At 33.8% G+C, this 72089-nt stretch overlaps 5 protein-coding genes across 7 annotated transcripts; 3 read left to right on the top strand and 2 right to left on the bottom strand.

Annotated features, from left to right (window-relative positions):
* Positions 1-541: 541 nt before the first annotated feature.
* LOC116117988 (putative FBD-associated F-box protein At5g53635) lies at positions 542-2164 on the bottom strand. The gene is made up of 4 exons (XM_031403964.1): positions 1392-2164; positions 1249-1348; positions 966-1121; positions 542-846 (listed from the first exon to the last, which is right to left on the bottom strand). Exons 1-4 carry the CDS (start codon positions 2162-2164, stop codon positions 559-561), a joined length of 1317 nt encoding a protein of 438 aa, XP_031259824.1. The 3' UTR covers positions 542-558.
* An 8238-nt stretch (positions 2165-10402) lies between these two features.
* Positions 10403-28739, top strand: LOC116117993 (putative callose synthase 8). The gene is given in 42 exon segments (XM_031403971.1): positions 10403-10747; positions 11303-11403; positions 11740-11861; positions 11981-12062; positions 12179-12289; positions 12588-12707; positions 12855-12947; positions 13027-13118; positions 13352-13478; positions 14162-14299; positions 14374-14450; positions 14559-14718; positions 15504-15629; positions 15719-15836; positions 16161-16489; positions 17093-17145; positions 17236-17296; positions 18371-18452; positions 18548-18597; positions 18907-18993; positions 19057-19188; positions 19279-19373; positions 19456-19540; positions 19617-19777; positions 19994-20117; positions 20220-20314; positions 20397-20406; positions 20408-20536; positions 20823-20974; positions 22778-22884; positions 22970-23092; positions 23201-23269; positions 23453-23618; positions 23727-23838; positions 25123-25242; positions 25316-25431; positions 25852-25935; positions 26270-26382; positions 26465-26694; positions 27077-27925; positions 28044-28229; positions 28316-28739. Coding segments are annotated over 42 exon segments (5874 nt in total). The 5' UTR covers positions 10403-10491; the 3' UTR covers positions 28547-28739.
* A 799-nt stretch (positions 28740-29538) lies between these two features.
* LOC116117991 (pentatricopeptide repeat-containing protein At3g14580, mitochondrial) lies at positions 29539-31532 on the top strand. Its single transcript, XM_031403970.1, has one exon. It carries the CDS (start codon positions 29645-29647, stop codon positions 30836-30838), a length of 1194 nt encoding a protein of 397 aa, XP_031259830.1. The 5' UTR covers positions 29539-29644; the 3' UTR covers positions 30839-31532.
* A 101-nt stretch (positions 31533-31633) lies between these two features.
* Positions 31634-37816, bottom strand: LOC116117990 (C2 domain-containing protein At1g53590-like). 3 transcript variants are annotated; one of them, XM_031403968.1, is made up of 12 exons: positions 37456-37816; positions 37290-37364; positions 36690-36833; positions 36225-36320; positions 35979-36110; positions 35686-35838; positions 35542-35583; positions 35344-35392; positions 34292-34384; positions 34021-34204; positions 33143-33266; positions 31634-33010 (listed from the first exon to the last, which is right to left on the bottom strand). In XM_031403968.1, the coding sequence occupies exons 1-12, from the start codon at positions 37582-37584 to the stop codon at positions 31874-31876; spliced, it is 2358 nt and encodes a 785-aa protein (XP_031259828.1). In that variant the 5' UTR covers positions 37585-37816; the 3' UTR covers positions 31634-31873. The 3 variants fall into 3 exon arrangements, with proteins under 3 accessions (XP_031259828.1, XP_031259827.1, XP_031259829.1); XM_031403967.1 differs by having other exon boundaries at positions 31634-33013; positions 37456-37815; XM_031403969.1 differs by lacking the exons at positions 36690-36833; positions 37290-37364; positions 37456-37816 and adding an exon at positions 36409-36539 and having other exon boundaries at positions 31634-33013.
* Positions 37817-60940: 23124 nt separating this feature from the next.
* Positions 60941-62740, top strand: LOC116118019 (peroxidase 5-like). The gene is made up of 4 exons (XM_031404009.1): positions 60941-61156; positions 61248-61439; positions 61527-61692; positions 62190-62740. The coding sequence occupies exons 1-4, from the start codon at positions 60941-60943 to the stop codon at positions 62597-62599; spliced, it is 984 nt and encodes a 327-aa protein (XP_031259869.1). The 3' UTR covers positions 62600-62740.
* Positions 62741-72089: the final 9349 nt, after the last annotated feature.

The following is a 72089-nucleotide window of genomic DNA, read 5'->3' on the forward strand; positions in this document are numbered from 1 at the left end:
AAACTTAATACCATAATCATCAAAAACTGAAAACATAAATTTGAAAATAATATTAAAATTTCCATAAATTCCCAAAAAATAAAAATAAAAATTACACAATCGAATGATTATCTCAAGCTTCTCTTGTTCCCATTCACTTCATAGTTTAATACTTCGTTAAGACATACTTTAAGTTTAAGTGGAGTGAGAATTAAACGCTTCCGTTTCGTTGGGGCTTCATATATATTGGCCAACATAATAGGAGGAAAAAAAAAAAGACATGAAGGTATTCTTAATGTTTCAATAGAAAAAGCTTTTGATTAAACTTTAATCTTCACTAGTTCATGAGATCAAGAACTTAAGCAAGATAAGTTCTTTTGCTTTTGAGGCTTTCTGTCAAGAGAGATTGCAACATCCACCAACCATATTTGAAACTATAAAAAAAAAATATATATAGATAAGCCCTTTACAAGGAACCTAAAATTTTTTTAAGGCAACTTACTTGAGTTTACTAGATGAAGTGCCAATATATCATTGACATTCAATTACACATTCAGCAAAATATTTAAAGCATGTTAATTACCAATATCTTTCACGACGAGTCCAAGAATAACGAAACTCAATTACGCATCGGCGAATTGCTTGTAACTCATGGTAGACATTGTTCTGCTTTTCCAAATTTGTGGAGTAATTCCTTGTACAGAATATTGTGACCCTCTCCAACATGTTTGCATTCTTAAGAAAATATTTTAAGAAAGTTACTTCTCGTACATAACCTTCAAAGAATGCGATGATAACAGTCTTGAGGCATGACTTCAAACATTGGGGAACAATGTTCAATAACAAACGATTATCCCGGTGGAAAACCTGCATAACAATCACAAATTAGTTCATCACTTCTAAAAATATCATAAGTTCCTTGCTAATCCAACTTAAAGCTATAGATAATATAGTATCTAGTATATGTTTGGAGTTTAAAATTTTACACTTGGAATCTCAAGAGATTCGACAATAGGTGATTTCAGAAGAAAGTTCATCAATGCGCCATTTGTATGGCCATAATTACATGAAATCACCTTCAAATGAGCCAAGGTATGAAATGTAGGAAGACAAGTATGGAGATTTTCCTCAAAAGAGAGACACTTGGCACAAGAAGGAAAAACAAATTAGTCTCATGAAAGAATTATAAGATGCTGGTCGATAGAATGAACATAAAATAATGATTAAAGATTTCTAGCAACGGTTGCTCAAGCAAAAAAGTTACTGCACCTCAAGGATATCATTTGACAGTGTAAGTGTTTCGACATTATGAGCTCCACCAATTAATTTTATTGCACGTTGAGCACATTCTTTTTTCTTATATCCATAATATTCTTCATGAAAAAGTGAATCCTTCAGAGAAGACATGTTACATAGTAAAACTTGAACTGGTAAACAACTTCTGCAATTTAAGAGAGATCAGATTTTCCGCATAAATTCTGAAAAGACAAAGAGAGAGAAGGCTACTGATCTCCAATGTCCTTAGAGTAGGAACAGAAACGGTGACTTCAACAGTATTCTTCCAGAAACAACGGTATAGATCCAACTCCTCAAGAACTGGACAACCAGAAAGAATTTGTTCAGTGGACTGATCACCTTCAAATGTTACCGACCAAAGACGTAATGTTTTAAGGTTTGACAAGTGTTTTAACGGAGGAACCTTGAAAAGAACTCTCATATCTAATCTCAATATCTTGAGTGTATCAGAACTAAAAAGGGCATCAGGTAACTCAAAGCATGACGTATGAGGTAAGGAAAGATCAAGCTCTTGAACCTTAAGAGTTACAGCAACAGATATCCATGAATTAATACGCGATGCGCTGACATCCATAATACACCTGAAACAGAATTTCCGTATACATGAAGGATCACGATGGAGTACTTTTTCTACAGAATCTAAAAAGCTAGGCTTCATGCCCAGCTGCAGATAATGACTACACTCATCGAAATCAATATTAGAAATAGAAGTCCAAAGATTTTTCCATCTTGTTGACAATGCAGAAGTCCTCAAAACAACTTTGATGGGAAGGAAGGAAAAAATGTGAAGGATGATACTGTCAGGCAATTTGCTGATTAAATCTTCGCCTGCACCGACTTTCCATCTTATCAAAGGCTTCCGGATTTTTGAATTACGTTGTAAAACCATAGTATCTTTGTCCACAATTTAATCTGACTCCCTAAAATACAGAATTCAAACTCAGTAAAACAATGATTTTAACAATGGGAATAAGTTTTTTAGGTTCCACAGTAAATCACTTACAAGAAAACTGGGTATAAGAATAATAAAACTAATTCTTGAAAACTATAAATTATCAATGCATTTTCTTCCCAATTCAAGTAAATTTTACAAACATATTTTGCCTAAACATGATATATGAAAGTGTACAGAGACTGTTGGCCAAAACATCAACATCATTCATCCAACAACAGCTCTCAAATAAAATTGTTCACAATGACATAAATGATGGAAAAAAAAAAAAAAAAGACTTTTAAGCACCAAATTTAATTTCAAATACTAACCCTTTTCTTTTTCAGTAAGTTCAAATGCCTCCGTTGTTCTATTTGATTTGAAGTTGTGGATCGTTTACTAGGTTTTCTCACTTCTTCGGCAAGTGTGGATGAAGTGACTAGTGAGAACGAAAAACGACGTGGTTTCTTCTGAAGTTGGGATTCTTTACTAGGGTTTCAGTTTTTCCCGCTTCTTTGGCAAGTATAGATGTTGTGAGAATTGAAACGACGTAGTTTGGTAATTTGTAATCCTCCAACACTGATGAGCTTTTAAGGCCTTGGGCCCTTCAAATTTTTTGGCCCAATAGTTTATCATTGGGCTACTATGTGGACTATACAATCCATTAATTCAACTAAAATTAAAATGAATAAAAATTAATTTTGTAATTTTTAAAAAATAAATGAAAATGGTTGCAATATTTTTTTATAAAAAGGAAAAAGAAAAATACATGTATGCTAATTTTATGGGATATTTTTTGTAAAGTCATAAAATATTTTTAAGTAATAAATATTTGATAATAATTTTTTTTTTTAAAAAAAAAAACATGTTTCAACACTTTTAGATATTTTATAAAAAAAAATTACATAAAAGAAAAGAAATTGAAGCTGAGTCCTTGATTTGAGATTCAATTTATGGGACAACTTATATAATTATATCATTTATATGTAATTAATATGTCATTAATAAACAAGCTACTAAACCTTAAGGGATTGGTCTGACCGTCAAGGAGGCCTGCTCCTTTCCTTGAAATTTTTGGTTCAAACCTTAGGTCCACCTATCATAATAAAATTGTGATTTACTTAGTGTTTTGGGTTTGTAGGGTGTTCAATAGATTCCGAAAATTAATTGAGATGCACATAAACTGGCCCAAACACTCGGTTACAAAAATAAATAATTGAAAAAATAAACAAGCTACTACATGAATTATAAACAAACATGCAAAGTTTCATAGACATGTAATATTCACTTATCATTTATAATTTTTGATATTAAGAAAAATGTCAACCTAATTACAGATATACTTCATGAGGTTTATTGTACTTTAGGATACCAACTATAAACCCTACTGAAAAACTTGTAAAATTTGTATTAATGTTGACATCTATTACACACACACACACGCGTAAGATCCCTCTTTAAAACATGAAATATGATCAGACGAAGGTATATCTGGGATTGTAATTCGAAGTGGAGGATTTCTAAATTATAAAATAAATAATAGAAACCACATAATTTTTTTTATTTTTTATTTTTCGAGTGTTTTGAAAGGGAGCGAATGAAAACGGGGCTTTTAATTTTTGCTTTTTGTTCGTTCTATCTTTACAGAATGATCCAGTTGTCGAGAGTCCACTATCCATTTTATAAGTTTTTCTTCATATCATATCCAACTTTGTAAAAGCCTTCATAATTTATCATTTTTGCTTCTATCTCTTAAGCCATGCAGCTTGGAAAACCTTTCACGTGCTATTCAAATATAAACTAATTAAAAGGATCATTATCTCCTTTATTCTGTTCATTAACTAATTATAATTACTATATTAATATGTATATGTATATCCCACAGATAATTAATTTATTTTCTAAGAATATTGCATTCTATTTTCTCTTAAAGCTGATTCAAGACCCTTGAATCACACAATAAATTCAAAGAGTACTATACACTTTACTTCACAAGAATCTAATCGCTTTTCAGTAAACAGTAAATAAAAATTCTCTCATAGTAAGATTTATATTAATTCCGGATGCTTGAATGCCATTACTTAGCGAATTTTTTTTTTTTAAAATAAAGTTTCATCTAAAGATATATATAGAGATGAAATAATATTGTAATGTTTTGATATGAAATCTCTTAAGGCCTCGTTTGGATTGAGGGATCTTAAATGAATGACTTGTTAAATTCATGAATTTAGTAAAATTCTTCCTTTGGGCTTTTTTTTTTTTTTTTAAGTTAAAATCCATGGATTTTGGAAAATTCACCACCCTCCAAAATCCTTCATTTTTGAGGGTTTTTAAATCCCACCTGGGAAGTGAGATTTTGCCAAATCCATCCGTTTTAATAAAATGAGGGTTTTTATTAATATTTTAATCATCCAATACTATCCTTGTTAATAATTTAAAATCTAAAAAATTACCCTTTACCCTAATTAAAAGAAATATATTTTTCGTTTTCTCTTTTTGAGCTCTTCATCTTTACATCATCTACATCTTCAGAGCATACTAGAAAAATAATCTATTTGTGAGTTTCTGTTTCTTTAATTAATTATTTTCAATTTCTTATTTGCAAAAAGCTTTTTAATTATTTCAATTTTTCCAGATGATTCTTTTTGTTATTTGGATAAGAACTTATTAGCTGTAGTAAGAAAGATAGTACTCAAATACCCATTTGAAACTGATTTCTTCTTCAACTTAGATGATGAAGCAAAGAAGACATATGTTTTGACTCTTTTGATTCCAAATGCATGACTAGCAACTGATTATGCTTTTTGGTTATGATTATTTTGTAATGTTTAGTGTCTTGTGACACTAATATGCTATGATGAAACTCACTAATGTTCCAGCAAGTTTTGTATGTTTTTGGACACGGTGTTAGTGCATTATATTGACACTAATTTTCTATATAGGTATGGTTATGTTATATGTTTTAATATGAAATTATTCAACTATTGAAGTTATCATAAATGAAGATAGTTGATAATATATTATATTAACTTGAAATTTTTTTGTTTTATTTACCAAATCATAAAAAATCATTTATCATAAGAGAAATACTAGATGTATAAAGACTTTTTGTAGAAGTCTTTGTACAAAGTGATGTGATAACTGTCACGCCACTAGTTTGTAAAAAGAAAGAGAAGATTGATGTGAAACTAGTGGTGTGATAGATGTTACATCACTTTGTACAAAAACTCTTTGTAACAAAGACTCTTTGTAAGAGTCTTTGTGCCTTAGCATTTCCCTTATTATAATAAGACTTCTTTATCAAATATAATTTGACTTGTATTTAATTAGATGAAAGTTGATGTTTTGTTGGTTTTGGATATTGAGGGTAAAGTTATAAATTATTTATCAAATCCATGATTGTATTCATCTAACCAAACATGAGTGCATGGAAATTTGATTAACAATCCATGGATTTTATATTTAAACCAAACAATCAAATCCATCAATCCGAACATGCCTAACTTTAAACCAAAAAAAAAAATAATAATAAAAAAAAGCAAATATATATATATAAAATGTGGGTATTGTTAATAGTAATAATTTTGGTTATATATATATATATATATGTGGGTATTGTTAATAGTAATAATTTTGGTTATATATAAAGGATGTATATTAATTGCCAAATATTTTAATTAATCTTTTTCTTGCAATGTCTTAAATGCAGACAAAGTGATACAGTTTGCAGTTATATATATATATACCTGAAAAAGTGGGGCTGACGTCAAGCCTTGTCAGCTTAGACGGTCAAAACTTAGGTAGGTTCTGCAGCGGTTCAAACGCAGTTACGTCGCATGCTGACGTGAGCGGTCTGCTCCTGCCAGTATAGTGGGTATGCACCAGGCTGACGAAAGGTTGGAAACGTTCCACGTGTCTAATCCCTGTCACTCGAGCAGGTGACCAACGAGACACAAAGAAGGATTCGCACGACAGCCTGACCCACTTGCAAATTTAGTAATCATTACCTCAATTCATCCCACTATAAATAGAGGGCTCCTCTCCCATTTGTGAGATTAGCTCATTTTTCTCTGAAATAACATATATTCACTTGTATTCTTTAAGATATAAATCAGTTCGCTAAACGCGATCTGATCTCATATATTAATACAATACCAGTGGATATAGGATTTGCTTATTTAAGCATCCAAACCAATTTAAACATTGTTCTTCATCTTATATTAAACCTAATATCCCCATATACGCGTGTGTCTTTTGAATCAGTTCAACATTTCTCACGTACGATTAGTTGGTGTCAAAATCAAGCATTATATATATACTATACATGAATTATAAACAAACATGCAAAGTTTCATAGACATGTAATATTCACTTATCATTTATAATTTTTGATATTAAGAAAAATATCAACCTAATTGCAGATATACTTCATGAGGTTTATTGTACATTAGGATACCAACTATAAACCCTATTGAAAAACTTGTAAAATTTGTATTAATGTTGGCATCTATTACACACACACACACGCGTAAGATCCCTCTTTAAAACATGAAATATGATCAGACGAAGGTATATTTGGGATTGTAATTCGAAGTCGAGGATTTCTAAATTATAAAACAAATAATAGAAAAATAACTATAGAAACCACATAATTTTTTTTATTTTTTATTTTTCGAGTGTTTTGAAAGAGAGCGAATGAAAACGGGGCTTTTAATTTTTGCTTTTTGTTCGTTCTATCTTTACAGAATGATCCAGTTGTCCAGAGTCCACTATCCATTTTATAAGTTTTTCTTCATATTATATCCAACTTTGTAAAAGCCTTCATAATTTATCATTTTTGCTTCTATCTCTTAAGCCATGCAGCTTGGAAAACCTTTCACGTGCTATTAAAAAATAAACTAATTAAAAGGATCATTATCTCCTTTATTCTATTAATTAATTAATTATGATTACTATTTCAATATTGATATGTATATCCCACAGATAATTTATTTATTTTCTAAGAATATTGCATTCTATTTTCTCTTAAAGCTGATTCAAGACCCTTGAATCACACAATAAATTCAAAGAGTACTATACACTTTACTTCACAAGAATCTAATCGCTTTTCAGTAAACAGTAAATAAAAATTATCACATACTAAGATTTATATTAATTCCGGATGCTTGACTGCTATTACTTAGCGAAAAGTTTTTTTTTTTTTTTTTTTTTTTAATAAAGTTTCATCAAAAGATATATATAAAGAGGAAATAATACTGTAATGTTTTGATATGAAATCTCTTAAGGCCTCATTTGGATCGAGGGATCTTAAATGAATGACTTTGTTAAATTCATAGATTTGGTAAAATTCTTCCTTTGGTGTTTTTTTTTTTTTAAGTTAAAATCCATCACCCTCCAAAATCCTTCATTTTTTAGGGTTTTAAAATCCCACCTGGGAAGTGAGATTTTGCGAAATCCATCTGTTTTAATAAAATGAGGGTTTTTATTAATATTTTAATTTTCCAATACTATCATTGTTAATAATTTAAAATCTTAAAAATTACCCTTTACGCTAATTAAAAGAAATATATTTGTCGTTTTCTCTTTTTGAGCTCTTCATCTTTACATCATCAACATCTTCAGAGCATATTAGAGAAATAATCTACTTGTGAGTTTCTATTCCTTTAATTAATTATTTTCTATTTCTTATTTGCAAAAAGCTTTTTAATTATTTCAATTTTTCATGGTGATTCTTTTTGTTATTTGGATAAGAATTTATTAGCTGAAGTAAGAAAGATAGTACTCAAATACCCATTTGAAACTGATCTCTTCTTCAGCTTAGATGATGAAGCAAAGAAAACATATGTTTCGGCTCTTTTGATTCCAAATGCATGACTAGCAACTGATTATGCTTTTTGGTTACTGATTATTTTGTAATGTTTAGTGTTTTGTGACACTAATATGCTATCATGAAACTTACTAATGTTCCACCAAGTTTCATATGTTTTTGGACATAGTATTAGTGCATTATATTGATACTAATTTTTTATATAGGTATGATTATGTTATATGTTTTAATATAAAATTATTCAACTATTGAAGTTATCATAAACGAAGATAGTTGATAATATATTATATTAACTTTGAATTCTTCTTGTTTTATTTACCAAATCACAAAAAAAATCATTTATTATAATTGGACTTTTTTATCAAATATCATTTGACTTGTATATAATTAGATGAAAGTTGAACTTTTGTTGGTTTTGGATATTGAGGGTAAAATTGAAAATTACTTATCAAATCTATGGATTATATTCAACTAACCAATATATGAGTGCGTGGAAATTTGAATAAAAATCTATGGATTTTATATTTAAACCAAACAATGAAATTTATCAAATCCCTCAATCCAAAGGAGGCCTAACTTTAAACCAAAAAAAAAAAAAAAAAAAAAAAATGTGGGTATTGTTAATAGTAATAATTTTGGTTATATATAAAGGATGTATATTAATTGCCAAATATTTTAATTAACCTTTTTCTTGCATTGTCTTAAATGCAGACAAAGTGATACGGTTTGCAGTTCAAAAATTCATTAAATTTGTCAAAAATCTCGTTCCTAGTAGAGTAGGAGTTTAGGTATCTGCATTATTGAGCAGAGTATATTTTATTATTAAGGTATGTGCATTCTTAGTGATGAAGAAATTACCCAAATACGGCTATAGTTCGCCACTTTCCAGGAGCAGCAAGAACTTGTCAATTTCAGCAACCAAGTCTTAAATACATCAAAGTATGCTTTTGAGGTAAAAGCCAACCCACTTAAAAAGAAAACATCAATTTGATCATTGCCATGCCATGAACGTGCTTTTCAATTCTTTATTGTAAAGGAAAAGTTGATTGCCTAAACCTTTTTTATTCTTAATTTAAATGTGCTTTTGACCTCTATAATTGCTGGCTGCTCTTATTTGCTTTACTTCCCCTCTTTGCCTTACTTTCATTAACTCTGGAGCTTATTCTTTGTTTTGTCTTAATTTCTCTTTTTTCTTTTAAGTAAATTTACTATCACAAATAACAAAAATTCATTTACAGTTTCATTTTCATCAATTTTTTTATTTATATGTGTGATAATTAACTATCCGAGATTGTATTCTTTTACTAAATAACTGGGATTATAATGTTTTCTATATAGGTTTATTTTATTTTCACTTATTTAGTATTAAATTCATCTCCTTTTTTTTTACAAAGTATGAAACCCTTTAATAAAGATAAAAACCCCCTTAAAAATATCATACATCCCTTGCAAAAATTATGAAAACCCTTTAATAGATGTAGTTTATATTTTATGTTTTTAATTTTTTTCTCTTAAAGGGTACTTTTAATTTTTTATTCTTTCATTTTATATCATGTCATTACGCATTCGTTTCTTTATTTGATTTGACTTAAGAGTGAATATAATTTGTAAAAGTAACATAAATTTTTTTTTTTTTCTCTTTAATACCCAAGATAGAAAAGCAAGAAAGTAAAAAATGAAAATGGAAACAAAAAGGATATAAATAGAAACCCCCAAAAAAAAAAAAAAAATTTGGAGGTTCCAATTAAGGTTCCATTATTCATTCATGTGACAAAAGATTCAGTGAAAAAGCACAGTATTTAATCAACCCAATTAAATATCTTTCTTTCTTTGCTTTTTTATTAATCACTTTTTCTCTTCTTCCATTCACAATTTCAAAAGCACTTTTTTTCCGCCAATAAATAAACCGCCTTTACTCTTTCAAAGAGGTTTTGGATACCCCTGAGGTTTACTGAAAAAACAAAGAGGTCCATAGGTTTCAGAATAAAACATTTACACCCTTATAATTTATGAATATGCTCAAATGTATTATAAACTTTCCATTCCGATACTTGTTGATCTCCATGTACTACCACTAAACTTCAGGGGTGTTAAAAATCGCCTTGTTTCAAAACAAAACTCACTCTGACATTCTTTCACTTCCTTCTCTCACACTCAGTCACAGACAGCAGAAAGCAGAAGCACTTAAACAACACAACTTCAAAAAAAAATTATCCATAAAAGTAAAAGCTTAAAAGATGACGAACGCTTTGTCTTTCCGTTCCTTACCCACCAAAAAGCAGCATTCTCACTCCAATGCACACCTCATTAAGCAACCTAAAATGTTCAACACCACCACCACCTCCAGCTCCACCACCAACCCATTTATATACTCTGTTTCTTCACTTTTCTTTCTGTTTCTCCCTCTCTCATTCCCTGTAACATTTATGAGAAGTGCTGTTTTCAGTTCTTCTCTGCAATGTCTCATGAGATTGTTCCCGCCGATCCCATTGATGATGATGACAGTTACAATCACAATCGAGTTTATATGCAGCATGGTGGAGAAAGCTCCGCAACGGCTTCTTCTCTTACAAGATCACTTACTTCTGGTCGTGAACATGTTCCTGAACCGTTTGATAGTGAGAGATTGCCTCCCACACTTGCTTCAGAAATCCAGCGGTTCCTTCGTGTTGCCAATTTGATTGAAACTGAAGAGCCTCGTATTGCTTATCTTTGTAAGTTTCTTTCTTTCTTTTAAAATTTTTGTTCCTTTGGTGCATTGATTTTCATTCAAAATTTTGAATTGAATTTATTTAATGGCTTTTTTCATCTTTAAGTTATTTACTTATTGCAATTAGAGATGAAGAAAATTTGTTTACTTTTGCGTCTAAAAATATTGAGACAAAATGGGATTTTATTTAATGACTTCCTTCTGTATGTCTTAAGGAGTTTTTGTCTTTTGAAAAGATTTAGCACACGTTAATTTACTTAGTTTTGTGAGTGATTTGTAGCTTAATTATAATTTTTCTTTTCCGCCTTTTCTCGGCAATCAGGGAAGAAGAAAATTATTTTACTTGCGCCTATCAAGTTAATTTAGCAAGAAAGTAAATTTTATAGCTCATAAAAGTTGAGACAAAATGGGGATTTTATTCGATATACTATGTGCTGTGGTGTCATGTTAAAGAAAGAGTCCCAACCGCCTGATTGAATCTCTAATCATTTGTGAAATTAAAGTTTGAAAACAATTTTGCATACTGTTTTTTCACATTGTTATGTTGGTTCTTGAACAGGCCGGTTTCATGCTTTTGAAATAGCACATAACATGGACAGAAATTCAACTGGAAGGGGCGTCCGGCAATTCAAAACTTCTCTTCTTCAACGGCTTGAACAGGTAATAACCCATATGTATTTCTGCATGTTCTCTGCTTGTCATATCTTATATTATTTTGTTATGTTGAACTGCAATATAGTGTTTGTTAAAATTCCCAATTTAGGTTCTTTTTCAAGTGTCATTTTTATTCATGTATCACTAAGTCAGTTGTCTTGTGCCTTTTAGTTTTGTCTTTACAGCAAGAGCTTCTTGCTCTGGGGATCATTTAATTATTGATAGAATACATCTATTCTTCCTTTTCACTGAAGAAAGTTGCTGTTTTTTTTTGTTTTTTTTTTTTTTTTTTAAATCCAATTTGAGATTTCATGCCATTTTTTTTGGTTTGATGATTTATAGGATGAAGAAACAACCATAAATAGACGGAAGACAAAGAGTGACATTCGTGAACTGAAACGTGTTTATCATATATACAAAGACTATATTTTAAAAAATGGTGGAGCACTTGATTTAAAAGACAGGTAATCGAACTTATTATATTGGGCATTCCAATATGCTTAAGTTCTGGTACATTTTATCATACCCATTTTCCTTTGCTATTCCAATTTAATTTGTGGAGTTACATTTATATCATTCACAGAGAGAAATTGATAAATGCGCGTAGAATTGCTTCTGTACTTTATGAAGTATTGAGGACTGTGGCAAATGCAGCTGGTCATCAGGTTCCTTCTATTCCTCAATCATTTGATTTTTACTCTTTTATTTGGTGATAATAGAATTTTATAACCTTGATTACCACATTGCAGTTCTTATTTTATCTCTATTTCTTCTTTATTAGGCCCTAGCCGATAGAGACAATATCCAAAGAAATTCACAGTTCTATGTGCCATATAACATTCTTCCACTCGATCATGGAGGTATTCAGCATGTGATTCTGCAATTCACTGAGGTCTGGTCCATGTTCTTTAAAATTTTTCCTTATAGACAGGTTTCTAGCACAAGATATGTAAGACTTCGATACCAAATTCTTATTTCTGGAAAAATGAAAGACAGATTTTTAGTTTTTAAGCCTGGTAAGAGCTGAAGTTGGATTAACTGTTACCTGCTCTGGATTTGAATTCTTTTATGTTAAGCTTCATTTGTGTGCTACAATTTACCTGTGGCTTAGGTTTATTCTGCTGCAGTATGCCTGATGTTTAGCAAAAACATGATATTAGGTTTGGTGACTAGGTACTTACTTTGTACAGATTAAAGCTGTAATTGCTGCTGTTCGAAATACTCGTGGTTTGCCTTCAGCCCAATATTTTCAGAAATCTGGTGATTTCGTGGATTTGTTTGAATTTCTTCAGTATCGCTTTGGTTTTCAGGTGATTATACTAAATTGTAATATCTTTCATTATGTACTATATAATTTTCTGTAAACTTGTATGAAACTCCAGTTGGTAGTGTCTCTGGGATCTTAATATGAGACATCAAGGGTTCTCCTGACTTCGATATTATGTGTTCTCAATCAGGAAGGAAATGTGGCCAATCAGAGGGAGCATTTAATTCTACTCCTTGCGAACCTCCACGTTCGGCATTCTCAAAAACAGTCTTCTAACAAGATGGTGCTTTAGTTGTTTGATAGTATACCTCTTTAAGCTTATGGTTATCAATTAATCTGAAATTTTTGTTTTTATGATTCAGTTAGCAGATAAAGCTGTGGATGAATTGATGAAAAAGTTCTTTAAAAATTACACAAACTGGTGCAAATTTTTTAGGAGAAAAAACAGCATCAGGTGAGAGAATGATAAATCTGCTCTTCCTTTTGCATCAAAGAAAGATTCTTTCCATTTTAGGTTAACAAATATTGTCTTGTTTCTCAATTTATATCTGCAGTAATCATTCATCCACAAATAATGTATATGTATTTATTTTGTTTGGGTTGGTAGGTTTTCTTGTCAGAAGGTTGTGAAAGATACTGATTCTCTTGTTCTTTTTCTTGTGATAAACTAATTATTTGTCTTTGAAGGTTGCCTTGTGTGAAACAGGATGCTCAACAATATAAAATTTTGTATATAGGCCTTTACCTTCTTATATGGGGGGAGGCTGCAAACTTGCGGTTTATGCCGGAGTGCCTTTGTTATATTTTTCACCATGTAAGCTTAAAAATCTCTCACGACTGAATTTGAGTTGGTACTGCATATTTGAATAGTTATTGGTTTTTCTCACCATTTTTTCCCCTTTCATTCTGGAACTTAAAAAGCATAAACTATCCTAGTCTATCCTAAAACTTAACTCCTTCTTGACTAGATGGATATGTGTGACTCAATGAGTGATTAGGGACTTGAATAATTGACTTAAATTCAAGGTTTCAACTTTTAGTATTTCATCCATCAAAATGGGATATAGACATTATAGTGTTTGAAAAATTTAGAAAGATTTTTTTCTTAAAAGATATTCTTATGAAGTGAATGGCATTAAAAAAGAATATCATTATAGTATTTTAATGGGAGAAAGGAAATTAACAAAAAATAATTTCTTACATCATTGACATGGTCAACTTGCTTGGTTGATGGCTGAGAAACTGACATCTGAGGTTCGACCTTATGGTTGTTTGAGACAAGATTTGCCAGTAATATAAAGCATGACATGCTAAAGCAATAACAATGATGGATAGGATTGCTCAGAAATAATAACACTATAATCTTGATGCACTAATATGCAGATCACAATTATATAGTTGAGGTTGTAAATATGAAATTTATATAGAACAATACAGATTCATTGTTTTGTCTTTATAAATATCATCATTATCCTTATATGTCTGGTTTGATTTCAGATGGCATATGAATTGCATGGGGTATTAACTGATGCTGTTAGTACGAAAACTGGGGAGAAGATCATGCCAGCTTATGGAGGGGGATCTGAGTCCTTCCTTAACAATGTGGTTACCCCAATATACGGGGTTATATATGAGGTACATCTTCAATCTAATCCTATCTTTGTAAATATTTCTATTAAGAGGCTCATTTTTCTTATCAAAAACTGAAGGAAGCTGCAAAAAACAAAAGTGGGACAGCTGACCATTCGACATGGAGAAACTACGATGATCTGAATGAGTATTTCTGGTTAGAATCAAATGCTAAGTTATTATTTCCTATGCCTACTTTCCATGTTTTTATTTCAGGTTCTCAAGAAGTCACGACCATGGATAATCATTTTTTCTGTATTTTTAGGTCTCCAGATTGCTTCGAGATAGGTTGGCCATTGCGTCTGGACCATGATTTCTTTTGTGTACGTCCAGTAGTTAATTGTAAATTTAAGAAAGCCCGAGGATTGCTTGATGCGGAAAAAGAAAAATGTAAAGGAGAAGAAATGGAAGATGAAGAACAAGGGGTAAATAAATGGCTGAATTCACATAAGCACATATTCTCAAAAACTGATTTATTAATTAAATAGACATGAAACATCTAGCTGAGCATTATATTAATCTATACCTCCATTCCTTTTTTCTCCAAACCCTCTGCTGTTTCTAGCTTGTTGAAGACATAGAATATCTTATTGATCAACAATTAATAAGCATATCATAGTTGAACCTGTACACTGAAAAAATATATTATCTATTCAAATATCTATTGCACCCACTGTTTCGGTTTGCCCTTATACTAGAGTCCACTATTATGATTATGAGAGGATGTTTGGTACATTTTGTGAAAATGACAAAGAAGTCTTAAGATATTATTTCTCTTGGAAATCTCTTTTTGCTGAGTGACATCAGAGATAAGATTTATAAAGAAATGGTTTTGCAAGGTGCAACTATCACAATTTGATTAAATATAGGACATTTCAGCCTCCCTTATACCAACTTGTGGGAGGATTATATTTAATTTTTGTGTGCTTGGGCAGAGGTGGACTGAGTGTGGATAATAAAAAATGAAAATCCATTTAAAATTTCCTGTTGACATGCTACATTGGTAGGTGGAGATTTATTTTGTAAGTGTTTTTCTATTGTTTTTTTTTTCCTAACATATCTCACCTGAAGTAAGTAGTGAGGCCTTCAGATAATTAGTAAGAATTATTATATTTTAATGCATACCAGCATCAATACAAACGCAACTCATCTGCTCTATATTAATAGCTCATGTTATCTATTTCTCTCACATATTTTTCTTCTCCCACAGACTGCTACAGAAGACAATCGTGAGACAAAATGGTTAGGGAAGACAAATTTTGTGGAGATTCGTTCTTTTTGGCAGATTTTTAGGAGCTTTGATAGAATGTGGAGCTTTTTTATTCTATCCCTTCAGGTCTGTTTTGAATTTATAAAGTGGTGTACCAACTTTATTAATCTTGTCACAGTTTTGGCTTTGATCAATAAATTTTGTTTTCTTTTCAGGCAATGATTATTATGGCTTGCCACGATTTAGAGTCTCCACTTCAAATGTTTGATGCAGAAACATTTGAGGACATTATGAGCATCTTCATTACATCTGCTTTTCTCAAACTGATACAAGGTGAGGGCATATGCAATTATTTTGCCTATAACTGATATCATTTTAAGGAAAATACTAGTACTCTTTCTGACAATAATACATGGACATGGAAACCAATTGCCGTATTTCAACTCTTGCTATTTCCTCATGCTCATGTCTTGGCAGCATAACATGAACATGCTTATGTACACCTACACATGCTCACTGAGACAGAAACATATACATACTTGAAAAATATGTATAGACATAAATTTAAAATTTGGGAAGCATATATATGCATGCACGTTGAAGAACATGAACATATACACAATTATGGTAATCTAATTCTTTGGTTTGGGCTTTCAGCAATTTTTGACATTGCCTTCACGTGGAAAGCCAGAAAAATGATGGATTCCTCTCAAAAAAAGAAACATGTGTTGAAGCTGGTTCTCGCAGTCATATGGACAATTGTTCTTCCTGTGTTGTATGCCCATTCTAGAAGAAAATATACTTGTTATTCCACACAGTACAAGAGCTGGCTTGGAGAATTGTGTTTCTCTTCCTATATGGTTGCAGTCACAATATACTTGATGACTAATGCAGTTGACTTGGTGTTATTTTTTGTTCCTGCTGTTGGCAAATACATTGAGGTCTCAAATTTCCGGATATGCACAATGCTGTCTTGGTGGACACAGGTAGAATTCATTAGAGGTTAACATCCCTTTTCTGTTTCCTCTTGTGTCAACATTTCATGAAATTGATTTCTATAGGGAATTTAGACCTTCATTGGATGTTAATATGTTGTCATGATTTACAATAGTAATGCTTGCTTTTTTTTTTTTTTTTTGCCAAGAATTGAACAAGAAACAATGATAAAAAAAACGCCAACTTATTTTTTTTTTTAATCATTTATGTGAACCTTGATTTCAAAGTTGTTGAAGGTATTGTTAAAATTGTTGCATGGAAACTTGCTAAAATTATAACTAATGTAGAGAAAGTGCAACATGTGTCAAACTACAAACAAGAATGTACTATTATTAAGCACACATTTAATGAATATTATCGCATGGAAGGTCAAAATGTACTGATTTGATATTCCTAAAGCTTATGACCTATTGCTTAATTTTTATTTTTTTTCATTTCCCATAGTTAATACCCTCTATGTAGCTTTATATTTTGAGTAGACCTTTTTTTCTTTTTCTTTTTTTCAAATAATCGTACTGTTTTAGAATTTTGTAGTAATGTGCATTGGTTTTAAATTTTGTGAATCTCTCTAATAATTGGTTCTCTGGATTTAGCCTAGATTATTTGTTGGACGTGGAATGCAAGAAACTCAAGTTTCGCAGTTCAAGTATTCTCTTTTCCCAACTGTGATGATTTTTTGGTTTATTGCCTTTGTATCAAATGTTTCCTAATGTATTTCCTTTCTCTTACTATGCAGGTATCTGCTATTCTGGATATTGGTTTTGCTTAGCAAATTTGCATTCAGCTACAGTTTTGAGGTGAGTACTACTCTAAATGCTTCCAACAACATGATGTTGATGACAAGGTATTTTGGGAACAAACAATGAATTCAGAATATATTAAGATCTTTCAACCATCTGAAAGAGGCTAGATCTGTGTTGTGAGGCATCATAAAAATTAAGTTCTATAAAATAAATTGTGTTTGGCACCATCTAGACCATTTTTAATTCTAAATTATGCAGCATGTAATAGGAAGTTGAACTGAGTTCTATCTGTGTTGTGTTGACTTGGGAGGAAAGCTGGTTAAAACCTATCGAACATGATGACACAGAAGATTTTGTCTTTCATTATATTTATTTATTTCATCTAACTACAAAGAGATTTTAAAATATGAATTGTTTTCCTGGTTTATCTCTTGTGTTGTGGAGTGGTCTTTTTCTGTGGCTTATGGCATAAGTTTTGGGTGCTATGGACACTTTTTTTCTTTTTTTTTTTGTAGATTTTGTTTACCCCTGATGGCTTTTTGCTTCATATGGACCTCTGGTCCACTTCATATTTGTAGCTTTTTGATCCTTTTAAGAGAAAAGTTTGATTATTTTTATAAGCATCCACAGCAGATTAAATTAGGTCACATGTTTCCTTAGAGTTGCATTTTATCATAAGATGTAACAAACATATGATTATATAGTTGAGTAAATTTAGCTCTTCTCCTATCAGTCATTAGTCTTTTCTAATTTGATAGCAGAGTATGCTAGTCTTGGTTGTTAGGAAGCCAAATTTTCTATACTTGCTATTGATTTAGTATTACTCTGTTTCAAAATTTAAGGTAATACCTTACCAACATAAATATTTCTTCAGATTCCTGAGTTTGTCCTAAGAAGATAAAGATGGAAGATTGGAGAAAAGAAAAAAGAAAAAATTGTTGGAAGAAATTTAGGGAGCCATAAATATTATTATCAGTCTAATAATCATGTGATAGATAGAACTACTTGTTGTTAGTTGGTTTCAATAAGTTTGAGCAGTAATATTCTATCTTTCTGACTTTGATTATCTTTCAAAATTTGTGCCTGCAACAGAACTTACTAATCATAATTTCCAAATAAAAAATACAGATAAAACCACTCATTGCACCTACAAGAATGATAATGAGTATTGGTGTGCAGAATTATGATTGGCATGAGCTATTCCCAAAAGGTAAATTCCATCTCTCTAATTCTGTTTTTTCAAGCCTGGAAGCTGAGTTTTATTGATGTTAATATACCTAATGAAGATATGTTCTTCTCTTGTAGTCAAAAGTAATGCTGGTGCAATTGTGGCTGTATGGGCCCCCATCATAGTTGTGAGTTTCTGCCTCAATATCCGGAACATTTCCTTTTAATGTTTTACCTTGTATATATTTAGTTGCATTGAAGCTCATTATCAGTTGACAGATGTTTTCTTTTTGGTACATAAATGCAATTATAGGATTTTTATGCAAGGTAGCGTCTGAAAATGTATATGATTTTTCTAACAGATATATTATCTAATGAAATAGTAAAGATGAATTACATGCCCTTTTTGCAGTGCATGGAAAACTTCCTGGATGTGTGTTACCTTCTGTAACCAGATTGATGATTCCTATTATTAATTTATTATCTTTGGTACTCAGGTGTATTTCATGGAAGCACAGATTTGGTATTCTGTTTTCTGTACAATCTTTGGTGGACTTTATGGAATTTTGCATCATCTTGGAGAGGTAAGAAGTATTTTTCTTCCCTAACTAGCATGATCCCACACTACTAACTCTTGTTGATTACAGATTCGGACATTGGGAATGCTGAGAAGTAGATTTCACACCTTGCCTTCTGCATTCAATGTTTGCCTTATCCCACCTGCACACAAAAATGACCAAAAGAGAAAAAGAAAAAGCTTTTTCAGGAGATTTTTTAAGGTGTGAGGAACTAATTTTTCAATATTGTTACAAAATTGTTCGAAGAATTGCCTATTTTATCTTAATGATGGCTCAACTGAATTTTATCAGGTACCCGAGGGTGAAAAAGATGCTGTTGCCAAATTTGTTCTAGTTTGGAACCGAGTTGTTAATACTTTCCGGTCAGAGGACTTGATAAGCAATAGGTAGAGCTAATATGTTGTTGAAGTGTTTCTCAGTAGCATTCTTTAGATCACTAGCTTCTAAAATATATTTTTGCATGAACAGGGAGTTGGATCTGATGACAATACCTATGTCATCAGAGTTATTTACTGGAATAATTCGTTGGCCCATTTTCCTCCTAGCAAATAAGGTATAGTCTTTACTCAATTTTTTTAATTTTGTATTTTATTCTTTTTATTTATAAAGGATGTCCCTACTCTTGTCAGTTTTCAACAGCAGTCAGCATTGCAAGAGACTTTGTTGGGAAGGATGAGATTCTTTTCAGGAAGATTAGAAAAGACAAGTATATGTACTGTGCCGTTAACGAGTGCTATGAATCACTGAAGTACATTCTTGATATTCTTGTTGTTGGTGAACTGGAAAAAAGGTAGATAAGATAATCTGTTGATCAAAGTTAACCTTCTATGCACATATTTAGGATTTCTTCTTAAGGTTCACTAGCTATGTATCACCCAGTTGTTTTATGTGGCTCTTCTTAGTCAGCCATGAAATTGATGAGTTAAAACTGTAATTGTGCTTTCTCCTTATTTCCAGCGAATAACACTATTGTGGACACTGTGGTGGTTCCTGCTTTGCTTTTTAGGGTTATAAACAACATTACAAATGAAATTGAAGGAAGTATTGCAAGATCTAGTCTTCTTGAAGAATTCAAAATTACTGAGCTCATAGCTTTACAAGCCAAATGTATTGAATTGGTTGAACTTCTGGTAATTGTTGAAATGCAAAGCTGAATTTCAAATGTTCACTGGATTTTATTGTTTCTTAACAAATTCTTGAGTCTAATCAGATTTTCTATGATATTGTTTAAGGTTGAGGGAAATGAAAATCAACATGATAATGTTGTGAAGCTTCTGCAAGATATCTTTGAGCTTGTAATAAATGATATGATGATAAATGGTTTCAGGTTTGCTGCTTTCAGTCACTTTTCCCTTTTTAAGATCATTTACAGGGTTCGCTTTACTAAATTTTGTTTTCAATGTGCACAGAGTATTCGATTTGGTTGAATGCACCCCAGCAGGTTAAGCTGGATTTTGGCTTTCGTTTTGAAGAAATTGAACCTGAGTTATTTGCTGACAAGAGTTCTGTCAATTTTCCTTTTCCAGACTCTGGCCCTTTGAATGAACAGGTGTTGTTCTTCTTTCATTTGTGTTTTTTCCTTTTCTCTCGTTGCCCTTATTTTAGGTGACTTGTTCACCATACCTCAGTGAGAAAAATCAACCCTACTTTGATTTGTTAACCCATCTCAGATTTAGTTTCTTACCTTTTCTACACAGATGGGCATGCAAACTCATACACTATTCATATGCGCATGATCCTTAAGTCCATACACTCATTTATATATATAATTAGAAACATCCACATACACATATCTGAGACTTATAATAACCACTGTTTCAAACTTTGGCTGGCAGATTAAACGTTTTCTTTTGTTGCTTACTGTTAAAGACAAGGCAATGGACATACCTGCAAACCTAGAGGCTCGTAGGCGCATCTCATTCTTTGCTACTTCCCTGTTTATGGATATGCCCAGTGCTCCTGAAGTACGCAATATGCTGTCATTCAGGTTGAATATATTGATCCTTCCCCATTCTATTTCTTGATCACAACTACTTCTATTTGCAATTTTATTGTAATTAAATTGTTTTATCTTCAGAAATTTGATGTGATAGATCAACTGAATGTTTAAGGATATGAGCTGGTTAAATTTTACGGATAATGTATGTCTTTAAAAGAACTGGAATTCATCTAGTCATCTGCTAATACCAAGGACACTATAGGAGGACCAAATAGCATCAACCTACAACTTTAGTAGAATAAAATGCAGCCTATTAGTATACGTTTTATAGAATATACTTTATATCCCATATGTTCATCAGTTCTTCTCAGGTTATATTGTACTCATCAATTTGGCAAATAATTTAAGCCAGATATATGCATGACATTTATTTCAGCATTATTATTAAGTTACTCCAGCATTAACTTTGTCTATTTTTCTCTCCGTGTTTATTCTATAATATGCCATTCTACTGCTGTTAAAATTTTCAGCTAAAGCATACAGGGTTCAGTGTATATTGATAGGAACCCACTCAATAACTCAACAATTTAGGCTGGGCCATGGGTCTTTCATGGGCTTGGGTAGAACTCTCCTTGAAAACCGCTTGTCAAGGGAGGGTGCCAAGCCTTTATAACTTACATGCCCCATCAACAATTCCATATATACACATATATATGCACAAGAAAAATTCTCTACACAACATAACTTAAATCACACTTAGGGTAGGATTTACTGACCTTTTAATATGAGCAAATTCAACCCTTTAAGAATCTCCTTTGATCAAACTCTCTTCCTCTTAAATCCTATGAGCATAAACCATTAAAATCAACACTTTAAAAACTAAAATTCACTTCTTAGTGCAAGGATCTTACCTATAGAAGCTTAAGATTGAAAATCCACTAAAAAACACCCAAAACCTTTGAATTTTCCTTTGAAGAAGAATTGAAGAATTTGAGAGAATATGGAGGTGAAAGTGGCGTGCATATGGGTAAGAGTGGCTAGGGTTTCATTCTTCAACTTGATATAACATAAAAATTATATATTAGTTTCTCATTTTGCCCTTGCACTTGGGCACCCTCTCTTGGCAAGCCGGTTTTCCAAGGAGAGTTCTATCCAAACCTATGAAAGACCCATGACCTAGCCCAAATTGTTGGTTATTGGAGTGGGTTCCTATCAATTCGTATCACAGCATAATCTTGCACCTATGTGGTAGTTGACCTGTGACAGGCTGACCCGTGGCAGGCTGCTACCCTGAGAAAGGGCATGGAGGCCTGAGGGAAAAAGGGATCCGCATAGTCACCCAAGGGGTAAAGAGGCCGACGGGGGTAAAGAGGCCGACTTGGACATCGGTTGCGGAAGCGTGGTGGAATGTTAGGATCCCACATTGAAAGGGAAAAGGGTGGGCATGTGGGTTATAAAGGTTTGGGCACTCTCCCTTGGCAAGCCGGTTTTTCAAGGAGAGTTCTACCCAAACCCATGAAAGACCTATGGCCCAGCCCAAATTGTTGAGTTATTGGAGTGGGTTCCTATCAAATAGTAATAGTAATATATATATGTTAAGATTTAACTTGTTATCAATAATAATCTCTTCCAGTATGGTTTCTGATTGGTAGTCATTAAAACAAGCATCATAGATATGATGACTATCAACATACGTACACAAAAATCAATAAAGAAGCCCTACAAACTTGCAGAATCTTATTTCCATTTACGATAATGTTTTAAGATGCATGCTTTAAAAATGTAAATCTTTTTATTTGACAAAAGCGTAGACCATATGAATTCCCTAATTTATTTCATTCCCTAGTACAGTGTTTTTACTCCCCACTACTTGGAAGACGTTAACTTTTCAATGAAAGAGCTACATTCAAGCAAAGAAGAGGTTTCTATCATCTTCTATATGAAAAAGATTTATCCTGGTAATCCAGTAGGACATCTTCACTAATATATTTGTCTCTCCATTAGAATGAAACTTCAATCATGTTGTTCCTATCTTTCTCTTAGATGAATGGAAAAATTTTCTGGAACGGATGGGGTGTGAAAATCTGGATGCAGTAAAAGATGAAGAGAAGGAGGAAGAGCTTAGAAATTGGGCTTCTTTTCGGGGGCAGACACTAAGCAGATCAGGTAAAACAAAAAAAAGATTCAGTTGTTATCATGTATTCGGCTTTTGATCGAAACAGAGCAAAAAAGTTAATGATCAGAACTTAACCTCCTGTTCTTTGGCTTTAACAGTTAGAGGAATGATGTACTACAAAGAAGCTTTAAAATTACAAGCTTCTCTTGACATGGCTGTAAATGAAGGTTTGTAATCTTGAACGTAGAGAATAGTACTTAGAAGCCTTTGTTTGGTGATCCCCTTTTTTATTGATATTTCCTTATTATGGTACGAGTGTATTCTATGGCATCTATGTACATCACCGAAGATTATATTTTAAGGAGATTGTTTCTCTAAAATCTTTTATGCTACGTGAATGATTCTACCAGGTATCCTTGAAGGCTTTGAAACTGCTGAAAAAAATAGTCTTATGTCTGCTCAAATAGATGCATTAGTAGACATGAAATTCACATATGTTGTTTCCTGTCAAATGTTTGGCACACAAAAATCTTCTGGAGATCCCCATGCACAAGACATAGTTGACTTGATGATCAGGTAATTAATTTCCCAGAAAGAGAAAGAAATGTTGCACAAATTTAAAATTTATTTTGTATAACATATTTTAGAAGTCAACTAAATAAGCCACAACATTATTGCTTGAAGGTACCCGTCTCTCCGTGTTGCTTATGTTGAGGAGAAGGAAGTGATTGAGGCAGACAAGCCTCAAAAGGTTTATTCTTCTATATTGGTTAAGGCAGTCAATGGTCTTGATCAGGTATTTGTTATTTCTTTTAGCATTTAAAATAAGAGGAATGTGCTTGAAATTTTTGCTGGCTGAAGGAAGACAAATAATTTATTCTGTTGGATGTGTATGCTAAGTTTTGTTTGAATAATACACATATCTTTCAAGAGAGAAAATCACTCAAATGATTGATGATCAAATATGAAACTGAACAACAAGAAGATAAAATTAAGATTTAAGAGCGAAAGACACAGAATTTACTATAGTTACATTTTTTCATATTCTCATAGCTTTCTTTACTTTCTTATTTATAATTGGTATAGATTCACTATATTCCCTGTTATTGGAGGAGGCATGTTATTTATCTCTTTTATTCAAACTAAGGTGACCATTGAATTGAATTGTACTGACATTTATATGGAGAGATATTGTAACAATAATCAATATGCACATTGTAACAATTAAACTGAAACCTTAGTTAGAATAACCTTAGTTAGAATAATTGAGTTTGAATAAGTAGGATATTTAGTATTACTCGTATGGGAAACCATGTTAATGAAATCCTTTTTGTCGCCTCTGAAGTTCACGTTTCTGTTATTACATTTATGGTTTATGCACTTCTGATACCTCTGTCCAACTTTTTTTTTTTTTTTTGTTCTTTTCTGGTATAAGAATTGAATATGAAGAAAAGGAAAGAATGAAATTCCTGGGAAATGAGCCCAATTCCACAGAATTTCCATAATTTTTTTGTTCTTTTCCATTGTTCTTCTTGAGATCAAAATGAAGAGATACAATCACAAAGTCTAGCTAATTGAATAAATTAATAATCAACCTTTCTTAAAATAACTTTTAGTTCAGAAGGAAGATTGGAGTTTCTCAACTGAATTGGGGATTTTTAAACATGTCATGAAGAAAGAAGTTTGCCTTTAAGAATGATCTTTTCAAAGAGGATTTGATAAACTATAGAACTTTAATTCCTAAAAGGGTGATAATAAAAAAATTAGCTCTCTGGTTATTCAATAAATGATGTAACATAATTTGATATATCTTTTAGTGAAACTTTTGCAGATAATACATGTATTGATAAATTTTAGAAGACTTTAAATTCATTGGTGTCATTAATTAGTGCTTATTTGACAATATTAGTTTGAACCCTGGATTATTGGAAATGGATTAGCCTGTATTATAGCAGTAACTACATTGTAAGGATTACCACTCGGGTCATGCAGATTCTTGCTCTCCTATAGCCTTCACTCTTTAATTAATATACTTTTTCATTAGTAACTGTTGGTTAAGTATATTGTTTATCTTGTGTAGGAAATATATCGCATAAAGCTTCCTGGTCCACCAAATATCGGAGAAGGGAAGCCCGAAAATCAAAATCATGCCATAGTTTTTACTCGTGGAGAAGCTCTACAGACAATTGATATGAACCAAGTACACTCTTGCCACAATAGCTGCTAGTTAATGAATCCAATAGCTTTGGTGCTTATGGTTTCTGGCTTTTCAGGATAATTATTTGGAAGAAGCTTTAAAAATGAGAAATCTCCTACAAGAATTTCTTCGAAACCATGGACGACGGCCGCCTTCAATACTTGGTTTGAGGGAACACATATTTACAGGAAGGTACAATCCTCTTATCCCATAAGTTATAAATACCACATCTTGTGTGTAGATAGTTGGAACCAATGCTATGTAGAAAAGAGATTCTTTTAAGATCCTCTTATCCTATAAGTTAAAGGTCATAGGCTCTTGTAGGAATTTAAGAGGTCCTGAGACTAAATCCATTCACGCCCAAGGTTGGGAGGGTTTGGTTTATGTTGGTTGCAGCATCTACAGCCCATACATGGTGCTAAGTTCTCTCTGTTGCCAATATGATTGTCATTCATAAAAGGAAATGATTCTGACATAACTTGTAATTAAAACATTTTCAATAGTCATATTAAATGGTAATTTGTGTTTATATACTTCATATACCTATAAACGTACACTAGTGATTATAGATCTTAGTGGACTGAAAATCTCACTTTGTCTCTTAAACTGCAGTATTTCTTCCCTAGCATGGTTCATGTCATATCAAGAGACCAGTTTTGTCACCATCGGTCAGCGGCTTCTTGCCAATCCTCTCAGGTAACATGTGTTCATTACTTCAAGCTTGTGCTTGAAGTAATTAAATACAAATATGTGTACACATATTGCCTTGTCTGTGTATGTAGAATATTTGCCTTGTTACCTCGTGAATGAGAAAGCACAGTACTCCAAATATGATTGACAAACAAACATGGCTGATTAACCTCGTTTTAGTTGATATATCTATTGCTTGCGTGGCTTTGCCATTGCATAATCTTTCTTCACTAATCCTTCTTTTGTTAAGGTCTTTCACCATAATACTCTACTCATATTTTCCTCTTGTCCTTAATGCTCTAGTCATTAACTTTTATTTTTATTTTCATCTCATCTGCAGGGTAAGATTCCACTATGGACATCCTGATGTATTTGATAGGGTATTCCACATTACAAGAGGTGGAATAAGCAAAGCATCAAAAACAATCAATCTGAGCGAGGATGTCTTTGCTGGTAGGATATAGTACCTCCAAATGTTATATCCTATTATATGGTCAAAGTTATTTCACTTTTACATGAACTTCTTCCATTTTAGGATTTAATTCTACCTTACGACGGGGAAATATCACCTACCATGAGTACTTGCAAGTGGGCAAAGGTCGTGATGTGGGCCTAAACCAAATCTCAAAGTTTGAAGCCAAAGTGGCTAATGGAAACAGTGAACAAACGTTGAGTCGCGACATATACCGCCTTGGGCGCAGCTTTGATTTTTTCCGGATGCTCTCTTGTTACTTCACAACCATTGGATTTTATTTCAGCAGCCTGGTAACTACGTTGAACCCTGAAATGATCCTTCTTTTAGTTAAATTTATCACAGTTTGCCAGTTGTTTTAAAAACAAAGTTACACAGAACTCTACCCAAGAAAATCATCCATATTCACAAAACAGATGTTAAATAAAAAATCATCTATAAATATATGGTGGAAACAGACCCAGGTGGACACTTGAGGGTGGAAAATAAATTGATAAACTACATGTTATTCTCTCAGTTCAAATTTATCAGAAGCCTCTTATATTTCTCTTGTAACTTAATGTAATGCTATGTAAGTTGCCTTTTTCTTTCATTTCTGATATGCAGTATTTGGTAATTCTTACTCTTCTCGTATATATGTGCTGATTAGTTTATAATTGACAATACTTTCAACAGATTTCAGTAATTGCAATTTATGTATTCCTCTACGGGCAGCTATACCTGGTTCTTAGTGGGTTGCAAAATGCACTCATGCTCGAGGCTAAAATGAGAAACATTCAATCACTGGAAACAGCTCTTGCCTCCCAATCATTTATTCAGCTTGGGCTCCTAACAGGCTTACCAATGGTGATGGAGATTGGGCTTGAGAGAGGATTTCTTACAGCTCTTAAAGATTTTGTCCTAATGCAATTACAACTTGCGTCTGTTTTCTTCACTTTTTCTCTCGGAACAAAAATCCATTATTATGGGCGAACAATTCTGCATGGTGGAGCTAAGTACAGGCCTACTGGACGTAAGGTTGTGGTGTTTCATGCCAGCTTCACCGAGAACTACAGATTATATTCACGGAGCCACTTTGTTAAAGGATTTGAACTATTGCTTCTGTTGATTGTATACGATTTGTTTAGGCGGTCCTATCAGAGCAGCATGGTATATGTATTAATCACTTACTCCATTTGGTTCATGTCAATCACTTGGCTGTTTGCGCCATTTCTGTTTAATCCTTCTGGATTCAGTTGGAGTAAGATAGTAGATGACTGGAAAGACTGGAATAAGTGGATCAAGCAGCAAGGAGGTATAGGAATTCAACAGGACAAAAGTTGGCAGTCTTGGTGGAATGATGAGCAAGACCACCTTCGGCGCTCAGGCTTGGCTGCTAGGTTGTTTGAGATACTTCTTTCTACTCGATTTTTCATGTATCAATATGGTTTGGTCTATCACCTTGACATTTCCCACAAGAGCAAAAATTTTTTGGTATATCTGCTTTCCTGGGTTGTGCTTCTTGCAGTTTTCTTATCAGTCAAGGTAAATTCTCCCACCGTAGATTAAAACTCATTCACTTAACCTGATCAAGATGCAAAAACTAAAATAAACGCTTTGCTATAACATCAACATTAATGTGATATCTCAACATGAATTGCAGGCAGTGAACATTGGAAGACAAGTGTTCAGCGCTAAGTACCACCTTGTGTTCAGGTTTTTCAAAGCATTTCTCTTCCTGGGTTCTCTAACCGTTATAATTTTACTTTCTGTCATCTGCCAACTATCTTTCAAGGACATAATCGTATGCTGTCTGGCATTTTTGCCAACCGGATGGGGTCTAATACTGGTAAGAGTTAAAGCATCAATACTCTTTCTTGTTACAAAACTTGCCCTATCCATTTTCTCTCTCGACTGACATGTTGCTTTCGTCAGGTCGCACAAGCCATGAGGCCAACGGTAGAGAAAGTCAGACTATGGGAGTTTATGCAGGTCCTTGCTAAAGCATATGACTACGGAATGGGGGTTGTTCTTTTTGCACCTATAGCTATTCTTGCTTGGCTCCCAATTATATCAGCCTTCCAGACTCGATTCCTTTTCAACGAGGCCTTCAACCGGCACTTGCACATTCAACCAATTCTTGCCGGGAAAAAGAAGAACAGATGATTTTTGGCTACTCACAAGTTATAGCCTGTTTATACTATTTTTTTAGTCAGGTATATCAACACATAAAAACAATAAGCCTGTCAAAAGTATAGTGTATAGCTGAAATTCATATGTTAATGTATATACAAGTACAAGTTTGTTAGAGGGTATAGAATCATTTATCTCCAAATTATCATCCTGAATTGGCCATTATATGTTAGGTTTGACAGTAATCCTGGAAAGCAAAACATGAAAGGCCTTGTTAATGTTGGTCAATTTTTTATTTCTTTATACTTTATAGCAACCACAAACTCACCCTTAATAAGTCTAAATTTGATAAAACAACTTAAAATTATGAATTTTATGAAATCCGTTTTCTGCTTTTTACGAGTATTAAAAAATCTAAAGAATGAAAACTTGTTTGTATAACCACCACTAGCTGATCCAATAATCAACTAAGACTTTTGGGTGTATTATTCAAGAGGTCTTGAGTTTGATCTACTTAAATTGTTAATAGGTGGTCACTGAAGGGATTTATTCGGTTGTCAACTTCAGAGTCCCGTGGGATTAGTTGAGGTGCGTGTAAGCTGATCTGGACACTCCCGATCATCCAAAACAAAAAAATGTGTTTGTATTTTAAAAATTTTGAAGTTGAAAATGCATTTAACATAATTATATAAAATACAAAGAAATAAATTATCATCTACAAAACTTATAAAAAACTTTAAAAGTACAACATATTTTGTTCGTCTAATGAAAATGTCTCAAATAATCTTTTTTTTCGATTGTAATTTTGTGACACAAACATTGATTTGAAACTGAAATTTCTTTTTTTATTGGAATTTTTTCTCTTTTCTTAACTCTAAAATTCACAAAATAAAAAATTCGTAGAAAAGAAATGAAAAACGGAAATGAGCATAAACAATACATGTAAAATGTTAGATCTCAATCTTCTGAAAACCGTTGAACCCGTATTGTATCAATCCGTAGTACACAACAGTTGAGAATCTTGAGATGAGCAAAACGGTACCGTGTTTGTTTCCTAATTTTGAACTGCCTTGTTGCTTCAACTCAAGCACTTTCCCTCTCGCCATTCTTGTGTTTTGACCCACCAAAACTATGATTTCACGTTCAGTTTTTGCTGCTTCTAAGAAACTTCATCAATCAATCTTTCGTAAACCAACTCTTCATCTTCTTCCTTCTTCTTTTTCTTCTTTCTCTTCAACACCACATCAAGATTCTCACAATCTCTACAAACTCAACCACAAAGACTGGTTATCACCAAACGAAGTCTTGAAAATTTTCTCCAATCTCAAAGAACCCACCTCCATAATCTCAGTCCTAAACCAGTACTCTCAGAGAAAAGACTATAAACCCAATGAAGCTCTTTTCACTCTCGTCATCAACCACCTCGCTCAAGCCAAAAGCTTTGATGCCATTGAACACATTATGCAAAGAATCAAAGTTGAACGCAGCTGTCGTTTATCCGATGAGTTTTTCTATAATGTCGTCAAGATTTATGGGAATCAAGCTGGGAGAATTAAGAAAGCTATTGACACCCTATTTGACATGCCAAATGGTTATAAGTGTTGGCCGAGTGTTAAAACTTTTAATTTTGTGCTGAATTTGCTTGTTGCAAACAAACTGTTTGATGAAATTCATGAGATTTATTTGAGTGCAAATAGGCTTGGTATTGAGATTGATGAATGTTGTCTTAATATTCTTGTTAAAGGGTTGTGTGAAAATGGGAATTTGGAGGCCGCGTTTTATGTGCTTGATGAATTTCCTAAGCAGAATTGTAGGCCGAATGTGAGGACATTTTCGACTTTGATGCATGGTTTATGTGAGAAGGGGAAGCTTGAGGAGGCATTTGGGTTGCTTGAAAGGATGGAAAGAGAGGGAATTGATGCGGATACGATCACGTTTAACATATTGATTTCGGGGCTTAGGAAGCAAGGCAAGGTTGAGGAGGGGATGAAGCTTTTGGAGAGAATGAAGGTTAAGGGGTGTTATCCAAATGCAGGCTCTTATCAAGAGGTTTTGTATGGATTGCTTGATAAGGAGAGGTTTATGGAGGCGAAAGAAATTTTGGGTCGAATGATTTGTGCGCATATGAGTCCTAGTTTTGTTTCATACAAGAAGCTGATTCATGGACTTTGCAGTGAGAAGTTAGTGGAGGATGTGGATTTGGTTTTGAAGCAGATGGTGCAACAAGGTTTTGTTCCGAGAATGGGGATGTGGAGGGCGATTGTTCGATGTGTGTTGTCAGGGAATAATGCTAATATTTGTCTAGATGAAATTGTTGATAGCTAGGTGATTGAGTTGAGTAGATATTTATGGTTCTTGTTTTCTGTGGTCCTTGAAAGTGGACAGGAAATGATGTTGGTGGAAAATCAATGGTATGCTGAAACAGGTTTGAAACTCGTCAACTGGATTGGACTGAATGGAGGAAGCTGAAGATGCTTCAGCCTGTATTATTATCTTCAAGTTGACACTTTTAGCCTGGAACTGACATCACACATTTAAACTGATAATTGTGATCCTTTAACCGTTTATTCATCAAACAAAGATTTCAAGCAGAGCTTCTGGCCTTGACTACCCATTTCACATTTTAGGCATAGCTGGTGTATTTGGCGGCTTCTTATCCAGTACTATGCATGGTTCCTTGATAACCTCTAGTTGGATCAGGGAAACCACAGAAAACGAATCCGCTAATGAAGGTTAATGATTCAGTCAAGAGGAAGAAACTTATAATATCGTAGCTGGTCATGGTTATTTTGGCTGATTGATCTTTCAATACTGTAATGTGCATATGTATTCCTAGTTCTTAATCTCGTTATTGCTAAATCAATTTGAGGGATCAGTTGCCCTTGGATCTTTATCCTGGTCTCTTGTAACCCCTGGCAATGGTGGTGATATCAAAAGTCTACCTATATGTTCAAGCCATATTGTTGTTTAGGATCTAAAACGATTCTCGCATAAACAATTGTTTCTTTAAATCCTGCTACACGCGCATTCATTCAATAAACAGTTGTTTGATTTAATATTTTTATGCACAATGTCCCTTTTATGCAAAATGTCCGCGGAAACTAAAGAGATAAAGCAAAATTAGTCCAAAATTCGTCCTGTAATTGTATTCTGTAAACTGCTATACAGAAATGCTGACATGAAATACAAGCATACCCACAAGAACACATTACACCTGAAGCTGCAGCAGGACTTTCCAAAGCTAGTACCGACCATCCTATTTGGATGCTATACAGAGTAAGAAAATCAACAAATGAACAGAATAGAGCAAAATTTTAATGTTCACCCTGTTATTTACTCGGCATTTGACAACACTAACAACTATGAGATAATATTTTCAGCTGAGCGAGATTTTTTATTTTCTGTGTGTTTCATATCCTCCTCAGAAAGCTTTGGAGTTACAGACACGATGAGTTCATTACCACTCCCATCCAATTTGCTTATCTCGTTATCCCATTTCTTCTCATCAGCCTCAACACTCATTTTCTCCCTTTGGTCCTCAGCATCCATCTCAGGATCACTTGAACCAGTCTGAACAATACGCTCCTTGGTATTACAAGACTCATCATCGTTTCCCCACTCAGGTATTTTTTCAACTATGGAGGGTGATTGAAAAGAATCATCATGAGAAGAGTCAGATTCCGGATAAATTTCTCGTTCAGTCCCTGTAGTTGAATCACCTGGAGATTTTCTAGACCCTTTTCGGGAAAGTACATGCTTTATGTTGCGTGCTCGCTTCTCTGCCTGTTTCAGAATGCTCTTTGCCGTAACTTTCATATGCTTCCTTTCAGGGCTTTCTTGATTACTTGTCTTTTCAGGGCTTTCTGGATTACTTCCATCTGAATTAATACATACTTCTTTCAGAACGCTACCAGAAATGGGCCCTGGAAGGTCTTCTACAATGAACTTCACACCAACATCCCTAGAATTGGCTGCTTTAAGGTTAGCATGTGGAGATGTAACAGGCTCTGAAATGCTGCCTGAATAATCCCCCCTTTTAGGACTCCTTTGAAACATAGAACCAATCTTTCGTAAGCCCCGCCGAACTGAATTTATAGGATTTTTACCCTCAGAAATTTCATCAGTACTGCTGCTGTCATTGTTCAAGGATCCAAATGCTGCTGAATTGTTGCTGTGAGAGGAATCATTATGCACTCTCTCGATCTGGGTATCAATGCGCCTGCTCTTCCCTTTTCTAGGCTCCCAAGTCTGTGCTACTTCACTTCCTGGGTGATGAACCCATATCCCACACTCCTCTTGCCCCTCAATGTTTATAGGTTCAAAATTATCAGCCATCTTTGGTGACTTATCTGACGTTACAGATGAAAAGGAACCTCCACGAGTCTCATTGGCAAAGGAGTTCTGTATGTCTTCCTTGCTTCTTAGCTCCTCTTCATCTTGAACTCCTTCCTTGTTTAATGTTTCCTCATCCCAAGGATGTTGCCCAGGATTCTCCCCCTGCTAAAATTTATGCCAGAAATTCATGTCAAACTTACTGCACATTTCAGCGATCCATGTAAGTATTCCACCATAAGGTAGTGCAACATCTTATTTTCAGTAGTAGTTCAGTCAAACCTTATAGGAAAATACCTTTGCACTCTCTTCAGTTACTGTTATTGCGAGATGCAGCCTGCCCATTTTAATGTTCTTAAGAGGTATCCACATGTCGTGTCTCTGACCATCCCTAAGATCACTGATATTTATGGTACAGTCACTGCAGCAGATAGCAGAAGAATCAATCATTTAAAACATTTGAATTCTAATTTTCCGTGGTTTAGAGTGAATGACTACATCAGAAGCGTGAAAACAAAGCCAAAACAGAAAACTAGGATAGCAGCATAACATCGACAGCCAAAATGGAAAACCAGGATAGGAGCATGGAAAACCAGGATAGGAGCATAACATCAACGGCCAAAACATAAAACAAGAATCAAATCACAGAATCAATATCAACATCCATTTCTAAGGTGAATCAACTAGAAGATAATGATAACTGTTACCAGGAACCTGAAAGTTATTAAATGATTGAAACCAAAACCGTAAGAGTATAGGCATGCCAAAGTACAATAAATTTGCATCGCTAAGTTTTGGGACTAACTAAAATCTCAAAGAACACTTCCGGGTATGCATCAATTGTTCCGATTGGGACAACAACTCTTCCTTTCATTCCTATGCATGTATTAGAGTATAATCCGAGCTTTGCCATCTAGGAGAAGGGTTCTCTAGGAGCAGTTGCTCCAACAGAAAAAGAAGATGAGTAACTATTAATAGTGTTATTCTGAGGTGCAAACATGAGAAGCGGTTGGCACTTACAGCATGAGGATTACTCATATTAGCTATTCACTTTGTTAAGATGGTATGTTTTATTAATACACAAAAACCTGGAAATATAACTGCATTGCACTTTTTCCAACAATGGATGCAACTGTTGTAAGGAGGCATGACAACTAGGAAGTTTAGAGAATTACCCAAGGGTATCATCCACAAAATGGTCTTTGTCACGAACTTCAATAGATAGCACATTAGGTGAATCCCATGAACATATGGGGACCTTAAATTCCTCTTGCCATTTTGGAGTCAAAGTTTTCTTTTGTGTCTTAGTCCTGAATCTGTACTGTCCAAGTTGCCCCTTCACATAGGGATCAGCCAAACCTGAAAAATTCATTCCAATCATTAACAAATCACGACGATTTGAATACTATGTGATGGGAAATGACTCATAAAATATTAAAGCCCAACCATTTAAATCTGATGGTTTCATGTCAGATGCTTCAACAACTTCAATAATTGCATGTGCAACAGGTTCCTTCACATCAACAGAGAACCAATTATCTGAAAAGCATATAATTAACAAAGAGGTAAAGTTTAGCTTATCGGTGAGAAAATAGAGGAGTGAAGTACTAAAAAAGTTGAACAACTGGCAACAAATTCTACAACAGATTGTCAAATGTGTTCCAATGCAAAAAGAACCTAAAACAAACTGTCAATATCCACATGTTTCTTCAAATACGGAAAGATGACTTAAATCAGGAACTAAGTTGATGAGAATCATGTGGCAATTGCAAGTCACTGCGAATAATTTTAACACAGCAAACTGTGATTCAACGTCACAGGTACTCTATTTTTACGTCTTCTATTGAGAAGACACTAGATTTGGACACCTATCAAGATTTCCCTCTAAATCTTTTGTTTATATACCCTTTTCAAAAGCCAACATAAAAGTTAATATGAACATGCTGTAATTGTTAATTTCCTTTACCTCACTTACTCTCCTAATGATTTTTGAGGACAAGTGCTACATCCATGTTCTTGTTCCCTTGTCCTTCCCAAATACCATAGTTATGCATTACTATTTTAAATTCACTTTAGCACTGGTATATTATTATGCCTATCTACAGTTAGAAGCCTGATGGCTCTCTATGGTCTCCTTTCTTGATCCTTACTTCTGTTGTTGTTCTTTCTTGCCCTAAAAAGGAGATGAGAGTGAACCAACGGGTCTTTTGCAGAATGCATGAATCTTGTCATGCACTCTCACTACACAATCCCTTTATTTATTTATTATTTTTTTATTTTAGAAGAAACATAAGCAATCCCTTTATTAAACCTTCTCACAATGCAAGTACCTCACTCTACAGAAGCATTATCCATATTAAACTTCAAATAATGAAGGAACCATACCAAATTCCATGTCCCAATAGAAAATAATGGACCAAAAGAAATGTTATCAACTAATGACCACTCCCAAAAATAGCGCAAACCCTATAAGAAGATTTCTGCGGTAAATTAATTACCTGGCTGTGGTGAGGTAAACTTCTCCATATCTACAACCAGCATATTGGGCTGCAAAAAGATAAATTATAAGATCTGAATTCAATCCAGATAGAAATGTTTCTGGTTTTGGGACCTATAGCTGCATCCCAAAATAAAATGTTGATTTTTAGATTAAAGAAAAAAAGATGACAACTTAATGAGTGCAAAAGGAAAGTAACCTCAACAAGTGTCTGCTCAAATGCGACGGATAGAAGCTTGTCCTAATCAAAGAGAAGACAATACAAACAAGATTAAAAGAGGAAGAGAGAAATTTATGAACCAAAACAGATAAATTCATTCTACAAAAAGTGAATTAAACTTACTAGCCATCCAGCAATTCCTGGAAGCTCTGTAACATCAAGCCCGTGAGTGAAGATAGGTTTTACAGTCATCTGAAAATATGGAGGCTCAGAAAAGCATAACCTCAAACGGCCAAGGAAAGGCCACTGACGAAGAAACTTCACCCCAATCAAAACCTACAAGAGGATAGTCGTATCACTTAAAGTCAGAACAATTCCATAGTTCTTCAGTTAAAAGTAACAAAATCCAATATCAACTGACCAATATTTATTTTAGAGAGGAATGAATGCCATTCAATTAACATAAAAATCTGTACCTTCCCTTCAACGTGCATGCCTGTCACATGCAACTTTGCCCACATTCCAAATCCTAGTCTTTTTCTCAATTTCACAGCAATTATTGCGCTCATATCATCTGCTGTGAGAAAGTTCATACCCAACTCTAATACCTGCCAATATCACACAGTAAACTCTCCCTGAGGTTGTTAAAAGAATAAACTGAAGGACCGCCACAGAAAAAAACATGCTCCAAGATGTCTAGGGTAGTATTTATTTTAACATACCAAGTGGTCATCATCATTAGAATGGCGAAGAACCCTCATTTCTGTAAACATAGGTGGGTTTCTGCCCAGGTATAGGTGCTGAACCACAGCTTCCTTCTGCCCACGTAAGATATGTTATTAGCAGTATACTCATATTTTGGATCTAAACTTAATCTACCTAGAAAAGTTACAAATTTCCACATACGTTCATACATGCAGACAACCACACCTAGTACTGGACATGGTATTACCAAAATTTGGTAATCATACAGCTACTTCGTATCCTTCAATAAAACTGAAATATGCAATAAAGAATTCTTTACTTTTGCCATTTTTACACTAGTATTGTGCCAACCATTCCACCATCACAGAACATCCTTACACAGTGACCATAACAAAGCAGTTTGTATTAATCGAATCAACAGCTAAAAGAATAACTAAAAAAGAATTTGATACGGTCAATTCAGAAAGAGATGAGATTCGTACGGCGGTCCAGGGTTTGTACTTATCCAGAAACCAAGGTATAATTGGGAGCAAAATCTTCTGCGAAGCAATCTGTTCCAAGCATATAGGCCATATATTTGCAACAGCATGATTCAGCCATCTCACCGTTTCAGAATCCGAAAGCACCTGAAAGTAAAGAGAAAGCAATAAACCAGTAAAGCATCAGAGCATCCAAGTTAAAGTCTTTTTTCCAGGAATCAGAAAAAGAACAAGAATAAACCCATTTTTGTTTTAAAATATGTATGGTATGCAGCGAAGAGAATCGCAAAAGTGCAAAGCAAATCTACCTTTACTCTGTCCAATTAAAAGAGAAACTTTATCCTTAGTTACAACATCTTCTTCTTTTTCAGAATATCAAAGAAAACAAGACCCCCTTTCTATAGAATTCAATCAAAATATTTAACTTTGTTAAAGTTTCTTCTCCACTTTCCCCTTCTCAAAAATCTCTTCAACCCAGATACTCAAATAAATCAAAATGCCCCTTAAACACAACTAAAAAGTCAAATGTAACAACATGGACCCAGATGCTTACTAAATTAAAAAATTAAAACCAAAAAGAAATAAGAAAGAAAATTTGATTACCCTTCTCTGATAAGATTGCTTCCTCTCCTCAAACTGTAATTTTCTCCTCAATCTCTCAACATATTGCTCATGAACCTTTCACAACACAAAGGAAACAAAACAATTACTTCACCATAAACTTAACATGTTAAAACCCAAATTAATCAAACGAAATCAATAAACTTACCAAGTAAAGATAAATTAAAGAAATAAAAAAAACTATAGGACCGCATCGATTGAACGAAGAAAGCAACCAAAGAAACAAGAAGACAATGCCCACATGATGCATTATCGAAACCTCCATTAAAGTATACATCTTTAGTTTCCAGAAAACTTAGATTTCTTCGTATAATGGAAACAAAATCATCAACTTTAGAGAATAATTATAACTTCCTCAAACCGAACTCAACTTAAACTGAAGGGGTTTTATTTGTATTTCTGTTTCTGACACTTTGACAGTTACAAATTTTGACATGGGTTTGTTTGTTTTGTCTTCCTGTTGTTTTAAAACGGAGATAAGTGAAAGAAGCAGAGGCGGAAGGAGGAGAGTTATTAAGAGATTTATCAGGTTAATTACCCACCCTCCCTAGGTAGTTGTCTGAAAACGGTACCGTAGAGAAGAAGTTAACGATTATTTTAATTAATTAACTAATTGAAAAGACAATGTTAGAATGATCAACAGGTAGGAAAATTGACTGTCTTTTAGTGACACGTGTCAATACGTGTCCAGTCAGTGTGGCGTTGTGGGCCCTTGTTATGTTTTGGTAAGTTGGTTCACAATGTTGCCTAAGAGAGAAGGGATATCTTTTGCCTGGTTTTACAAAAATGATTTATCTTAAAAATAAAATAATTTCAATATATTATATATATAAAATAGTTATATTCAAATATTTTTAAAAGGAATATGTTAAGATAACGTGTTACAATTTATATAAAAGTGAAAAGAAATAGTTTTTACAAAATTATTACAATATCTGAAATACATCTGAAGAAATTTATTTTAATACACTATAGAAATTAAAAAAAAAAAAATTCATAACCGAGATTAATACGAAATATTATTGTATATAAAATTTTAAATTTTCAAGCAGCCGTCCCTATAGGGTAGTAGTTACCAGTACGACCCCTTGGATCTGGATTTAGTCCTATGTTTTTGGAAGCAAGGACACTGACAGATATCTATTCTAAAGGAATGCACCCCCACTAAATAATTTCATACCGTTTTACAATCTCAATGCTCAAGTAAATATCACAAAAGCGTATTCAATCGAATAGAAAATGATGGTGGTCACATGCATGCATGTTGGCCACTTGGCAAAGTTGGTTTAGGTAATGTTATCACATGGCATCACGTAAATTAAGGAATGAAAATATCTTCTTAATTATAAGAAACAATAATATAGGATAATGTATGGACATCCAGCCGACAAAAAGGAAAAGTATGTATGTATGTATGTGCATATCACGATTCTCTGATTATTGAAATGCTAATTTATGTAAAATCCTTCCAAAAGATGCCAGATAATATCCATCCCATTTAGGTAGCGTGACATTCATAAATTTATGTTTATTACGTGGGCAAACTGCCACATTAACCAATTAATTTGAAACGTTAATTAATGAATATATTTGACGTTGCCAATTCATGCATGTTTGGATGATAATGAAAGGCCTATCTCAAGGGAATGTACTCATAAATAAATTATATTATATTAGTAAAAGGCCTATTATTGAATGGAGAATTAATTTGATTAGTTGTATGTCAAATGTCAATATCAGAAAGGTAAGAAAAGGAAGGTGACCATGAGTTTGCACAGAGAAAGCTTATCCCACTGGGACTTAATTATTATTTTATTATGCAGTAATTAGTTATTAAGTTTAGTGGAGCTGTTAGATATATCTGCAATTTATTTTATTATGCAGTAATTAGTTATTAAGTTTAGTGGAGCTGTTAGATATATCTGCAATTTTATGTTTTCCGCGTTTTCACTTTTTCCTTCACTATTTTATATATAAATGTCTTTTGACATGGTAATATTAGTTAGAGTCCCACATCGATTAAGCACGCTCAAGTCTATTAGGTTATAAGGGAAGATAATTCTCTTATTTAACAAGATCTTATTGAATGAGGAGTCAAATCCACCTCAAATTCTATTATGGTATTAGAACCTAGATCCAGTTGAGCTGAGCGCTTGACCAATGGGTGAGGAGTTAGAGTCAGTAACTACCTCTATCAATAGGCATGACCCAACAAATGGGCTTAACTATGAGGGAAAGTGTTGGAGTCCTACACCAACTAGGCACGCTCAAGCCCATTAGGTTATAAGAGAGGGTAATCCTCCCATTCAAAAATATCTTATTGGGTGAGAAGTCAAACCCACCTCAAATTCTATTAAAATCCCCTTCTTCTTCCTTTTTTTTTTTTTTTTTTTTTTTCAAATTAGATTTGAATTTTATTAGTCAAATATATCAACAACTTCGAAATAAGATGGTTGAAGAAACACTAATTCTGAGGTTCCCTTTGACTCCCCCAAATGATATTTCTTGCAAGTCTGAAAGTTTGTTAGATCTAATTAATACTATCATTAGACCATTTATTTAAAAACAAAATTGAATGTTAAAACCATTTGGATACTAATTATTCTACACCAAATGATTTTATACTATTATTACACTTTTTGCTTAAAAATAATACTGGATGAATAAGTTCTTACCACTTCTCTATACAAACTAATCGTGATATAAAGTGATTAGATGAATTTTTCCCTAACTCAATAAATATAAATGAATGACATAAAAATAAATGAGTTACAAAAAATTACATACATAGTTTTGACATATAGCACCACTGTTTCCTTAATTACTAAGTTTTTGTTAAGTGGTTAGTTAACAAACATTATTATATAATATAATAATACTAATACTAACAAACCCAAAATTAGGTTTTGCAATAAAATATAATTTATAGGGATTACAATTGAGATTACACAATCCGTGTAGGCCCTATAAATGCAGATTCGTACCATGTGGCCCCATTATTCAGTGACAATTACAATTGGGCCCCCTGACCATATCGCTTTGTGTAAGCAATGCACTTAAATTACAAGCAATTAAAAAACGATGGAAGTAAGGAAATTTCGTTGAGTCATATTGTCATGTCATTATCCAATCAATTTCTTTTTCTCTGTCACTTTAGTGGCTAACTGGCTATGACAATATCCGCAACTATTCCGCGTCGGCAGCCCATCCACGGTCCACCTTCAACGACCCACTCACTACAGTCCACCGTCTGGGCCACACATCATTGATTATTATATGTTGATATTATGATTTTTTTTTTTTTAAATTTTATATTAATTATTATATTGCTAAGGGAGAACGACATGTTCCCACCCAAGATTTAGCCAAACGATACTTTTCCACCCATCAAATTTCAAAATGACACTTTTTCACCCTTCATTAGGTTCTATTATGTTTTCCGTAATATTTTATTGAAAAGATGAAAATATCCTTAAATATGTTATTTTATAAATTTTTTATTATTTTTTAATTAGCCAAAAAGTCAAATATTAAAAACTCAAAAAAGAAAAAATAGTTAACCTCACCTAAAAAGTTAGGAGTAATACTATAAAATTGTTTAAAGTTAAATAATCTTAATTTTTATTTATAATATCATCAATATCACATCATTATTATTTATAATGTTTTTCTTTTTTACTAATTAACATAAAAAATCAATATTCCTAATTAATTAAATAAATAAAGAAAAAAAATGTATCTTTATATTTGGACTAATAAATAATCGAATAAGGACTTTGAATTAATTAACTTTAATTTATAATAAACTAATTAAGAAATAAACTATTTAAGGGTATTTTCGTCTTTTCAGTCAAATATTAACTGAAAACACTAACATAACCTAACGAAGGGTGAGAAAGTGTCATTTTGAAACTTGATGGGTGGGAACGTGTCGTTTCATCAAACCTTGGGTGGGAAAATGTCGTTCTCCCTATTGGTAATGTTACTAGTAGTTAGTTTGAGATGATTTGCTAATAAATTGATACTCTAATTTTATTTAACTGTGCTCACAAATTTGTAAGCTCTATAGTGAATTTCCTAAAAACGAACATCACATACTCGTTATGGATAAATTAATGGGTAAAAATTGACCCATAACCAAAAGGTTTCTTGGAGGCCCAAAACAATATTCAAGCCCTTGAGATTTGCCCAAATTCTCAATTATAAATGCTCAAACTCTCCTGATGAATGCGTTTGGGCCACATTTGAGTTTATTCTCACTTATCTATGTTTAATTATATATAATAATTATTTGATAGAGAAATTCTATAGTATTATAATGGTACGACTAACATGATACCAAAAGACAATGCATGCATATAATAACCATCAACCTCGGATGTATTCTATTTTATATACTATAGACTTTCTTATATATATTTTTACCATTGGATACAAATGACATGATATTCCGTGGTATTCTAGATATTTTTCTCCTTAAGAGAAATTAAAGGAAACCTTTAATAAAAAGAAAAAGATAGAAAAGACAATGATTTGAAAATAATAAATTTTTTTCTTTCATTTTTCCTCTGATAAATAATAAAGCATAAGCTGCCAATTTGACTTTTAGAATTGCATATATATATATAGGCATAAAGGGCAGTGAGATGGGGACTGATCTTAGAGAATGTGCCAAGAAAGTATACATAGATGGAAAAAATGCAGAAATGTTCAGAGGATACTTCTCTGAAGTATCCATGTGCATCAAAATGCCTCCACCTTCGTTCACTGTAAATCAACTAACTCAAAGGTTCGCAAACAATGGCTTCACACAAGAAGAAATGGTTACACTCTCAGGTAATAGTTTTTACAAAATTATTACAATATCTGAAATACATCTGAAGAAATTTATTTTAATACAATATAGAAATTAAAAAAAAATAATAATAACCGAGATTAATACGAAATATTATTGTATATAAAACCAGTACCAGTCCCCATTAGGTATAAAATTTTCAAGTAGGTACCAGTACGACCCCTTGTATCTGGATTTAGTCCTATGTATTTGGAAGCAAGGACACTGACAGATATCTCTTTTAAAGGAATGTAATATTTACGTTACCCCCACTAAATAATTTTATACCGTTTTGCAATCTAAATGCTCAAGTAGTGGAGAAATTCTCCTTGAATATCAGAAAAGCATATTCAATGGAATAGAAAATGATGATGGTCACATGCATGCATGTTGGCCACTTGGCAAAGTTGGTTTAGGTAATGTTATCACATGGCATCACGTAAATTAAGGAATGAAAATATATTCTTAATTATAAGAAACAATTATATAGGAGGATAATGTTAATGTATGGACATCCAGCCGACAAAAAGGAAAAGTATGTATGTATTTATGTATGCAGGTATGTCACGATTCTCTAGTCCAGTAATGTGTGACTATTGAAATTGCTAATTTATGTAAAATCCTTCCAAAGATGCCAGATAATATCCATCATCTTCTTCTTTTTTTTTTCAAATTAGATTTGAATTTTATTAGTCAAATATATCAACAACTTCGAAATAAGATGGTTGAAGAAACACTAATTCTGAGGTTCCCTTTGACTCCCCCAAATGATATTTCTTGCAAGTCTGGGAGTTTGTTAGAACTAATTAATACTATCATTAGACCATTTATTTAAAAACAAAATTGAATGTTAAAACCATTTATACTAATTATTCTACACCAAATGATTTTAAACTATTATTACACTTTTTGCTTAAAAATAATACTGATGAATAAGTTCTTACCACTTCTCTATACAAACTAATCGTGGTATAAAATGATCGGATAATTTTTTTCCTAACTCAATAAATATAGATGAATGACATAAAAATAAAAGAGTTACAAAAACTTGCATACTTAGTTTTGACATATAGCACCACTGTTTACTTAATTACTAAGTTTTTGTTAAGTGGTTAATTAACGAGCATTGATTATATAATATAATAATCCTAATACTAGGTTTTGCAATAAAATATAATTTATAGGTATGAGATTACACAATACTGTAGACCCATTATTCAGTAAAAATTACAATTGGGCCCCCCTGGCCATATCGCTTTGTGAAAGCAATGCTCTTAAATTACAAGCAATTAAAAAACGATAAAAGTAAGGAAATTTCGTTGAGTCGGGTGAGATGTCATATTGTGACTATTGTCATGTCATTATCCAATCGATTTCTTTTTCTCTGTCACTTTAGTGGCTATAACAATATCCGCGACTATTTCCGCGTCGGCAGCCCATCCACCTTCAACTACCCACTCACCACAGTCTACCGTCTAGTCTAGGCGACACATCATTGACTATTATAAGTTGATATTACGAAGAATAAAACTGTTACTAAAATTTCCTTTAAAAAAAAATTTTAAATTTCCAACATTAGTATTTAGATTAGTACACATAGCATTATTTTATTATAATTTTTTTTAAAAATTTTATATTAATTATTGTATTGGCAATGTTACTAGTAGTTAGTATGAGATGATTTGCTAATAAATTGACACAAATTGATTTTATTTAACTGTGCTCACAAATTTATAAGCTTTATAGTGAATTTCCTAAAAGCGAACATCACATACTCGTTGGGTAAAAATTGACCCATAACCAAAAGGTTTCTTGGAGGCCCAAAACAATATTCAAGCCCTTAAGATTTGCCCAAATTCTCAATTACAAATGCTCAAACTCTCATGATGAATGCGTTTGGGCCACATTTGAGTTTATTCTCACTTATCTATCTTTAATTATATATAATAATTATTTGATAGAGAAATTCTATAGTATTATAATGGTACGACTAACATGATACCAAAAGACAATGCATGCATATATTAACTATCAACCTCACAAGTGACATAATTTTATTTCAGGGTGGTAAAACCTCTGATGTATTCTATTTCATATGCATATATATGACAGGAAGATACATAAATCCCAGATATTTTTAAGACATTTCTAAATCAAGAAAGCACTATATTACAGTAAGTATGAGAAGTAACAAAATTACATGCAGAATTATCACAATGCATTTAACTATCAACACATTACAACAAAAAAGGCTTTTAGCTATGAATTTTTTTGTTGTTAAAAGCTTAGAAATTATTGCGGTATACGTTTAGCGACGAAAGAAAATCGTCGTCATGATCGTCGCGGTAGGCCGTAGGCATGTTGCGCTTGATTTTAAGTGACAATTTATTAAAATTCGTCGCTACATCTAGCGCCAAACCAAAAAAATATTGCCTATACCATTTTCGTCGCTAAAACTAGTTACTGGTGAAATATTAAATGTCGTCACCTAAAATTAATAGCGGTGTACTCTCTATTGTGTCTCCTACTCTATACCGCGATGAGATGTGTATTTTTGTCGCTTAAAATATATCGCGACGAGATATGTGTTGTGTCACTTAACATATACCACGACGAAATGTGAATTTTGCTTGCCTACAATATTCCGCAACAAAATGTGCATTTTTGTTGCATAAAGTTAATAGCGACATCATAATTGTATGCGTCGCTTAAAGTATACAACGACGAAATGTGACGTTTTGTTGCCTAACATATAGTGCAATAAAATATGAGTTGTTGTCATCTAAAGTTAATAGCGACATAATCTTTGTATGTGTTGTTTAAAGTATAACACGACGGTACTTTATATTTCGTCACTTGAAACTATTAGCGATGAAACGTAAAAGTTATCAACAAAACTTGTCAATGTTGAATGTATTTCATAGCTAAAAGTCTACAATGTCGAAATATAATTGTGGTCGCCCATTTTTATTATATATATATAACATTTAATTTGTCTTAGACATTTTAAAATTTAATTCTAAAACATAAATATCAATTTGTAAATGTAATTAATTCAAATCAGACAAATATATCGAACCAAATATATTATAGAACTATATATGTTTGTTTTTACATAAAAAATTAAAAATATATAAAGTTGACTAAATTTTTAATGTTCAACAAAAAGTGACAAATAAAAACATAAAATTGTTGTAGGTGGTGGAGGATCTGGTGGAAATTGGCCCAAAAATATTTGTAAGCCATTAGATCGAGAACCCATATTAATTGAGATGAACTGTTGCATCTTCTCCATCGTTTGCCTATATTGGTGAAATTCTACACTTATGCCTCGTAGTTCTTGCACCTCCTCACGTAGGTGTGTGAGTTCCTCTAAAACTTCTTGATCGGCTCGCCTTGTAGTCTTCGAAGATGCAGGTGATTTTGGACCATAACCTAATCCACGATAATAACTAGGTTTTTTTCCTAAAACCTGTTGAGTGATCTCTAATTGAGTAGGTGGCTGAGAACCTTCTTCAGGCTTCTGATTGAGAATGTTCTCCATTTGTTCCTACAAAAGTAATATATATTTACATACGCACAAATATATAAATAAAAACAATATAATTTTATAAATTAAAAATTAAAAGGTATTAGTTATAATATAAAAATATAATAAACTTTTATACAAAAAAAAAAAAAAAAAAACTACATAATACTTACATATTGAACCTTAGCTTCATCATTTATCCAAGTATTTCTTTTACTACAAAAATGAGTGTCATGGAATAAATGCATCTCCCCTTGGAGCTGGCCTTCAAGAAGATCATAATATTCCAAAAATAAACAAATAAAAGATAATTAATATTAAAAAAATAAAAAAATAAATAACAATTACAATATACATTTTAAATATAAAATTACTCAAAAATAAATATTTCAAACAATGTTTTGTTAGGTGAAAAACAAAGAGCTTTGACCCACCATAATGATTGTATGGCAACTTAGCACGATTGGCCTTGTTTACTTTCGAAAGTTTATGAAAATTAAATAATGATGTATAATGAAATATATAATAATATTTTAGTTAGACCAAAATAAATATTAGATAATATTTCAATAATAAGCATTAAATAATAACTAAGCAACTGAGTATAAATCATCCACGTAACGTTACTAGTAAAAATCATAAATATTAAAAAATATTACCTGATAATCTTCACTAGCAAAATGTGTGCATAACCAATCCCAATCTTTTGGTCGCACATCTTTATAAGGGTGTCGCCGTGCTTCTTTAGGATCCTCAAAACCTCAAAAATACTCGGCATGATCATAACGATTATCGCGATAAGCCATACCCATAAGACTATTAAGGTACTCAAGGACTAAAGGATCATTCAAATCAATATCAAACTTTGTCTACAAAATATAAATATATATATATTCCATATATTGTAATTAAAAAATTATAATTAATAAAATTAAAAACAGGTTTACCAATAAACGAGTCATAATCAACTTTTTATCATCAAGGTCAATCTTCATCCACTTTTTAGCATGATGAGGAGTCATAGTTCGTACCAAAAACCCACATTCCTTGATAGTCGCTTTGAAGCTAATTCACATGTGGGTCTCCCAGTTTCAGGATCCATCACAATCCTAATCTTCCCAGAGACCTTGACAATATTTTTAGTGCCTACTCCACGTGTTGTCATACGTACTTTCTTCTCTGAAGGAGGAGGCTCTTGCAATATTTAAAAATTTACATTCAATATTATAATGAATAAAATAAAATAATTTCAAACATTAACATATATAAATACTACCTGATATGCTATCATCTCCAATATGACTGATAGGTGTAATATGTATTGAAGCCAGAGGAGTCGAATAAGGACTCAATGTCGGAGGAGTCCATACCGGAGAGGCAGATGCCGTAGGAGTTGATGAAATATGAGTATTATGAGATGTATTCATGCTCGGTGTCAATTTTTTTTTTTTTTTTTACCCTTGTTCCTATTCTTATTAAACATCTAACATAGATAAATAAATTAATATCAAAGTTTTGGCTAGCTAATTGTGCATGGATAGTTTTATAAAGTTGAACTAGTTAGTCTAGTACTTGAAAAATTATGTTCATGAAATATTTAACATAAATTGTGAGAGGCAAGTGTAGCTAGAAAAAATGCCTTGTTTCGGGGACTGGGCATACTAATATAGGGTTCAGATTTCCCAACCATGAAAAGGAGCCAATCTCTATCTCTATATAGGGTTCCGGCCTAGAAAACTTTATCTATAAATGTACCGTGAACAAGTCTATGTTCTTAGGCTGGTGGCCATTCACTAGAGTTCTTTCTTTTTAAAGAAAGGGGTGGTAGAGCAAGATTCGCATCCGATCAAAACGAAGAAGGTTAACAAGCGCAAAAACAATACTAAAAAAAATGCTCAATCCAGTGGAAAGTGGAATTAACCTAAGTTTGCAAAACTTATGTTGCAAGTGAGTCACCAATAATAAAAAACAAAAACAAACCTAATGAACATAATTCTGACTTCTAAATTGTATCTTAGTTTCTCAAAATATTACTCAATTTTTAATAACAAAACTTACACCGCCTAAAAATTATTTCAACTTATAAAGCATACACGAATAAAAAAAACCTTAAATTGTACTATTAATAAAGCCCTATTCTACTACTATCATAAATTAAAATTTAACAAAACTAATCAACACTAATTGCCCTCAAGTCAGCCAAATAACAACTCAAAGCATACACAAGGGAAATCAAGAATTAAGTTTATACTCTATCAAATTCTAGCTACTATAATGAAATCAAATTACAAAACGACAATGTTAAAATAATGAATTTATTCCATAAAATGGAAATTAAAATGCACAATTTTCTTAGAATAAATTACAAATCCCTAATTCAATTACAAAATAAAACAAATCATCAAAAATAGATTTTTAGCTACTAAAAAGAAATCAAATTACCAAACAACAACGTTGAAACTATGAATTGAATCCAGCAGAAAAAAAAATTGAAGAATTAAAATTCCAGATTTTTTTGTAACGAAAATAAAATGTTTAACCTTAATTTGCTGTGTTTCCCTACCAACCTTAACAATGCAGATTGGTGCCTTAATGAATTGAAGTGCCACCGAGAGAGAGAAGGAGAGTCTGAGATAAAATATGTGAATTGAAGCGCCATAGAGAGACAGAGAGAGAGAGAGAGAGAGAGAGAGAGCTTGAGATAAAATATGTGGGCGGGAAAAAATTGAAGGAAGAAGAATATTATAATGGCGCCATTTGTAACTTCCCTTTTAATAAAGAGATCATGATCAATATAGGCGGCGGGTTTATGGGCATTGTGATTTGGTTGGCTGCTGTATATAATATTATGTTAACTTAAAACTAAAAAACAATAATAATACTAAGATATCAATTCATCAGTGGCGGGTTTATTGTTTTTATCTTGTTTTATGGTAGGTTTATTATATTAACCTAAACCTAAATAATATTAATAATATTATTAAGATATCAATTAAGTGGCGGGTTTATTGTTTTTATCCTTTTTAATTAATCACTAGTGTATATCTTCATATTAGTAGACCTAATTTACATTATGGAGTAATAGAAATAGGGTGTATAAATGGAATGTTGATATCACTCATGCTAGAATCCAACCGTGACTATTGATAATTGCCAAGGTTTTAAAAACCGACCTGAGGAGTGACCCGGTTCGGTCACCGGGTTAGTCAGTCGAACCGGTTCAACTGCCAAGTTGAACCATGATGTCATCATGCGGATGTCAGTGTGATGATGTCATTCTAACATCAACATGACATATAAAATGACGCAGCGAGTTAGCGTGAATTGACAAGGGTAGCACTCGACTACACATTTAGAACTAATAAACAAGTTTCAATCTAGAAACTTAAACTGTGAAATCTGAAGAAAAATCTGAATAATGCATTGAATGGTCTTCAAAACGAAAAATAAGTTTATATAGGGTGACAACCAACCCTAATAAAACTCCTAATAACAAAAGGAAACAAAAACTAAATCAATTAAAACAAGAAAATCCGAAATAAAATAGGAAAAAACATGCAAATAACTAAAATAGCCTCAAAACACGCCAAAATGGTGGATTTTGACCTTGAAAATGACCTACAACCAACTAAAGTAGGTTGCAACATCGACGGGCTTGAAATAAGATTTCCAACAGTATCTTACAGGCCTCGTAACTCTTCCCGAATCAAAAGTTATGAATGGGGCATGCTCATTTAAGCCCTTTGGGCTTTAGGCATGGACTTCTAACATTCAGCCCACTCCATGAATTCATCCGCTAGACGTTCTACGTCATAAAAAAATAAAAAAAAATAAAAATGAAGATGTTCAGCTGCTGGGTTGAACCGGTGGTTCGTAACAAAAAATTCGGTCCAACCGAGGTTCAAATTGGGTCATTTAATATTTCCAATTTTTTAGTCGAACCGACCCAGCTTGATCACCGGTTCCCAATTCAACCAGTTGAATCAACCGACTAGTCTGTGCCGGGTTTTTAAAACCTTGACAATTGCAGCTGGATTTCGATGGATGTATCCAATTAATTGAAAGGGCTTTAAGAATTTATAAATATGATGTAAAGAATTAAGTAAGACTCGAAGGCTCTATTGCCAAGGCATACATTGTTAATGAGTTGATATTATGTTATATGTATCTTTATGATATTGAGACCGAATTCAACCAACCAAAGCGTAATTTAGATGAATTTAGTTTTGATATTGATGCGAAAGTTAATTAACAAGATCAAAGAACTTTGTAGAGTGGATGTGAAACTAGAGGTTGTTCAATTTGTTGAGCCAAGCAGTAGAGTTAGTGATGATGATATTCGTTTCATAAATGATGATAGTGAAAATTAGATGAGTGATGAAAATTGTACCACTGAAAGTGAAGATGTATAAGTTGAAGATGATGTTGAGAATTAATAATATTTATTATTGTCACTACAAGAAATATATTATATTGTGATAAAATTAATTTTGTCAAATGTTATTTTGTCACGAGTAATATAGGCATTATTGTGATAAATTACAATAGCTTTAAAATAGTGTTACAATATATTTGAAATACAATAAATTATTTAAAAAAATAGTAGAAATATAATTTAAATTATTTAAAAAAAGGGCATAAATATAATGGCAATGATTTTAAGAAAATTGACACCAAAATTTTTTCACGACAAAACATTGATTGTGTTGCAAAACATATTTAGCATTGTTTTTTATATTTGCGTCGCCAAAAACATTTCTCGACAAACCTTTTGTTGCGTAGCCAGATGAATTTTGCGTCGTTTTTTATATTTTCGTCGCCAAAAATGTTTCCTAACAAACAATTTGTTGGGTAGCTAGATGGATTTTGCGTTATTTTTTACATTTTCGTTGCCAAAAACCATTCTTGACGCACAATTTGTTGCATAGCTACATGGATTTTACATCGTTGTTCATATTTTCGTTGCCAAACACGTTTCTCGACGCACAATTTGTCGCATAGCTCGATGGATTTTGTGTCATTTTTTATATCTTCGTCACCAAAAACATTTCCCGATGCACAATTGTTGCGTAGCCAGATGGATTCTGCCTTGATTTTTATATTTTCATCGCCGAAAAGGTATTACGACGGGCCTTTTGTTGCGTAGCTAAACTTCGTTGGCTTCGCTTTATATATGTTTGTCGCCAAAAACATTTTATGGCGCCATGCATTTGCGTTGCTAAATACTTTTGGCTACGTTTTGTATTATTTTCGTCTCTTAAAAGTATCCACGGCAACATATAGTTACGTCGCGAAACAACTTGGGCATCGCTTTTTTTATTTTCGTCGGCAAAAATATTGTATGACGAATTATGTCGTCGCTAAGTCCGTCTCCAATTTGCTTCCTGCCATCTCGTGTGAGGATTAGAAAGTCTGTGAAACTATTGGCAATAATTTCATATTTTGCCGCTAACAAAATCGTAGCTAAAAGCCTTTTTTGTTGGCAGAAATGGATTATCAGGTTTAGTTAATAACTGATGGAATATTTGCCGAATTCAAGGAGGAAAAACTTTAGTAATGAGATGACCAACCAGCTTATTATCCATGAAAGAATCAAGAATTATTTGTTGGACAGTTTACTGTGACGTACCAATTATGTGATTTAAACTTAGGTCTTCGTTAGGCTCAAGATAGATGATCACCCCAACCAAACCCTACTGATTGAGATTTATCATCTTAGCTACTTAGGCTGAGATCCTCTGAAACATGATGTATGCATCTATTAAGAGATAACAAAATTATAAAATAAATTTTGATTAAACAAACTCATTAGATGTCCATGTTACACGTAAAGGCTTTTGGGTGGTGTGATTTTTTATATATAAGGAGGAAAACTAGGGTTCTTCTTCTTACATACTGATACAACCCATACAGCTTCTTATTGTTTCTTTTTTTAACAATCTGTTTTCCTTGTGTTGGAATTGAACATTTTCTCTTCCTTAAAGTCTAATGATCTTTTCTATTGCAGATCGATCATATAAAGCATGAGAAGATGCATGGCAAAGAGAAGTGAAAGCACAATAAGCTTCATATATATATAAGCAAGATTTTGCTCAAGACCACGCAATTTGTTCATAAAAATCGCACCGAGGTATCCGTCTATCACCCCAAAGAGTGTACAATGACTCAAAGAGTAGTTCATGTTGAGGATGCTTTGCCTTAATCTAAGACATAATATTTGTAACCATTTTGACCCATGATTCTAGCCTTGATTCTACGATATTCTTTCCATCATTTCCATTGTAATTGATATGTAAATATTCTAGATTGATTCTAGATTGATTTGTAAATATTCTGTACATCTATATAAATAGAAATACTCACCACTTCAAGCAGTGTGGTGAATTCTCTTCAAACTGTCTCATGGTATCAAGAGCAGTCTTGGCTTAACATCCATCGATCCTTCAACCTCTTCATGGCTGCCGAATCTAATCCCACCGTCCTCCCTTTCCACACCATGATCCACATGGTAACAATCAAGCTCTCCTCCTCAAACTACCTCCTATGGACAAGCCAACTCCTTCCTCTTCTTGAGAGTCAAGAATTACTCAAGCATGTAGATGGAACTCTTGAGCCTCCTCCCCTGTTTGACCCACCCAACTCTCAGACACCAAACCCCAAATATCTGACGTGGAAAACCACTAATCAAAGGCTTCTCAGCCTTCTCCTCTCCTCCCTCACTGAGAAGGCCATGGCTGAAGTCGTCAGACTCTCCACCTCCCGTGAGGTCTGGCTCACCTTGGAAAATACCTTCAGCCATTGCTCCAAAGCTCGCAAGATTCGTCTCAAAGATGATCTCCAATCGATGAAGCGTGGACCACGCTCTGTCTCCAAGTTCTCTCGTGCTTTCAAGGCACTTTGTAACCAAGTCCATACCATTGGAAGTAGAGGTGGAAAATATGGGCCGGGTTAGGCGGGCCAACCCTAACCCGGCCCGTAAAAAAGAGGGCTCAAACCGGCCCGCCTTCATGGCGGGCCGGGTTGAGCCCAACCCGCCAGCCACCCCCGGGCGGGCCGGGTTACACTATGGTAACCCGCGGCCCGCCGGGTTGCTATTTTGGCCTCTTTGGAAGAGGCCCGCAACCCGGCGGGTTGGCATGGCCAACCCGCGGGTTGGCGGGTTGGCCCAAAAAAAAAAAAATTATTAATATTTTTTATTTTTTTCAATTACACTTTTATCCTTGAAATCTAGCCGTTTTATAGCCGTTGGAGGGGTCTTTTTCGTCATTTTCTTTCCCTATTTTTTTCTATAAATTGGACCTAAACTCTCATATTTTTCTCACAACTCAAATTCTCTCATTTTCTCATATTCTCTATTCTCTCAACTCTCAAGTCTCAATTATTCATTTATTCTCTTAATATTTTTGTTATCAATTTGCTCTTATTTTAATTTTTATTAGGTTTTGCAATTTCTTATTTTATTTTTTGATAAATGAATAAGTCTAATTATTGTAATTTCTTATTTTATTTTTTGATAAATGAATAAGTCTAATTTTTCTTATATTACAATTTTATTGTATTAAAATTGAATTAATATTTGAAATGTTAACAAAAAAAAAAAATTGAATTGAATTGAATTATTGATATTTGAAAAGTTAACTAAAAACAATTATATTTATAATTATTTATTTGAAAAGATAAATTAAAAAAACAAAAAAAAAAAAAAAAATCGGGCTAACCCGGCCCGGACCGTGCCTAACCCGGCGGGTTAGGGCTGGCGGGCCGGGCTGGGCCAGCAACTTTCCCTTAATTGGCGGGCCTAACCCGGCCCGCCTTTGTTGGCGGGCGGGTTGAGCCCAGCCCGCCAAAACATGTAACCCGCCGCGGGCCGGGCCGGGCCGGGCCGGGCGGGTTACTTTTCCACCTTTAATTGGAAGACCAGTTGATGGCACAGACAAAGTTCATTTTTTCCTCCGTGGTCTTGGCACTGAGTTCTCATCGTTCTCCACTACGCAGATGGCTGTTACTCCTCTCCTTTGCTTCGGCGACCTCATATCCAAAGCTGAAAGTTTTGAAATGTTCCAGAAATCCCTTGAAACTTCAAGTCCACCCACAACAGCATTCACAGCCACAAATCGCACCTCTGATCGTGCACACCAGAAAGGTCCTTCCTCGCGCAACAATTGCGGGCGCAATGGCACCAATGGATCCTCCAATCATGGCCATGGACGAAAATTCTCTAGCCATGGACGTCGCCCCCCGCGATGTCAGATTTGCCAGATTGAAGGCCATTACACTGATCACTGCAATCAGAGGTACGCTTGGCTAGACAACTCTGCTTACCTTGCTGAGGCTTTCAACGCCTCTTGCTCCATGATCGAAAATGAAGCCACTGATTGGTATTTGGACACAGGGGCTTCGGCTCACATGACCACCAACCCATCCATTCTGGACCACTCTAATAACTACACTGGTAAGGATTGTGTGATTGTAGGAAATAGTGCTTCTCTACCTATAACTCACACTGGTACCATCTTTCCTAACCCAAATCTTCACTTACTTGATGTTTTGGTCATTCCTCATTTAACCAAAAATCTTTTGTCCATTAGTAAATTAACTTCTGATTTTTCTTTATCTGTCACCTTTACTAATGCTTCTTTTACTGTTCAGAATCGTCAAACGGGAAGGGTGGTGGCAACCGGTAAACGAGATGGAGGCTTAAATGTGTTGGAGCGTGGACATCCCACCTTTCTTTCTGTTCTTAAAAATAAATCGCTTCATGCCTCATATGATTTATGGCATGCTCGTCTGGGACATGTGAATCACTCAATTATTTCTTTTTTTTTTTTTTTTTTTTTTTAAAAAAAGGCCACCTTCATCTTACATCCTTATTGCCTTCTCCAACGCTTTGTAGTACATGCCAAATTGCAAAAAATCATCGTTTGCCTTATTCGCGTAATGAACATCGATCATCTAATGTGTTGGACTTAATTCATTGTGATATATGGGGCCCTTCTCCCATCAAATCCGATTTAGGGTTTGTCTATTATGTTCTCTTCATTGATGATTTTTCTCGCTTCACTTGGCTATACCCTTTGTGTTTAAAATCTGAATTTTGTGATATTTTCCTTCAATTTCAAAAATTTGTGGAAAATCAATATTTTGCGCGTACAAATTTTTTTCAAAGTGATGGCGGTGCAGAATTTACTAGTAATCGTTTCCAAGCGCACCTCCGTGCCTCTGGCATCCATCATCAACTATCTTGCCCAAATACACCTACTCAAAATGGTCGTGTTGAAAGGAAACATTGCCATGTGACTGAGACTGGCCTGGCTCTTATTTTTCACTCCTATCTTTCTCCTCGCTTCTGGGTTGACGTGTTCAACACTGCAGTCTACATCATCAACCGCTGGCCCACACCGTTTCTTAGAGGCAAGTCCTCTTTTGAGCTTCTTTATGGTTCCTCTCCAAATTATGAAAATTTCCATCCTTTTGGCTGTCATGTTTATCCTTGTTTGCGTGATTATATGTCTAACAAATTTTCTCCTCGCAGCATACCTTGTATTTTTCTGGGATATAGTCCCTCCTACAAAGGTTTTTGCTGCCTCGATCCCACCACTTCTAGACTATACATCACCCGACATGCACAGTTTGATGAACATCACTTCCCCTCTCTAGACTCCTCTCAAGCTCAGCCTCTCTCATCTCTCCAGTTTTCCAACTTTTTGGAACCTAGCTCATCCCCTACAGACACACCTTCCCCTTACCCCGAGCACCATTCTCCTGACATTACTCCATCTGGATCCAACCCGTGTGTTATTTGTACTGACCTAGTGGATGAGTCTGTGCAGGTTATTAACTCTTTTGTAGGTTCTCCTTCAATGCACTCAAACCTTAGACCATCTCCTGTTGAGCCTGACACCGCTTCTCAAGTTCATGATCTCACTCTGACTCCAGCATTTCCATTGGGTTCTCACCCTATGCTGACACGAGCTAAAGCTGACATTTTTAAAACTCGCCACCCCGCAAACCTTGGTGTCTTGGCCTCATCTGGTCTTCTTTGTGCTCTTCTTACCTCTACTGAGCCTAAAGGATTCAAATCTGCTACAAAGAATCCTGCCTGGCTTGCTGCCATGGATGAAGAGATACAAGCTTTGAAAAACAATCGCACCTGGATTTTGGTCCCTTGGCTTACTAACACCAACATTGTGGGCTCTAAATGGGTGTTCGATACTAAATATCTGTCTGATGGATCCATTGAGTGTCTCAAAGCTCGTCTTGTTGCCAAGGGCTATACACAAGTACCTGGACTCGACTACACTGATACTTTTAATCCTGTTATCAAGGCTATCACTGTTCGTGTTGTGCTATCTATTGTTGTGACTAACAAATGGCCCCCTTGCCAACTTGATGTTAAGAATGCGTTTCTTAATGGCACTCTCACTAAGCATGTGTACATGGAGCAGCCTCCTAGATACATTGATCCTCGTTTCCCTAATCATGTTTGTTAGTTAAAGAAAGCTCTTTATGGCCTAAAGCAAGCGCCTCGTGCTTGGTTCCAATGCTTTAACTCTTTCCTTATTCAATTTGGTTTCTCTTGCAGTCGAGCTGATACTTCTCTATTTGTCTTCCATAAAAACTCTGATATCATTTATTTGCTTCTATATGTTGATGACATTATTATTACTGGCAACAACTCATCTCTCATCCACAGATTCACCTGCAAACTCAACTCTGAGTTTGCCACTAATTTTAGGTCCTCTTGGTTACTTTCTTGGCCTTGAAGCTTCGACAACTACAAATGGCCTTTTCATCAGTCAACTGAAATATGCACAGGATATTCTTACTCGAGCTCAGTTACTTGACAGCAAACCAGTCCACACTCCTATGGTTGTATCTCAGCACTTGTCTGCCGAAGGTCCTCTGTTCTCGGATCCTACTCTTTACAGATCTCTAGTTGGCGCCCTTCAATACTTGACCATCACACGCGCAGATATTGCTCATGCTGTCAACTCTGTCAATCAATTTCTGCATGCTCCAACAGCAGATCATTTTCTCACAGTTAAGCAAATTCTTCGCTATATCAAGGGCACTCTTCATTTTGGCATCACTTTCCGCTCCTCTACCACTCCCAGTGCTCTCATTGCTTACTCTGATGCTGATTGGGCAGGATGCCCTGATACTCACTGGTCTGCCTCTGGTTACTCCATCTATCTTGGAGGAAATTTGATTTCTTGAAGTGCTAAGAAACAACCCACAGTCTCTCGTTCAAACTGTGAGTCTGAGTATTGTGCCCTTGCACATGCTGCTGCTGAACTCCTTTGGATTACGCACCTTCTTCAAGATTTACATGTGTCACTTCCACAGTGGCCTCTCCTTCTATGTGATAGTAAAAGTGTCATATTTCTGAGCTCAAATCCAGTTTCGCACAAGCGAGCCAAGCATGTTGAATTAGACTATCACTTCCTTCAGGAGCTGCTTGTTTTTGGCAAACTTCACACTCAGTTTATCCCTTCTCACCTCCAGGTTGCCGACATTTTCACCAAAAGTATCTCTCAACCACTTTTTGAATTTTTTCGATCCAAGCTTCACGTCTGTTCCAACCTGTAATATCCCACTTGAGGTACGTGTTTAAGATTTGCTGTATTAGTTAAAAGTTTATTGTTTCAACTTTAATTGAGTTTGTATGTTGAGTTGGTTGAATTGTTGCCTTGAAATTGGTTGAGTTTTGGTGAAGTTGGAAATCCAATCTTCGCCGGGGCGAAGAAGAAGCTTCGCCGCGGCGAGGAGGAGNAGAGAATGATTCGAAAATAATAATTTTTTTCTTTCTTTTTTCCTCTGATAAATAATAGGCATAAAGGGAAGTGAGATGGGGACTGATCTTAGAGAATGTGCCAAGAAAGTATACATAGATGGAAAAAATGCAGAAATGTTCAGAGGATACTTGTCTGAAGCATCCATGTGCTATGCTATAATGCCATTGCCTGCTGTGACATTTCTCCAACCAATTCCAGTTTGCACATGGTGGTACACATCCAAAACCAAGAAACATTCATATGCTTTGAAAAGTTATTGTAGTCTGGAGAGCTCTAATAAACCTGACATCCATGATGATGATTTACCTATGCTAACTTCCTTTCTTCTTGTTTATTTACTTCAAATATTTTCTTGTTTTTGTGTGAGACATTATTCTTATATATGTATATAGAAATACTCAATTTTGTCATTTTTTTTTTTTTTTTTTTTTTTATCATGATGATTTCATAATATCTTTCATTTACATTGTTAACGGTTTACAGCTTTATATGAAAAGTCATTTTATATAAATTTATATGTCAGGAAGATACATAAATCCCAGATTGTTAAGGCATTTCTAAATCAAGAAAGCAATATATTACAATAAGTATGAAAAGTAACAAAATCACATGCAGAATTATCACAATGCATTTAACCATCAACATATATATATATATATTTAAATCTTCGCGGCAGAAATGGATTATCAGGTTCAGTTAATAACTGATGGAATATTTGTCGAATTCGAGGAGGAAAAGCTTTAGTAATGAGATGACCAACCAGCTTATTATCCATGAAAGAATCAAGAATTATTTGTTGGACAGTTTACTGTGACGTACCAATTATGTGATTTAAACTTAGGTCTTCGTTAGGCTCAAGACAGATGATCACCCCAACCAAACCCTGCTGATTGAGATTTATCATCTCAGTTACTTAGGCTGAGATCCTCTGAAACATGATGCATACATCTATTAAAAGATAACAAAATTTTAAAATAAATTTTGATTAAACAAATTCATTGGATGTACGTGTTACACGTAAAGGCTTTTGGGTGGAGTGATTTTTTATATATAAGGAGGAAAACTAAGGTTCTTCTTCTTACATACTGATACAACCCATACAACTTCTTATTGTTTCTTTTTTTAACAATCTGTTTTCCTTGTGTTGAAATTGAACATTTTCTCCTCCTTAAAGTCTAATGATCTTTTCTATTGCAGATCGATCATATAAAGCATGAGAAGATGCATGGCAAAGAGAAGTGAAAGCACAGTAAGCTTCATATATATATATATATATAAGCAAGATTTTGCTCAAGACCGCGCAATTTGTTCATGAAAATCGCATCGAGGTATCCGTCTATCACCCCAAAGAGTATACAATGACTCAAAGAGTAGTTCAAAATCCAATCTTAATCTCCATGATCGAGAAGAAGAAGAAGAGGGTTTGCAAATGGATAGACCTGTACCTTGATGCGCTTTATCATGAATATAGGCTGCGTGGTCTTGCGCAAGATCTTACTTTCTCATTCGTTACAACTTCTTACAGCAAATCGAGAGTTTAAGGAGGCTGGCTAGAAGATCTTAGTTTTGACATATATTTGGTAATAAACTTTTAAAGGAGAGGTTAATACTTTAAATTTTATGCATTTTAATTTTGAATCGGTAATATATATATTTTTGTAAATATTTTGTTGAGATTTATAACATATTTAGCTACCAGTGCTTGAGAAATCAATTAATATATATATGTATATAAGTATAACAGTGACACTTCTTTAAACCCTAAATTTTGATGCATGTTTAAATTGTTAATTGTAAATGGAGTGATTTTGATTATGGGTTTGATATTTCAATTGACATGATGGTCGACTAATTATTCCAATTAAGTTATTATAAATTAGACAGAGAGAGATTTCCAGCAATATATAGAGGCCTATTGAGAGAGTTTTAAGTTATTTAAACAGAGTAATTACTTAAATGACTTCTGATAGTTTATTAATGAATATGAAATCTTCTTTGGTATTTAATTATAATATAAAGCTTGTGAAAAAAAAAATGATCTACTTATTTGGTTTTGATTTTTGCAGAGGTAGAAAATTGAATTTAAAGAAGAATAACTTGAAAAGATAACATAATTTCCACAGGTCAGCTATTATTTATTCATCTTATTTAAATTTTTTATGTATTAAATCATGGGTTATGTATACTACCTTCCAAGTGTATGGTTATCCAAAGGTTGACCTTTTCGTAATTCAAGGAGTGCAGAGAGGTAATGTTACTGTTGTAATAATTTCCTGCATATTAATTGTTGGTTTATTTTTTAATAAAGCAGATTTTATTAGTAAAACTGTTTTCATGACCATGCCTTCCTCCTCAAATCATGAAGGACATGAAAAACCAACGCTAGTTTTTATTCTCTTATCCAATAGTAGATTTTTTTGGGATATATTTGATTTTTTTAGAGAGTATAAATAAGAGAAAAAGTTCTCTTATTAAATAACAAGTTTTAGTAAAATAAAAAGTTCTCTATGTGTTTATTATTGATTATCGAGTATTAATAAGATAGTATGAAGTTCTATCTTCTTACGTTATGCAGATTGTAAGAAGAGTATAAAGATAATTTGAACTCTTGTATCCATAAGATGCATGCTGGGGAGTTTGTTGCACTGAAAATTCAATCGCAAAGGCACAGAATCATCTTAAGAGAGCGACATCTGTAACGTGCCTCATCCTAATCTATTTTTGGTGGTATTATTTCAGTAACTTTTTTGGGTTCAAGCTGTTGAGGTACATCTATATCACTCCATAGTTTCTTCTATTAAACTAACATTAATTATACAAAATTTATTTTGAACAAGTTCATTTAAAAATTCAATGGAACTGATGCATGTATATCTGTCAAACGCGTACATATCACATCAGTGTGTGACCCCAACGTTTTAGATGACTGAAATGGTGCATCCATGATCCACTGTGGAAGACTTTCTCAGGTTTGTGCATGAGAATTAGCCTAATATTTTGGTAGATGGCATATTGTGACATCAAAAGTAGACCCAAAATGCACCTGCTAAAGGGATAACCAGATCCAGGTATAATGCAAATCTAGCTAATTAGCTAGTGATGTTTTTCTGTTGTCTTTTGCAGATCATTTTCCCTTTTAGACAATAAAATTAGAAACAATAATTTAATAATACCAATCTCCAACAACTCCCATTGGACCTTTTCGCACTTAAGTCAACTTGAAAGCGATTCATTGTTTCTTCATCTTGTTACATGCGTAAACTCAGGAAATGGCGCCCTCTGTATTTAACAAAATTTAATCACCGAAAGCACAACTTGTTCATTGTTTTATCTCCTAATTATTAACAGCTATTACCTTCTCACATTCCACTAAATACATAAGCTCATACTATTATCTTCATCTATATATAAATTCATCTACAGATGTTATGAGCATGCACATTCAGATAATTATAAATATAAAGCTTGTTTAGAAATGAGTCCAATGTTGTTCAATTTTCAAGTTATTTTAACTTTGATTATAGTTTTGTTTACAGCAAATGTTACTTCGCAGCTTCAAGTTGGGTTTTATAAAAATTCATGCGGATTTGCTGAGTTTATTGTTAAAGATGAAGTTAGAAAAGGATTCTTTAGCGATAAAGGCGTGGCTGCTGGTCTCGTGAGAATGCATTTTCATGACTGCTTTGTTAGGGTAAGTAAATTTAATTGAGTTATCAATAATTTTAATATTTTCATAATACTAATTAATCATCAATCAATGGATTTGTGATATGTTTTTATAGGGTTGCGATGCATCTGTGCTCTTGGATTCCACTCCCTCAAACCAAGCAGAGAAAGATTCTGTTGCCAATAACCCTAGTCTACGAGGATTCGAAGTTATTGATAATGCGAAGGCGCGACTGGAAGCTCAATGTAAAGGAGTTGTTTCTTGTGCTGATATACTTGCATTTGCTGCAAGAGACAGTGTGGAGCTGGTAAGCAGAAGACGCGCGCCGTTGATTAGCCTCTCTAATAAGGATTTTCTTTGGTTAATAGAATAACTGATGTATGCTTTTATGCAGGCTGGAGGGATTGGCTATGATGTTCCTGCTGGAAGAAGAGATGGCAGAGTTTCTTTAGCCTCCGAGTCATTAACCAATTTACCTCCACCTTCGTTCACTGTAAATCAACTAACTCAAAGGTTCGCAAACAAGGGCTTCACACAAGAAGAAATGGTTACACTCTCAGGTAATAGCACTGTAAGGAAATTTTTTTTTTTTGACCATCTTTCTGCTAGATTCTAACAAAAATATTCATTTTTGAGGGCTGAATCGCCTCTAAAGTACGTTTTTCAAGCATTTGAAGCCGTTGGATATCATCGCTAATTCTCTTGTTGGAAATTATATTTTCATGATAAAAAATAATACTATTTTCGAGATGCATTATCCTCAAAAATTTGATTAGAAATATATTTCAAAAGATGAATAAAATATTTATGAGAGAAAAAACCAGTCGAAACCTCTCATAATATTACAATTTCTGAGAGATTTAAGCCCTCAGAAATATATTTAAAACAGATAATTTTTGTTACTAGAGTCTATTTGTCGTTGAAAAATTATAAAATTTGTCAAAAATATTAAATTATCTTTTCAGCTTGCTGCAACACAACTCTGGAGTCAGAGTAGGCCTTACCCTATAAAATAGTTTATTACTCACAAAGCACATTGAACCATGCATATATGCAGGAGCACACACCATCGGACGCTCTCATTGCCCTTCATTCAGTGACAGATTATACAATTTCAATGGAACAAACAGTCAGGATCCAAGTTTGAACTCCATGTACGCTGCTCAGTTGAAGAGACAGTGCCCACAAGGCAGCACAGATCCAAATTTGGTTGTTCCAATCAACCCTTCGAGTCCAAACGCAATGGATTCGGGATACTATGTCGATATTCTAAACAAACGAGGGTTGTTCACATCAGACCAAACTTTGCTCACGAACCCAGAAACAGCAAGGCAAGTGAATCAAAATGCGATGACGCCCCTCCTTTGGAAGAATAAATTCGCGGCTGCAATGGTGAAAATGGGCAAAGTTGATGTTTTAACAGGCAGTGCAGGAGAAATTCGAGCAAACTGTAGGGTTGTTAATTAATTAAGATTGTGTATGTGTACAATTTGGATACATATGGTTGAAAACTATATATATGCGTTAAATTAACTATATGATTAGTATTTTTGGATGGTTTAATAAGGTTTTTAAGCCACCCTCCAGCTCAAGTTTTTGAAGCATCAATAATACAAAATTTTCTGGTTTTACAAGTGTTTGATTTCCAGAGTAAAAGAGATGTAGATTCTTTTTATTTTGGAAGCCCTTTAAATTAATTCTTAGTGAAACAATTATCGTTATGGACATAGATTAATTTAAACCTGATGATTAATTTGACTGTGAATTCTTAATTAGAAAATCAATTAGGATCTTGATAACATTTTGATATTCTAGATATATATATTTATAATTAGAGTAGCCTAAACATATAATCTAATTTGAGATACTTAATTAGAGTCGCCTTAATAAGTGATTAAATTGGTGGCCTATTAATCTCTTCTGCCGAATTTGAGTGCGAAAATGCTTAATTAGTAGTGTAGCATAATTCTTGTGGAAATTTGGAAGGGATAATTTTAGGAAACCCCGTCTGTTTGATGAATTTTAGGAGCACCCAGTAGTTTGAGAAATAGGAAGAAAACCCCATTTTTGACGGTCCATCTAGTTAAATTGTAAAAAAATATTGTCAAATATCAACAATGACCATTTTACCCCTTAGAATCTATGAAGAATGTTAATATACCAAATTACCAATTAGTCATTGTCCAATAAGGTGAATAGACTAAACCACCCATCATCTTCTTCAACCTGAAATCATTTTCTTTCTCATTTTTTCTGACTTTCCAAACAGAATATAAACACTATTTTTTTCCGTTGTTTCCCCCATTTCTTTCCCACTCATCCACATTAATTAACAATGGAAAAAAAAAAAAAGAAAAATTAGAAAACATTCATGACAACTACTCACAGATTCTTCATTTAACAAAACATAAAAGCACATCTCCAAAATCCAAGTATACTTCCAAAAGACTTGTAAATATCTCAATTAGCTAATTGGTGATCTAAGGAGAGCAGCTCGTGAAATCATGGTCTGTAGCTAAATACTTGTGTTCACCGTCAGACCATCCTTTACTATTGATGAGAGTGTCCATATTTGTGTAAGCATAGATCATCCTAGAACTCCGCTTCCACACGCGACACTTGTGCCAGTTATGCTATACTGGACAATTACGAATCCACTTTCTCGTTTTCTTTGTAATGACTCCAAAGCCATTTGAAACTGATCTTATAGTGGTGTTCTACATCAATATCTCAATGTTAAGATTTCATTCGCTCCAAAAAAGTATCAATTAAATTTCTCTTGGATTAATAAGCATTTAACTATAAGAATTATGGTTAACTAGATCCTTTTTATTTTATTTTATAATAGTATATGTTCTTATTTTTATAATTTATGTTTTATACGCTACCTATTCACATAATTCAGAGTGTAATAATAATAAAAGATGTGAAAATACCAAGCAGGGGCGGATCCAATCTAGTTGGCCCATCCTCAATTTTTTTTTTTTTTTTTTTTTTTTTAAATACTAACACGTAGAATTTCTAGATTTTGACATACCTTAACAAAAATATTGATAGATAAAAATATTAATGTATAATTAATTTTTATTTTGACATACCTAGCAGAAATTTTTGGATCTGCTACTAATACCAAGTATAGGGATTACCCATTTCTAAAAATGAAATCTTGCAGTCCCTTGGATATAATGATTCTTGAAGATATATTTGTCTCTATCATCATACAATGTGTCTTGATAATTACCAATAAACTTGCAAGTATGGAATGTTACTTTATCTCCTAATGCTCTCATACCAACCACTTGTGCACCATGTCTTTTTTTTATCTGGCATTAGGGCCGAATAATTAAATTAAAGATAAGCACAATATAGAATGATGAAGCTAGTTAATGATGAACTCTCAAATGCAACACATACACTTTAACTTAATATTTGCTCTATGTCAATTATAATTATAAAAGTCGTAATATGTCTCTAGATGAGATTAAAAATAAATAAATAAAAGATAAAGTTTAAAAATAGAGGTGTGAATTAGGCCTAGACCCAAAAAGCCCAGCCCAAACCTGGACTAGGCCAAAGGGAGGAGGGCTCTAGCCCAAGGTCCCAAGCCCAGACCCAGGCCCAAGCCTGAGCCCAAACCCCCTCCCCAATTTCGAAAAATTTGGTGGCATCTGATATCGACATGGTCACGTAGGACACAACACAGGTATTCAGTGAATGAACGGCCATCCAACAATTATGGACGACCGTTAATTATAAATGGACGAGAGTCCATGAAATATCAATGGACTCCCGTCCATAATATATGGACGCGAATCCCATTACTATGGACGACCGTTCATCATAAATGGACGACCGTTCATCTCAAATAATTTTTTTTTTTAAATTTACAATTTATTTTTCATTTATAAAAAACTATCGTTTGTTTAAGTCAAAATTTTTAGATGAAATATTCATTTTTAAAGCACAAAACTTTTAGATGAAATAAAGGGAAAAAAAAATGCTACAAACACCGAATGCTGGTACCGAAATTTTGCACTGATCTATTTGCCATCTGACTCGGACGTGGCCATGTAGGACACAACACAGGTATTCATTGAATGAACGGTTATCCAACAATTATGGACGATTGTTCATCATAAATGGACGAGAGTCCAAGAAATATCAATGGACTCCCGTCCATATATTATGGACGGGATTCCCATTACTATGGACGACCGTTCATCATAAATGGATGACCGTTCATCTCAAATAATTTTTTTTTTTAAATTTACAATTTATTTTTCATTTATAAAAAACTATCGCTTGTTTAAGTCAAAATTTTTAGATGAAATATTCATTTTTCAAGCACAAAACTTTTAGATGAAATAAGGGAAAAAAAAAATTTGATTTTTAAAGTAAAAAGCATGGACACCAGTCCATCTAATGAGGATGGCCGTCCATATACAATAGACGACCATCCAAATGAGATGGACTAGTGTCCATACTTAAATAATTTTTTTTTTTTAAATTTACAATTTTTTTTTTCATTTATAAAAAAAATGCAAAGCAAGAGAGATAGATAAAAAATATTCACAATGTAGAATTTTTTAAAGAATTTTTTTTTATTAAACTAGAATTTCGGTATGGACAGCCATCTATCTTACATGGACGACTGTCCATTGTATATGGATGCCCATCCATTATTAGTTTTTAAACTTTTCTAGACGGGCGTCCATCTTATATGGACGCCTGTCCATAGTAAATATACACCTGTTGATAAGAGCTTGAAAGTATATATTTTGTTAGTGATTTAATTGGATTATTTGTGGAAAAATGTGTTTAATTTGTGGAATTTGAATTAATTATTTCATAAATACCTTTTACGGGATTACGGGTGTATTTTGAGTATTTTTAGGTTCAAACTGATATTTGAAGGAAAAAGAATGATGTAGATGGAATTCGTGACAAGTAGGAACAAACGGTGCAAGAATCAGAGTTGAAACGAGAAAGTTGTGACGCGTCGAAGATACAACATAAAATCTGGAAATCCTTCAGGATGAGCATGCTTCGATGTTTTTATCATAACTTGAGTTGTAGAAATCGGAATTTGACGATTCTTATGGCGTTGGAATTATTATTCAGAGAGCTACAAAGTTCATGTTGATGAATTTACAAAATTCTGAAGATCAAGGGCTTGTGGGACAGAAAGAACGATCGCCACAGTAGCCGTTTCTGATCGCCGCAGCGATGGGTCACGAGCCTGTTTGGGTTATTACATTCTCCTAGTCCGAATTTGAATGGGTTAAGGCATTTAATTCTTTCCTAAGTAACCTCCAAACCCTAGCACTATAAATAAGGGTTTTTAAGTAGTTCTTAGGGGGATGAGAGAAGGAGAAAGGACGGCTACTATTTTGGAGATCGGAATTCTTGCAGTTCTCGTTCGCCAATTAGAGAAATTTTTATATTTTTCTTTCTTGAACTCATGTTATTGAATACAATGGTTTTTTTTATTACTGTAATTATGAACTAAAGATGTAGCCCAATTTATGAATATGCGTTGACTTTATTGTTGTTACTTCTTATTGAGCATTAATTCTAAGTTTTATTATTGTGTGTAATGCTTTCAATTCTTAAGGATCCGAGGGTTGAATGATATCATGGGTTGGGTTGAGATCGAGAGATGAAACCTGATTTGTCTAAGGTAATAAAACCATAGATTGACCGAATGCTAGAGATAGGTTACCGCGATTTATAAGGCTCTGGTAAATTCCATAGAACGTAATGATCTTTTAGCTCCTAAATCCAACTTAGAGATATTTTGAGTTGTTACTTAACGGTTAATTCACTAATTTTTTGAGAGAAAGTTAGTGAAATATCAGGGAGTTTGGCCTTTAGAATAAGCTTAATTAGGTTAGCAAAAATTGTCAATGCATAGGATTAAATTGGTGTGAAATCTATGCTCTAGGTTTAGTCGTATTGATCTGTTTACCAAAGTATTAATAAAATTATGCTTTTGTTTAGTTTTTAGTTTGTTTTCTTTTTCATTAAATTCATTCTTAAAATTCTGTTTCATCAAATAGTAACAAAATAGACTAGTTTGGTACTTGGTAGGTAGTTCTCTTGGGATTCGACACGCGTTTACTCGAGTTTTATTACTTGCACTATTTCGTACACTTGCGAAGAGCCTATCACCCGTCCATAGTAAATGGACACCCATCCATATTATATGGATGGGAATCCATTAATATTGTCATGGACGATCGTTCATTCGTGATGAACGGTAGTCCATAATGTATGGATAGTTGTCCGTGTAAGATGGATGACCGTCCATTAACGGAATATCGTTAATTCGTGATGAACAGTAGTCCATAACATATGGACAATTGTCCGTGTAAGATGGATGGTTGTCCATTCACGGAATCAGTATTTTTTGTCCAACGTGGCCACGTCTTAGTGGATGCCACGTCGTTCAGTAAAAAATTTCAGTGCACAAATTCGGTGTCTGTAGCATTACTCAACTATAAATAACCCCTACTTCCCACCCATTTTCCTCACAACTCCAAATCTCTCATTCTCTCTACTACAATTCTCAAACTCTCTTCAATTTCATCTATTACTCAATTTATTATTTATATTTATTCATTATTCAATTTCTTTCATTTTTCAATTTCATCTATTATTCATATTATTCAATTTCATCCATTTTATTTATTTATTATTTTATCATAATGGATTCCCCAGATCATTATTCGGAGGATCATCATCCCCAAATGGGTATTATGTTCAAGTTCCTCCATCCACCCAAGAAATGGAAGGGTTTGATTCATTTTCACATTTTCCAAACACAACAATTTTAAATCTAGAGATTGTTACTATGTCCAGTCAAACACAAGTGAGCTGCGACACCACACCATTAGACCTACAAAGAGGACCGTGTCCGGCGTACGACAATATTTCACGAAATCAAAATGGGCAAAGCCAAATGGGTTAAGGGAAGAGACGTGCGGGGTATGCAATTTTTGTCCAACCACGATCGGCGCTAAGCACGGGACTTCGACGATAAGGCATCACTTGGAGAAGAAGCACCCCCAAGTAATGCAACAAGGTTAAACTTCAACCGAAACCGGTAAGCAAATACAAACTCAACTTAATTTTAATCCACAAACCTCAACTCTCTCAAACTAGCAATTCAATGCACAGACTGCAAGAGAGGAAGTAGCAAAATACATAGTTGCTACGGACTCTCCTCTTTCTTTATCTGAAAATGTATTTTTTGTTGATATGATTAGAAAGGCTTTTTGTCCACAATATAGGCCTGTTAGTAGAGGTGTAACCAGAAGGGACATAAAAAACTTTATACTAAAATAAGTGATAAACTTAAAAAAGAATTTGAAAATTTTCAGAATATTTCTATTGCACTTACTTCCGACATATGGGCTGCTAGATCAAAAACAGATTTTTTAAGTGTCATAATACATTACTTAGATCATAGTTGGGCTTTACAACAAAAATTGATAGGTTTTAAACCATCATATGCTAAACATAATGCTAACACTATTTATTTTACAATTATTGAAGTTTTGCAAGATTATTTATTAACTGAGAGAGTTGTGGCGCTAATGCTTGATAATGCAGTTGCTAACACGGCGACAATTTCTTTATTTCAAAAGAAATTGGATTCGCTTGATGGAGACAAATTTTTTCACCAGAGATGTGCTTGCTGCATCATTAATTTGATTGTTAAAGCATGTTTAGAAGCTATACATGCGAGGATTGGTAAGGTGTGAACAACTATCAGATTCATTGCCGGTGATAATACAAGATCGAATGAGTATTTCAAATATTGTCGGCAAGAGGAGCCGCCAATTCAACCGAATAAGCTATGTTGCAACACGCCTGTCTATTGGAACTCAACATACTTGATGTTGTATATGATGAGTCTTATTTATAAAATAAAATTTGATTTAGTTTGTTTTTGGATTTAACATAAATTGGGTAAAAGTTAGGGATGTAAGTTATTTTTTCCCTGTTTATGACCTTGGGTTAATTAGTTGTGGGGATAATTAAAATTTTATAGAGTATTGGGGCTTGAATGGGTTCTGTTACTGCGCATTGAGATGTTTTTTTATCACTATTTTTGTCAGAGGTAGACTGTGCAGCGTGGCATGAAACAATTGATCACAACAAAGTAACCAACAGAGGAAGCAATGGCAGGTGAGGAGGAATGGGTTGCATTCTCACTTGGATGACTAAAACTTAGTAATTTACGTATTTAGCCCTGGTCAATGTAGACGATAAAATCTACTGCCAAATCGGGAGGACTGATTCTATGCAATACGAGCCACTAACAACGTGATAGACCTGCACAAAGAACACAAAAAAAGGGAACATGAAGGCTAGATAAACACTTGTGTGGTGCTTGCCGTAGACACTCCGACGTTTAAGTCAACGAGGTTGAGAGAGGCTATTTGGTGAGGGCTAAAGGGAGAGTACCAGAATAATATGATAGTCCTCAGGAGCAAGGACTTAGGAGCTAGTGGATATAGCAGGTGACTTCTAAATGAATAATGAGGGAATTTGTCCTGGTTTATATAGTGAACTCAAGAGGTTCCAATTCTAGTAGGACTCTAAGTCCTACCACGTAAAGGAGTCGTTCTTAGGAAAGGGATAGGATCTCCTTTCCTTATTGGGTTAGAGACAAGATCTCCTTGCCTTATTGGGACAAGCTTAACATTAATGATTGTAATCCAGGATCTTGACAGAAGTGGAAACATAATAGGATTTTGTTTCTTATTTTGGACTACTATGGGCTAGTGGGCTTGACCCAACTTAGCTTAACTTGTAGGATAGCCCAACTTGTAGAGAGGGTAGTTCACAAGATGGATTTAAGCGTAGGCCCAACCAAAATTGGGTTGAGGCCTTGGGCCGTTGTTTGTATATTTTGTATGTTGGACCTTGTCAGGCCCAACATGATTTTTGGCCCATACAGTTTGTCCCTCAATTTCCAAGTTAAGGGGTACTTAACTTTGGGGAGTAGATTCAATTAGTCACATACGGGATGCGAGTGAGCCAATATCCTTTTGTGTTGGATTGGACTCGGAATATTTTTCAATAATGGTTAGACATAAACAATTCGGCTCGGCTATGATGGCAGAGTGGAGCCAAACAAAGATTGTATGCATATCTTGATGTTGAACGAAATATGGCCTATTAGGTGGTTCTTTGGCTCATCAATTTTTCCCGGAGCAATTTCATCAGTTGGATCGCTCGAAGCATGAGGCTACCTATTTGGATGCCTGAGGGTGGAGTCGTGCGATATTGCAACCTCTGCTGGGCTAGGCGAATTGTTTGTGGGTATGGAGAATAAATGAAAGAGCTGAGTGAGGCGATAATAATTTACCTGAGACGAGCTGGACAGATTTGTCTTTAAGGGCATTAAACTTATGGGTGACTGACGTCTTCTAGAAGGATCGGATGACTCGATGCATCTTGCCTCTTGACCATGGTTGAACCAAAGGATGAGGCAGCTATATTCTGGGAGTCGCAAATATGACAAATGGTGCCGCACTGATAGTACACACATGTTGTAGTAAGGGTTTCAGATCCTCAAATGGGACGAGTCACGAGGACTAGCCGTGTCGTGTGGTGACGCATCGCAAACCTACTAGAATGGGTGATAGATTGCCATGTGTTTCATTTCATATGAGTCGTAGATGCGGATGCGAGAGGCAGGAAATAAAAAGTTTCCGCCTATCAAGATCCAATCATAGTCTACCACCTGTCCCCCTATGCCCTGACGTGCATTTAATGTGACGTCGCTTCATTTTCAATTTCACTTCATTATTAGCCGAGTTTTGGGAGAGGGAGAGAGAGAGAGAGGGAGTAGAGGTTTTTCGTCTTCAGAGAACTTTGGGCGTTTCCAACCATTTTTTTCATGGTAAATCCTCGCTTTTCTTTGATTTTCGCTCTTTTTTGGTTCCGTTCATATTTTGCAAGAGTTTTTAAGTCTTTAGAGCCTGTTTTGGAGATATTTGGATTGATTTTGGGTAAGTAAAACAAAGTTTTGGGAAAGGTTGGTTTTCCTGAGTGGTTTCATGATAGACTGGTTTGGGAAGAGGCGGTTTATGTACTTTAGGTGGTTTTTGATATCTTGGGGAAGAACATTAGTTTTTTTGGCTGAGTTGAGTGAAGCGGGATAGTCTTGTTTGGTAGGGGAGGTTGAGCAGAACGGGGAATCGTTTGCCAGAACCGATGAAAGATGGGATGCATGGAGAATGATGCATGTGATACTATAACATGTATATTCTTGTTTTGCAAAAATTTTCAATCAAATTGAGAACAAGTAAGGTATAACTTGTTACCTTAAGTCCTTAGCAACCTTGGAGACTTTTAATTTCAAGAGAAATTAAACAAAAGAGTATCCACACTAAGGTAAAAGAAGAATTAGGCCAAGAGAGACATTTAGGGTTCTTAGAAATTTTTTGATCTCTATCTCAAAATTGATATATCCTTTTCTTTATATATGTAGCCTTGTAAACAATTTAATAATTGTTTTCGACTTCCTTATACAATTCCATAATTGTTTTGGAGTTGTAAATAATTCCATAATTATTATGAAGTTATTAAAAATCTTTAAATAATAACATTGGATTAACATTTAATCACAATTAACAATTTAATTCTTAAATTGTTTACATAACAATTTAACCCTTAAATTGTTCATATGTTTACAATTACAACCCATTGTTAAATTCAATTTAATGTAAAGAAAATGATTAATTATGAATTGGAATTCCATTTAATTCCAATTAGCAATTTAACTCTTAAATAATTCATAATAACTAATATTACCCTCCATTGAATCTAATTCAATGATAATAATAAACTTTGTTACCCTTGGTAGGTGCTAGCCAACCTTGGATAATTAACTCTCTTTGCCTATTTCTCTATTCTCCTTAGTTTTTATGTGTGACTTCTT

The sequence above is a fragment of the Pistacia vera genome, unplaced genomic scaffold (genome assembly GCF_008641045.1).
Source record: "Pistacia vera cultivar Batoury unplaced genomic scaffold, PisVer_v2 Contig829, whole genome shotgun sequence".
NCBI lineage: Eukaryota > Viridiplantae > Streptophyta > Magnoliopsida > Sapindales > Anacardiaceae > Pistacia > Pistacia vera.

What these genes read in the sequence shown, in the direction of transcription:
- LOC116117988 (XM_031403964.1), bottom strand. Translation starts at nt 2,164, where the DNA reads ATGGTTTTACAACGTAATTCAAAAATCCGGAAGCCTTTGATAAGATGG. An exon ending in ACCAGTTCAAGTTTTACTAT is followed by an intron (nt 1,349 to 1,391) that starts GTAACATGTCTT and finishes TCATGAAGAATA; the next exon opens with TTATGGATATAAGAAAAAAG. An exon ending in TGTCAAATGATATCCTTGAG is followed by an intron (nt 1,122 to 1,248) that starts GTGCAGTAACTT and finishes TCTTGTGCCAAG; the next exon opens with TGTCTCTCTTTTGAGGAAAA.
- LOC116117991 (XM_031403970.1), top strand. Translation starts at nt 29,645, where the DNA reads ATGATTTCACGTTCAGTTTTTGCTGCTTCTAAGAAACTTCATCAATCA.
- LOC116117990 (XM_031403967.1), bottom strand. Translation starts at nt 37,584, where the DNA reads ATGTATACTTTAATGGAGGTTTCGATAATGCATCATGTGGGCATTGTC. An exon ending in CTTTAATTTATCTTTACTTG is followed by an intron (nt 37,365 to 37,455) that starts GTAAGTTTATTG and finishes GTGTTGTGAAAG; the next exon opens with GTTCATGAGCAATATGTTGA. An exon ending in TTTGTGGATGATACCCTTGG is followed by an intron (nt 33,267 to 34,020) that starts GTAATTCTCTAA and finishes TATCTGCTGCAG; the next exon opens with TGACTGTACCATAAATATCA.
- LOC116118019 (XM_031404009.1), top strand. Translation starts at nt 60,941, where the DNA reads ATGAGTCCAATGTTGTTCAATTTTCAAGTTATTTTAACTTTGATTATA. An exon ending in TTCATGACTGCTTTGTTAGG is followed by an intron (nt 61,157 to 61,247) that starts GTAAGTAAATTT and finishes ATGTTTTTATAG; the next exon opens with GGTTGCGATGCATCTGTGCT. An exon ending in CAAGAGACAGTGTGGAGCTG is followed by an intron (nt 61,440 to 61,526) that starts GTAAGCAGAAGA and finishes GCTTTTATGCAG; the next exon opens with GCTGGAGGGATTGGCTATGA.